Source organism: Maylandia zebra, linkage group LG17 (assembly GCF_041146795.1).
Source record: "Maylandia zebra isolate NMK-2024a linkage group LG17, Mzebra_GT3a, whole genome shotgun sequence".
Classification (NCBI taxonomy): domain Eukaryota; kingdom Metazoa; phylum Chordata; class Actinopteri; order Cichliformes; family Cichlidae; genus Maylandia; species Maylandia zebra.
In genome coordinates, this window is record NC_135183.1 from 10,575,009 (window position 1) to 10,647,097 (window position 72,089).

The 72,089-nt window shown below is 40.0% G+C and overlaps 1 non-coding gene across 5 annotated transcripts; it reads right to left on the minus strand.

The window, feature by feature from the left end:
• Positions 1 to 328: 328 nt before the first annotated feature.
• Positions 329 to 35,098, minus strand: LOC101465330 (uncharacterized). Of its 5 annotated transcripts, none has more exons than XR_013093766.1 (7): positions 34,720 to 35,098; positions 34,333 to 34,501; positions 10,244 to 10,309; positions 6,297 to 6,463; positions 4,040 to 6,064; positions 2,780 to 2,914; positions 329 to 1,496 (listed from the first exon to the last, which is right to left on the minus strand). It is a non-coding gene; the product is annotated as an uncharacterized LOC101465330 (transcript). The 5 variants fall into 5 exon arrangements; XR_013093763.1 differs by having other exon boundaries at positions 34,333 to 34,504; XR_013093765.1 differs by lacking the exons at positions 34,333 to 34,501; positions 34,720 to 35,098 and adding exons at positions 9,675 to 10,092; positions 17,686 to 17,984.
• Between the last annotated feature and the right edge of the window lie 36,991 nt (positions 35,099 to 72,089).

Genomic DNA, 72,089 nt, shown 5'->3' on the forward strand with positions numbered 1-72,089 from the left:
TGATATTTTCCGTTAATAGAAAAATTGAAATTTCTGTTTATATTACTATTTCCAAGCACTTCTTTTCACTGTAACTCATTAAATATAGTTCTTTATATCCTTAAACGTACATTTCTATGCAATTACAACCTAGTACACCATGTACTCAAAAATTCATAAATTAAAACTTAAATTAATTTGTGCTTCGTACACAACAACATTGGTACAATTAATGTTAAATATTCTTTTATTCTCCTTAACTCAAACACTATACTTAAATATAATGACAGCATCCATCTTGTCATAAAACTACTAAACAGCTGATACATGAACAAAATAACTCACAAGCTTTCAAATTTGAGCATTTTTATTTCCTTGAAATCAGGTTGCCCTCATGTAAATGTGTTTATTTACATTCATTCAAGTGGCTACCAAGTGTTTTCTTCAAACAGGACACCTGACAAACAAAAAATGTCATATTTAACGACATGTTCACATTTAATAATATCCAGAGTACCTTTTAGTTAGAATCACTGCCTTGTGGTAGTTTTGCCTCAGCCAAATGGTTAAGGTGTGGTTTACATCCATCTCTGTCCACTTATGATACAGTATACACATGTAGTCAGTTATAGCCAAACACCTTTGATTACTGAATTGCATTCACTTCATTAATGAAGTGAATGTCATTCACATTTGTGTGAACATTTGTCTGAGATTAACTCTTTGGGCTCTTTACCTTACAATATAACATACTTGAGTCAAAATTTGTTGACTGTTTAAGTGGTGCCACATGAATACAACTGAACAGATCTAAAGAAGATGTTCCTGAACTTTGGGTTTATTCGAACAGGACTGATGGATAACCACAGGACTTTTCCCCATATGATAACTACAACACATAATAAATTAAGACAGATTACTGTCCCAAACTTAAAGATAAAAGTGTATTTACGGGACTTGTTTTGTCAGTGAGGAGCAAAGTATAATTAGAAGTGCTTGTTCTGATGAAAAGTTAAACTGTAAACAGCAGCATAGTGAATAAGGATCTGTGTCCACGAATCCTCAGCAGTGACAACACTTAAACATCATAGTTCAAAATCCTTAATGCACACCTTTTTCTCCACGGTGTTCAAATTCTCTAAGCTGGTTAAGTAGAGGAAAAAGTCTGACATATTTCATGACCATTAAATGTTAGACAAGGCTCTGAAAACGAGGTTACAGTTACAAACAAAAACCTCTGCTTGTGCGCACAGACCCTAAATCACAACAAATAAGACAATAGTAAGACAAATTACTACAAAGTCTTGTTACCGCTCTTCATATAACAGTGTGACAAAGTCCTGAATGCAGCCTGCATGTTAGTACATCAAGGTCCATCTGAGCTTTAAGTAAAATACACTCAGCTTTTCCTTGGATTTTAAGAGTTGCTCAGTTCATACAGGAACTGCAGCAGTCGGAGTTAACGTGTCGCTGTGTTGCTCCTCCGTGTCAGCCATTGAGACTAGTCGCAATTTATTCTGAGGAAAAAAAGAGAAACAACAAGACATTTTTAAAAAGTTTGTATTTTTATAATTTTTTTTTACCTAGAGCATAAACAACATAAACAAAAAAAGGATTAGGGCTGTGCGATATGACGATATATATCAGATTACGATATAAAAATGTCTATCGTTTCATATTATACACTATTCTTTGTTTTGTGGTGTTGCAAAATAAACTGTTTACGGCAATATTTTTTTCATGGTTTTGATGGTCACTGTAGTTGCTATATTATTTCTTAAAGTTCTCTCTTTCTCTTATACTTGTAATAACCACACTATGGACGGACAAGTGACTGTTTTTACGCGTACTTTCGTTACCAACAATGAGGATAAAACCATCGTGTGGCTCCGCCGTCCGCTTGTTTATTTTCCACATAAACCTTTCACAATAAAGCTCAAGTTTCTGTTGAGACTTTTCAAACTAAACTGAAATGATATACATTATTCTCAAACATAAAATTTCAGAATATGCATCAAACAAATGACCTCAAATAAAAACATCAAGTAACTATAAATGGCGCTTACAGTCACCACGCAGATGAAGGCACAGAGAATACCAGCATGGCCAGCAAGGATGAGGCAGAACCAGAAGGACCAGTCAAAAGAAATCGAGGACCTTATTGTTAAATGAGGGGCTACCTCTATAGCATGGACATGGTTTGGTTATGAAAAGTCTGACACGCCCCAGAAAACTGTACTATGCAAATTATGCCACAAACTGGTCCCCACCACTACTCGAACACGACAAACCTCTTTAACCACCTACACAAGAATCACATGAAAGAGTTTCGAGAGAGTTTACGAATGAAAAGCAAAAAAGAGTCGTCAGGTGCTCAAAATAATCCTTAGACTCAAACGTTAGAACAGGCTTTTCCTTGCAGCACGCCGTCTAATAAATACTCAGAAAGAAAATGGCGGCCATTTAAACTCATGTCTAAAAATGTATAGTTTCATGCATCGGTCAAAACACTCGACTCCAGGTACACGACGCCCAACTGAAAACATTTCACATAAGTCGAGTTGCCCGAGAATCACAGAATTTACAGAAAATGCACTATTTTGTGATATATATCGTTATCAGGAGAGATACGTCTTATATTGGGATATGAGACTTTGGTCATATCACGCAGCCCTACAAAGGATTATAATTCACGTAGAGTTGCATACACATAACACCATTCTGTTGCAACAAAAGCAGTTTATAATTAAAGTAACATACATACCTTGAAAAACTAAATCAACCACAACATTAAACTCACCTTGTGTTTGTAGAGAAGGTGATCAGGGTTTTTCTTCATTTCCTGAGACCAGCTGCTCTGGATCATCACCAGCTTGTATCTTCATCTTTTTTTTCACTCGGGGAAGTCTTTCCTTTTCTTGGCCATTGCTCTGCACTGGAAAACCAAAGTGTGTGATCAAAGGTGAAATAAGGGATATTTTTCCACTGCAGGACTTAAAGTGCTTCAAGTAGTGATAGCTGTTGATCCATTTCTCAAATAATCTGTAAGGATCTGGATTTTTAAGAAAGATACAAATATCTCTGCTTATATTTGGCTAAAAGCTTGATATAGACAAGGCATATAGAGCCCCTGCACACCAGCACTGCACTTACATTATAGTTCAATCAAGAAATAGTTATTATTGATTTATTATTGAATTTTTTTAGTAATAATTTTTAGTATTTAATCACATTAGCACAGTGGGGTGACAAAAATATTCCACATACAAGAAATGCTGCTCAGCATTTCATAAATTACATTTTCAACAAATGTTGGAGTAAAAACACAGTTACAGGGAAAATGTGTCTGTCTGTAAATATTAACTAAACATTTCTATGTGCTACAAAATAGACATACTGTAATTGTAAATGTGCTGAGGTGAAACTATACTTTCAATAATTTTACCACTACAGTCTGTTAACCACCGAAATAATCTATGCTGGTCAGCTAGCTAAAAGTCTTTACTTTAGCAGCCCAAATCAGAGGCTAACATTAGCATTTGCTAGCGTCAGCCAGTAAGGTCTGAGGCTTAAACTAGGGTTAGTGTAACTTTGCCTGAAACCCTTTAAAGTGTACAGTAGAGCCAACTGTAAAACACAGGTATTGATACAGTACTTATTAGAGTCCTAGAATAATTTCTAGAACCATGAAGTTCTCACTTTCCCAGTTATCCACATCGCTGACTTTCGCTAATTAGCTAGTTAGCAGTCACAGCTGTGTAATACCCAGAGAGACACAGACAGCTAACTATAATATTTATGAAAACTGGTTCAGCCACTGAAGGGCAAAACTGGTGGTATCACAGTAAAAATAATTTTAACATTAACTAAAATAAAGCTTAAGTCATGTTAAACCTAAATAACAATTATTTTAAAAAATGAGTCAGCAAAATATTCCTGACTTGTCTGGAGACAGCCGAAACCAGTTAACAAATAAATTAACAATTCTTTCTAAATAAAAACACGGAGTCTTTTGAAAAACATTATTTTAATAAAACGAAACATGAGTTTTAATACTTACCACAGAAATTTGAAGGCAGTTTCTCCAACTTCAGAATCCAAAATCCAGATGAAGCCTGAAAGAAGCCTAATGGCTGCTCTTGCGCTTACTTTTCCCTCCTTTTCAGGTTCTTTTTCCCACAATGCATTGCAGTAGTTGAGAAATACAGAAAAATACCTGTAAATGACTAATACGGAAAATTCCTTCACGTTTATACAGTAGATTGTACTGTATTTTTACGGATTTTTTTTACAGTGTGTATTTCCTACAATTTCCTACAAAAAAGGCCAAAGAGTCGTGCTGACTGATTTCTTTCATTTACTGCAGCAGCATTTCTTTTTGAAATGGTCCACGTAAGTCCTCAGGTTGAGTGTTTTTACCTTCACCATCTTGAAACGGAACATGACAAGCAGGAGGCATGCCTGACTGTGAAACCTCATGCTCATAGGCCAATTATTAATCCTCAGCTCTGGCTTTTAGAATAACTCTAATTTAGAAAATTGACTATGTTTTTTTTGTTTGTTTCTTTTTGTTAAATATGATCTGAAATTAGTGACTGGAGCCATAAACTCATCTGTAAAGTATTTATTGAGGTCAAATCATTTTCTTACAGACTTCTAGAGTTTGCCCCCTACTGGCAGTTAAACAGAACGCAAGTTTAAGGCATTTTCCTTCTGTCTAACCTTTTTAGGCCTGGAATCTAAGTCCATCTTTGATAATGTCCACATGCTACACACAATTCTTATTCTTATAAGTGAATGTATTTATTTCACCACTCTATTTTAGCAAACCAGCTGAACTGTGCTGGTCCTAAACGCCAAACTTGATATTACAAAGCAAGTTTTATGTTAGCTGGTTTGTCAAATGCAAAAACTCCAGTCAGACATAACGGGTATCACAATGGTGCTCATCAACTTTTTGCTGTTAACCCAGGCTTTGTGCTTCAGGCTCTGTGCATGCTCATATAGAAGAGGTGCTTGACACATCATTTGACAAAATGGCCACAGTGAAGGCCACACACACTCATTTGCGAACACACAAACTCGTGCGTAGAACTATTTTTTAACCACTAATCAGCCACAGCAGCTGCAGGATTTATCCAACAAAAACAACAATACAGTGCTCTTTTAATACGATATTTACTGTCAATATTTTGACAGGGAGCGTACAATGGTCCGGTGGTATCACATTGTACAGTAATCAGATGATTGGCAGCCTGTTTCCAAGCTGTGCAGCAAACAAACTCTTTCCAGAGGCAGCAGGTTATGTACAGCCAGACTAAACTAAATCTAAGCCCGTGTGATTCACCGCTGCAACAATAGAACATTTTTGTACATTTCCTACTGCCATAAAAAAACACTTTTCAAATATACACAAAGAGAATTTCATCAGGCCAAAGAGATGACATCACCTGTTACATCCTATCATATTGCTTAGGTACTGTTCACATCTTATTAGTTTGTGTGATTGGATACCAAAAGACAGTGTAATGAAAAATTAACTTTCCCAAAACATATTCTAAATCATTTAAGGAGGAGTGTTTACAAATGACAGAATTTACCCTTGATGTTCATCCAAACAAATGTCAACTTTTCAAGGCGTGATATCTTTTTTTTTTTTTTTTTTTTGAATTACAGGCGTTTTGTGCACCATCAAATCCAAAACAAAAATTGACTTCAAAAGCAGCTTAATACATTATTTAGATCATGTTTGGCTTTTAGATCCTGTCAGTCTCCATACCAACAGCTCTGTATGTCCTTTCACTCCTCCTTCGTCTGACAGGCAGCCCTGTCTTCTGAGGTGCAAAATCAATCATTCAAAGAGGTGTCAGCCATGTTTTTTTTTGTCTTCTTCTTCTTCATCTTACTTTCATTGCTGTTCAGCCGGCTCCAGGAGATCTTGGTAGATTTCTGATTTCAGAAATCGTGGGTAACAGTCGTTTTCCATCAGGCCATATATCAGTTTCTGCGCCCTGTCGAAGCAATTTGGCCCCGGCTGAGAGATATTTTTACTGATTTCTTCTCTGGTCACACAGTCAATGTTTATCTAGGTTCAGAAAACAGCAGCTTTTATTTCACCCTTTCTTTCTGAATATATTTTTACATCATGTGTTTAACTGTAAAAGATAAACTGTTTAGTACTGAATAACAGAGAGTGAAAGATTTCCTTTTATTTGAATGTTTTTTTAGTAAAAGTGAGTCAAATCACCTCCAACCGGGGGTGATTTGTAGAGACACAGGTCTGACTTTGTTTACTCCTCAATTCACAAAAGCCATACCTGTCTAGGTGCACCAACTTGGACAAACTCAGTGTATATCCGTTTGGCAGCAATGGTCATTTCTGTCACTCTGGTTATTTTCTTGTACTTTTTGCAGGCCAGCCAGAAAAGAAGGTTCTCGTCACTGTACTCTGTCCTCAAGAAGTCCTCAAACACCAGCTGGCCAGCTGTGCAAAAACAACAAAAGCACTTTGAAATACAGACAGTTTCATTTCAAACCCTGAAGAAGTAAAGACTTGAATTTTTAAGGACCTGTGTGTTCAACTGCTACAGTTTTATAACTTCACAGGTTGGATTTTTTTTCCTCATCTGTATTACACCACAAAACTCAATCAGTCGCTTCCAGAGCTCAGGTAGCTGACATTTGTGATGCTAACAACTGCATATATAAAACAGTATATCTGGTAACACCCTAAACATACAGTAAAGGCACTTTAGCCTATTATTTGTGAATCATAACATGTCATAGGCCGTTACATGATTATATTTTCTTTTAAAAGTGTCTTATAGTGTTATATAAATTATTCCAAATTGTCTAAATTTGCTAGTGGTTTTGTGTCCATCAAAAAGTCTAGATTTTCAATTCCATAAATTATTAAAAAAAAACAAACCCTTATATTCCTCAAAAGCATGTTTGCTGGAATTATTATTAACTATGTAAGCTGTGGAAAAATTATGCTTAAATCATTGGTTTCACTTGTGCTTACTGATAGTTGTTACTTTGATGTCTTGGAAAAAAAGATTATTGATTAGACAGCTGTTTAAAAAGAAATATATTTGAACCATGGTTTGATTATTGCTGTGTGCTTTCACATTTATGCTATCAAGTGAAGTGTTTTTTCTAAAGGTTCAAAATTGTTCCAAAACAGCGGTGGGGTAGTGGAGGAGGGAGCCACGTAAACTTTCTTGCCTGAGAGTTTTACAAATATCATTTGATTGATAAATACATTGTTCACTACAAATACAGTATGTCACTGTTATCATGGTTTGGGTTCAAATACAGCTGCTGCCAGATGCTGTTTTCTTAGTTACCATGGTGACACAAATTTGAAATGCATCACTACAAATACATGTTGTTCAGAGACAGGAAAAGCGTAATAATTTATGCCCACAAAGACCACAAAATATTTATTTTTTAAAGTTTTTATATGACTGTTTCACAAAATGGCATGAGACCTGACAGAGCCAAAATAGGATCATTTTTAAACCATAACCACATATGGCAAGGTACAAGATAGAAAAAAAATCAGCTTGTTGAATAGTTAAATTAAAAATGATCTTGTTGAACATTACATTACTTTTGGCAGCCTTCCTAATCATGCTGCATCTGTAAGCTACTTTGCAACCCACCTAAACCTCAGCTCATCTATTTCACGCTATTAACTTTATTTTTGACTTCATCAGTGTCATGTCATTGATGACAATTGCTCTCTGTACTGAGTAGGGATGGGTACCGGTTCTGACATAAACGGTAGTAACCAGACCGAAAAGCAGCGCACATTTCGGTGCTTTATTTCGGTGCTTTTTTTTTTCCTGAGCTGTGATACACTTTAGATTCTAGCCAATCATTTTACGTTTCCGAGGATAGTAGGTGGGTCCAGGTATGTACGTTCTTTTATGCAGAGCTACAGATTAAAAATGCCCAAGGCGAAGCGGTCAAAAGTCTGGTTGTACTTCACAGCAAAAGATGCAAACTCAGCAGCCTGCAACAAGTGCTTTAAGCTGATACTGTGATACTGTCAAAGGAGGTAACACCTCAAATCCGATGAAACACCTGGCGATGCATAGCGTTTTTTTTAAAAGCCGAGAAATGTGCCGTATTTGATAGCTTGCTGCGAGACCTCACACCGAGCACATCTACTGCGGGTGTGGTGCCTATTGTCGGAACCAGAATTTGCAACATCCCCAAAAACCCGAAGAGTAGAGTCCTGGCCCCTAGCCCTGTCAGGGTAGCAGAAATGATGACGGATGATGATGGCAGCAGCAGCAGCTTCTCTGCATGAGTAGCTTAATGTTGTTCGTGTGTAATTTACGTTGAGTACGCTAACCACGTTATTAAATTAACGCATGTAAGGTGAACTAGCAAACACAGCTGAACATGAGAGGTTTTTGGACCAATTTTGTGTTCTCCATTCTTTAAGCACCGGTTTGAGCACCGTTTAAGCACCGGCACCGTTTCAAAAGTAGCGGTTTGGCACCGGTATCGGATAAAACCTAAACGATACCCATCCCTAGTATTGAGGGAAGCTACTACTGCTCTCCCGACTGGGGAGGACTCAGAGCAGAACCAAATCGCCAATTATACAAGTCAATGAGTTCTTTTAGACTGAAGGTCTGAAACTTATGCTCTACCATTCCTGGGACTCTATCCACCTCTTTAGATGATCATTTCAGAGTGAATTAGCTTATTAGATGGCTATTTTACATCCATGCGCATCGTCATGATTCATCGCAGTCATTGCGGCTGATTTCAGTGCAAATAAATGAAAGATCCAAGATGGTAGCATGGACGTAAACTTGAAAATAACTTTTTACACTGATTTGAAGGATTCACATATCTAATCTACAGGAAACAGCAGCTCATTTGGACTTTTCTGCTATTTCAATTTCACTGTCTGTCACCAGAAACTTCTACCCTGTGCTCTTCAAAAGAGGCCTCTTTTGTTCACTGTAAACTGCTGTAAGCTCTTGAATCAGGAACAAGTTTTTCTGACGACAGGGACAAAATATTGGGTGAAAGCAAATTTAAACGAATCATTCACTTTCAAATTTATAAAGTATTTTAGGTAAATTTCATGAGAGCAACAAGCCTCCTCTGAAGGTTAAGCAATTCTGTATCTTTCTCTCACATTCTCCTTTCCTCCTAACAGTGCTCGTAAGCTCAAAGAAGGCAGTGAACAAAGAGACGATGCAGAAAACTGCCAGGCATTGTGGTGCATGTCTGGAGGCCCTTTTAACTTCAAAACCTTCAAAAACCGAACCCCGCGTGCTCTGCTTCTGCATCATATAATTGCACACACCAATATTTCTTGTTATCTGCTCCCCACACTCCTTACCTTTGTTATGGGCGTATTCATGGAGCTCTGATGCCAACGCAGGTGTTAAATACTCAGCTCGTCTTAGGGGAGCACAAACAAGCAGCTAACTGCGAGCACCAGTGTTATTTACAGAAATCGCTTTACATAAATCACAGCTGGCGCTCTGACAGTAATTGACAGGAAACAAAACACATCCAGAGGCCGCTTGTTCCCGTCTACAAATCACTCCATATCTGAACTTTCAATCACAACAGAGCTGAGTTAAATTCGCATGAGACGTAAAGGTATATGAATGGCATTAGATTTTTTTTCTTTTCCTTTTTTTTCTGCCCCTGTTTACCTGTTTATCAAACGTGTCATTGCAGTCCTTCAAAGGGAAATGGAGCAAATGGAATGCGAGATGAAATTTATACTCTGGAGGGCAGTCAATCTTGATGCCGAAGACAACAGGCTAAAATATTACAGATGGGCTGAGTTCATTTCAGTGGAGTGATGAGAGACGAAAGGCAGCGTAAAGAGTGAGAAAAAGAAAGAACTTATCTGCCACCTCTGTCATTTTCAAAAAAAGGGCAGGAGTGTGGTCAGGTGATAGCCGCGAGCGGGTGCCGGCTTTATAAATGAATAAGAGTTGGTTGAAATCATCCTATCTACACCGGCAGCTCAGATTACGCTTCTTATCTCGGCCAGTGTCGTCCTCCTTAAATATATCTTCCAAATGGGTTTGATGAACTTGAGAGGAGAATATATCCTCGATCCTCCTAAAGAAGTCCCGAGGGCAATTCACCAAGATTTGCAGGGCCGAGCGGTGCAGAATTGAGAAGGTAGAAAAGAAAAAAGACAGAGAGAGAGGATGAGGAATTGAGAGAGAGCAGCCTTTGACAGGACAATGAGAGGAGTAAGTGGCCTTACTTTTACACTCCAGAAGACGGTCAAATGACTCCCCCCACGCCATCAATGACATCATTAACAGGAGCTCTGCAGAGCAAAATTGAAAAAACTTCATGAAACGTACATCTTGTCAAACAGACAGTGTACATTCTGTACAAAGGACCAGGGCACATTCACGTCAGAGATAAGCTGATAAAAAGTTAAATCCCAAATTGTACCTACTTATTACATTAGATTAACTAATTAACGTTTTATCTCTTAAACGTCACTTTTTAAATTAACTGATATAAATCATTCATATTGTCAGTTTAATAAAACTCCAAATGGGTACCTCATCTTGTCATATTTCCAAGTCTAGAGGATGAAATTAATAACAATGAGTAACATCTTAGCTGATATTGGCTCCTAATTGAATACCAGGTATCAGTACAGTGAATGACTTGATATCTGATGCCAAATATTAGATCAGTCAATGCTTCTCCTGGATGTGAGTTCATTCCTGCCCACAGCAGTGAAAGAAGTATTCAGATATTTTCCTTGCAATTTTTTGCTTTTACGTATCATCACAAAGTATGTCATAAATGCTGACTTCATAATGTAAAAATCATTGGTTTGATTGGTTGTCTATAAAAAAAGGAGTGCATGATTTCATCCCAGAAGGATGGGACCATCAGCTTAATCAAATGATACAGCCATGCGACAAATGAAGTGCATATTTACTGTTTCCAAAAGGAATTTTGAGGATAAGTGCTGCACCTGATTAAATGATCATCATCAAGTGTGAGCATTTGTATAAAAGCATAAGAACCTGAATGCAGTCTGGAGCAGTCAGATGTGTGTTAACACAATGCCAAAATCTTCCCTGGAGTGGATGGATGCCCCAGAAATTCCCCCAGAGAAATTCATGTTTAGAGGAACTGCAAAAAACCCAAGAGCTGCATCTCAGAGTCAACTGGCCTCAGTTAGCGTGTTAAATATTAAAGTTTATGACAGAGCAATTTGGAAAAAGCTGAACAAGAACAACAACAAGTATAGAAAGTCTATTCTCTCTAACAATAACTTGGCAGCAAAGGTTTGCAAAGCTCCATCTGAATAATCCGCAACCAAATTCTTTGGACAGAGGGACCAAATTGGAAAGGTTTGGTCATAAAGTACAACACCAAATCAAACACAGCATATCAGCACAAATACTTCATTGCAACTGCCGAGTACAGTGGTAGAAGGGTGATGATTTGGGGTTTTTTTATACTACAGGAGCTTGACACCTTACAGTCTTTGAGTTCATCCTGAACTCCTCTTTATACCAAAGTGTTCTAGAGTCAAATAGAAGCCATTGTGCTGACAGCTAAAGTTTGGCAAACGAAAAGAACAATGATCCCATTCAACAGCAGCAAAGCTTTCACAAAATGACTGAAAAACAAAACTACCATGGTACTGCAACGGCCCACTCAAAGTCCAGACGTCAACATGACTGAAACGCTGTGGCAGGATCTTAGAAGAACTGTGCATAAATGAATGCCAACAAACATCAATGAACTGAACCAACGCTGTAAATAAGAGTATGCCAAAATTCCTTTGCAACAACATGAGAGTCTAATAAATTAACTAAAAAAACAAACAAACAATTACTTCAAGTTATTGCTGCCAAATGTTTTTCTACAATGTACAAAAACATAGGGTGTATGTAGTTTTTCACAGAACTGCATAGAGTACTGTGGAAACATTTGAGAGATAGCCACCTATCATAATAACCACTTTTACGTTAATTGTCCCTGTGGTGTTAACACATTTCACCACAAAGGTAGCAAAGAACCCAGGATGAGCGTATGCTGACTCGTGCACTGCATCCAGAGCCTGAGCTTGCTTGTAGCCTCCATTGACCATGTTTCTATAATGGAAGTCTCTATGGGCTTGTTTTCACCTTCGATTGTGTTTCTGGTTTTGTTTCAAACTTAAACATTAAAAGACTGATCTTGTGTGTTCTGATTAGCACAGAGATTTTTGTCAATGTGTGGGATTATAGCCCAAGGTTTATATTTCTAACTGACAATGCATTTCAACTCATGTTACACAGTGAGGCAAATGTAATGTAACCAGTTGGGTAACAAATAACTCCATTGAGAAATAATACAACATGATGTATTAATTAAAAAAATAATATTGAGTAATGCTTCTCCTTCAGAAGATTCCTGGATAAGATGTAAAATGTCTTCAAAAAAATATCTATAGAAGTTCAGTTGCCTTTTTCTGACTAGCAACCCCAGCACTTCTTAAAGGAGGGTGAACAGAACAGTTCACTCAGAGGCAGGATAAAAGTCTGTACCTCAGTTTTAATTGAGTGTTTAGGTCAGTTGACAGAAAGAGCAGGAAAGAGTCAAAAGTCCAAAAATGCAAAAACTCCAAAGGAACCCCCCACTTTGCTGTAACTAAAATTGCAAAATTTAAGAGTCGTAAGCACACTGCCCACTAGAGGACAATGGGCTATCAGGCCACCCTCATAAAGTCTGTTGCTGATTGGTTGGTCAGGGACAACACACCAGTGATTTGCTGGAGGTTATGTTGTAGCTGTGGCAGTGCTCACCCTGTTCGTCCTTGCACAAAGGAGCAGATATTGGTCCTGCTGATGGATTAAGGACTTTCTATGGCCCTGTCCAGCTCTCCTAGATGAACTGCTTGTCTCTTGGAATCTCCTCCATGCTCTTGAGACTGTGCTGAGAGACACAGCAAACCTTCTAGCAATGGAACATATTGGTGTGCTATGCTGGAGATGTTGGATTACTCCAGATATTGCTTGATGCTGCCAGTATTGACCAGCCAAATACAAAACGACCCCAAAACAGTCAAAAAAGATGAGGAGGGGGACAGTGTCAGTGACCATTCTTTTTTGGGAGGTTGTCTCATTGCTGTGCCCTTAGTGCACCCGTTATTAATTTCATGAACACCAAAGCAGCTGAAACTGATTAACAATAACCTCGATCAATCAACCAGATTAATATCCCAGAAGTTTAACTGACTTGATACAATACTCATTAAAAAGTGCTGCTTTAAATTTTCAGAGCAGGGTATATTGACACATTGGATAGTTCACTGGTGAGGAAAAAGTGTGATAGTACACAAAGGGAGGAAGCAGAACTAGGAACAAAAGGACCGGGTTCATGCAGAAGCATTACTTTTATGAGAATACTTGTTTAGCCATTAGGTTACTCCCTACAAAACAGTTTTTAGGCTCTCCTAGATCCAAATTTGATGATGAAAAGCAGATAATATCATAATAGTCTTTTAAAATCTCAATATAAAATGATACAAATGCAGGAAAATTATCAATACTGCAGTTTGGAAACAACAGTAACTAAATATCTTACACATGAGCTGCTAACATTATGCAGATGGCAGTTAGACAGCTGTGGGGACTGGGGGTACTAGCATGGACTGAAAAGCCTGTAAGTTTAATTGTAACTCATCTACAGTGAGTTAGATTTATGTCAGAAATCTGTTTTTTATGGCAAACCAGCAGCATCCTCTTGCCATTAATACACTTGTTCAGAGATTCTAAATTAGATGAAACTTTAATGATTCTTGTGGGCAAACTGGGTCGTTGCAGCAGCAGGGAACCAGATGAGAATAAGTCAGAGCGGTAAATGTTATTCAAGGAATTAAAGCAAGTGAACACGCTCAAAAGTAGAGCAAATAAATAAAAAAAATCAGCGACAGACTCACAGGATCAAATACTTGGCAAGACCTAGTCACGCTATCTGACATTCGGATGACATAAGAGCTGCTTTACAGATAATGTCAATGACAGATATAAATATTGATTGCAAGCAGGCAGGTACAGTAGCTTCTGCTCGTAGGGAAACGTGTGCTATTTATATCTGTGACAGCTCCTCAGGATTCTGTTAGGTACTATTTTTTTAATGCAACCTCCTGTATATTCCCACAGGCTCTTCTAACTACAACATACATATTCATAACCCAGGGTGGGCTTTCAATTACTTGCTGAATTATATAAGGCTTAGAACTATTTAAAGTAAGTGATCTAAGGGAGCACTAATAGGAACAAACAGGAAAAATGGCCAAGATCTGACGGGAGGAATATGACGCACTGATGATAGCAAAGGTTTCACTTTTTATGCTCTTAAACTAGTCTGACAGTACAAAGTGGTAGAGCAAGGACTAAAGCGTCCAAGCTTTTAAGCGTAAAAGAAGACTTTATTCTACCTGTGTTAAAGAAATGTTCCAATAAATACTTGAAGATGAGCCTGCTTGAATGTTTTTGATACTGTTGTTACTGAGTTTCTCAGAAGTAAAGATGATATTAGAGCCACATATGCTCCCATCCAGATTTGATATCCTTTTAATGGAAGCTGTTGCATACAGTATTTTGGCAAGACAGTGCTAAACCCCATACTGGAGTTATTAAGAGGGCATGGCTTTGTTGTAAAAGTGTCCAGGTACTGAGCTGGCTGCAGTCCAGACCTGTTTAGTCAGACCTGACTGGGCACATCATGGAACGGAAAATATGACAATGAAGATCCAGGACTGTTGAGGAGCTGGAATCCTACATCAGACCAGAGCAGGACAACATTCCTCTCTCAGAAATCAGCATGCAACACAGTGAAATCGCCACCAAATTTAAAGTGAGCTGTTGTTTGTTATCAACAAGTAACATGTCCAACCTAAAACATCTGATATGTTTTATATATTCTCCTGTTCTCTAAGTAAAATCAAGATTTATGAGATTTAAAAATCATTTCATTCTGTTATTTACATTTTACACAGTACCCTACCTTTTTGGAATTGTGGCTTTTTGCTTTAGCTTGTGCTAAATTGGCTGATGCTTAACAGTTCAGGTTGGAACTTTTGTATGTATAAAGCTAAATAGATCTCATTTAACAATTTCAAGTCACCAGGTGGCCAATTACAGTTAGGCCTTCTATTTCTGTAGGACTAATATTTGAGACTGGAGTATAAAAATAAAAACTGAAAATGAACTGAGAAAATAACAAAGGAAAGTGCTGAGAGGAGCAGGTGCAGCAGAGAAGAAGCTGCTGGTGTGTCTGAAGCCACTGGAAGACAGCGCTCCAGAGAGGGTACGCTTTAAACACTGCTCTGCCCTGCTTCTTTATAAGATACACACTCAGAAATGTGCACATCATAGATGAATGTCCTGTGTCCGAGATTCAGAGGGTGCCTGGCAACCAGAGCTGTGAGCTTTTTTGGGGACAGTTTTTAGAGCCTCAGTTATGGGCATCATAATTTCTTTAACAGTGCTTGAGAATAATTTTCCCATATGCTAGGCTATAGAGAGCTGTCAGTGTGGAGAAATATAGAAATCAAGAACACTTCCTCATGTCAGTGGATTTTTTTCTGTCTCTAGGATGTCATTAAGTCAGCAGCATCAGCCTGACACTGTAAGCCAAGCATTAGTACCTGGTGCAAGACTGCTCCAGGCAGCAGAGTCCAGCCTGCTGCGGCAAGCCAACATTGCAGAGTTAGTGTCACACACTTTTCTGCTGTGACAGCTGCCCAAATGACTGAGCATAACAGACAGATGCTGGAGACTTGTGTTGCTTGCAAACTAGCAGATTTCCCCCATATTTTTCTATCAGATTCTAGTTAACAGATTAACATCTGCTTTTGCTCAATTCTATGAAACATTTAGCTGCAAATTAATGCCCTGATGAAGGTAAGCATATGAACTAGAGAACCTTTTCTTCTTTTAAATTAAATTAGGTTAATTCCGTTCCATTCAAATAAGTGAAAAATGTAAGGGAAGACCACGCCGCCTTGTCCTTTAATGTGCATTAAGGTTGACTCGATAAGGGGAAAATCCTGGAAACCATTTTTTGATATGATGGGAAAGATTTTGACCCCATCGTTCAACAACAGAAGAAATAACGACAAAGTCAAATGCTGACAAAGTTTACTTGTTAATTAACAACTAATTTCCCCTATGAAAAGTAACTTTTTTACAAAGTAAGTATTTAGGACTCAATATAAAAGGTGCATTTGTTTTAGAAATTATTTTGATCATCACGAATCGTGAAGATAACACATTTTAAAACCTACTAATAAACAAAGGATACAAGAAACAACACAATACCTGGAATCTCAATGATTTAATTATTGTGGAAGAGCAGTATGGAAAATGCAAAAGAGACACACACACACAAAAAACCCCACAGATCACTCACTCACAGTCTGCATTTCTTTGCATCCTTAGCTCTGCTTTTCAGGCCTGAGGTCTGTCTGATTGCACTGCTGTGCTCTAGATGTTACTATTTATTTACTCAGATTAGTTCTCCAAACTCTGAACCCTCTGCTCAGTTCAGCTACAGTTCCCCGGCTGCCGTGCACAGACAGCAACCTGACGGATTCTCTACATGTCCATAATCTGCTCTGTCATGGCTTAATATCCCATCTCTGACCTGTAGTTATTCTTCTTTTATCTAACTATCATTGCTAGTCTTTATTACGATGTAGTATAGTGTTATGAATGTTAACTACTTCAGCTGTTAGTGAGGGGAGGCACTGTGTCCCTGTGTCTGGAGCCGTGCAGTGTAAAGCTGTGTGTTAGCTGGAGGAGGCAAAGACAGACCTGCTTGTGTTGATATTGATGCTAAACATCCAGAAGAAGAAGAGACGAGAGATGAGGGTGGAGGTGGGTCTCAAAGTAGCTTGCAGATGCATATAGCACATCCAATATGAGAAGCTGTCTTTACTTTTTCAAACCCTTTTGCTTTTTTATGGTGTTGACAAGATGCTGAAGGAAGAAAATGCCATATAAGAGATTAATAGGAAGGTGCAAACTGACAGCTTTGGCACATATTTCTGTTAGATAATTGTGTAAAAAGCTCACTTGTCCAAGCACTGTTGCTCTAAATCATTCAATTCCTAAAATTATTCATAACAAAACAAAACTCAGTCTAAGGCTGTGACATCTTTAAGTTCTGTTTGCAGTTTCATGACCATTATCAAGCAGGTCTTCAGAAGTACAGGACAAGGCATCAGAAGAAAGGCTATCCTAATGCAGGCACTCAGTTTTTGGAGTGCATCATATAGAACAGAGAGCACATTCAGCTCAAAGTATTCTCGCTCGTCTTTGGCCCTTTTTCATGTTTTCTTTGGGAGGGAAAGAGTGAAGGGAAAGAGAGCTGCAGGCATACTGAGAAACACAAAGGAAGAAAGTTCCAATAAAAACGGCACAGATCACAGGAGCCCCATCAGAAATACTTGTTCTCCAACTCGCAGACAAGAGAAAACCATCCGCAAAACACATTCCAGTTTTATTTTAGCAACATGTTTTCTGTATGGGCGAGATCAGAGAAACTCAGTCATTACCGAAGAACAAAGCAGACCGGAGGGGAAGTAAAACAGTGAGAATATTCAACAGTAACAAAAAGCTCACTGACAGACAACCTCTTTGTCTTGAAGCGTGAAGCCAATTTGAAGCTCATACTTACAACATGTGTTTTCTGTTGCCGAAAAGTATTTTTCTGCCGTTGTGCAGATAAGTGTCCTCCTTGTCGGGCTTCTCTTTCTTCCTCTGACTTACTTTACAGGTACAAGTCTGTGCATGTTGAGCTGCGCTACAGGCGTTCCCAGGGTTGACAGAAATGTCACTTTTCACTCGTCAGTTTTTAACTTAAACAGAAGCGAAGCCACAGGACTTTGGCACCAAAAGCCCACATTTTGTTGCTTTCCACAGATGTGTTTCTCAAGCTAGCGTTTATAGACATTTAGAAATGTGAATCATTTAAACTGAGAAAGAAAGATAGACCTCAAGCAAATCATTAGTTCCTAACTCCTCCCTGCTGCTGCATACCTGTTTGGCTAAGATTTTGGCCCTTCGAGACTGCCATGCAACCGATGTGAGAAATCTGTTGATTTAACAATAAAGCGCAAACATTTTCTTTGCTCATACTAAAAAATGGCTAAGATAATCATTAATGCTATTTAGTGAGATGAACATGTCCTCACTATTTGTAGCAGTAGGTGTTACGCTTTTCAGTGACCCAGTAAAATTTGCTTTATGTATTTTCTCATGGAAGCAATTGTGAAACTGTCAGAAGAACACTGGCCAAATTCAGAAATAGGAAACAGGAGGTCTGAGAGTTTGTGAGCCACAATTGGATATAGAAAATTGTACAAATGAGCCAGTATAATAGAAAGGGATCAGCATTAAGGCCTTAGGCAAAGGAGGGACACTAATGACAGCAGTAAATATCATTCCTAGTTGTTTAGGAATGGTTAAAATAAAAAGAAACCCAGAAGGTAATGCTTTAAGTGCATTTGCTGTCTGACAAAATGGCAAATTTCACAATGTGTGAGTATAATTACTGTAGATCTGTGTGACTAGTTGTTGCTATAGCAACATAATATTCAACCAAAAAAAGCAACAAAAACAGCAATCACTGCTAGTGACAGAATATCATACACTTTTCCTTTTTTTGCAGTATTTTGTAATACTTTGAATCCACTTTGTTATTTTATTGGTATCAACTGTGAGTTGTTCTTATAGGAGAGCTGATTTTGCTGATTTGTTGATTAAGGATTTAATTCAGGAGACACTCTCTTGATTGGACCTAAATGTTATAAAAGAAGTAAAATGGTTTTGAAGCCCATCAATGTCAGATGCCGTCTGATTGTAAAGGGGCTGCAGTTGGCACCAGTAACGGCCTTAATTTGGGTCAAGGATCGCCCAGTGTCTTGACGGACAGCCAATTGGACCCTAGAGCTCAGTGCTGGTGAAATATTTTGGGGTCTTCTACTTGACTTTTTTGTTCCATAACCATCAGGATCATTTAAGAAATTCCAAATGACTGTCTTACTGCCTCCCACCTGAGCAGCGATGGTGTGCTGCGAGAGACCCTGCTTATGCAGTTCAACAACCCGACCATGTTCAAAAGGGGAAAGTTTTTTGCCTTTACCATCAGAACGTCATGACAGTGTGACTACCTGACAGAAAATGACAATGAATCCACATTTTTGCACAGATGTGACCTTTTAAAGACACGTCTTAAAGTTTTGATCAGCTGTAAATCAGCCTGTTTCAGTTTAAGAGTTTTCAATAAATTGCATGCTCAAAACAAATGTTTTGTCTCACTCCCATTTCTTCTTGTTGCATGTTGAAGCTCTACTTGGACCCTTTTTAAGATCCAACCATGCAAAATCTGATTTTTTGCCATTTTTCAAGTGGTCTTAAGCTTTTGATCTGGACTGTATAATTGGTGTGTCACTCAAACTACAGGCAACCTGCTAACAAACAAAACAATCACAAAGAGGTTTTCACTGCAGAGCTCCGGACCTCGTGCACTGTGGTGCTACATGCCAACTGCTCAAGTAATACACATTCTTATGACTGGTGGTTACTGGGAGGGTGACTGACCAGTCTTTAGGCCTGCATGACTGGGACTTTACCAGTTGATTTCACCGGCTAACAAGTAGATTTGCTGCCTAATATTCACTCAACAGGAATGAAAGCCAGTCCTAGATGAAACTTAAACCAGTGTTCTGGTTGAAAGTTGGGCAGTTTTTTACTTTCACCATGGAAACACTCCTAAGTAAGAATGTGTACATGAGTTGTTTGAGTTATCCTCCTTTATGTTTCATCCTGAACAACTAATTGGGCAGCCCAGTGTTTGTATATTTGTTATTTAAATGGCAAATCCTCCGCAACGTTCCTGTGTTGCGACTGTCTAATCAGCATGCCTTTGTTTGTGAGTGGCCTCCTACACTTTTAATTATTCACTATATTATCCCCATCATCCATTCTCCTGACCTTCAAACCTAACTTACTTTCTGGCTGACAAAACTTTACTGAATGTTTGCACTGAGCGGGAAAGTACAAATTTATTTCTTAGATGGCTGTGAGTTAGTTAAATGTCACTCTGCCTTTACTGACTCAACCTCGTTTTATGATTTAGGCAGCTAACTATGCTGTAGGTGTGTTCTTACAGGCTTGTCACCTCATAACTATCGCGGTCTCTTTCCCTTGCATGAAGCAGGCATCTGTATAGGGAATAGGAAGCTCGTTGACCCAGTTCACTCTGAAACATCAAACTCCTTGGAGAAAACCATTGGCAGAAAGAGGCAGATGCTGAAGTATCAGGCAGAGGTTGGGGTGTAATGTCCTCATCTAACACGGAGAGAGAAAGACATGGAGAGGGATGGGGCAATGAAAATGACTGATGGCAGCACAAATGGCAGAGCTGTGATCAGTAGGAAAGAAGTGGAGAGGAAAAGAAGGGAAACGGGGGACAGCGCTGACAGCTGAGCGGGCCTACCTGTCCGCCCATCTCTCGTTTTCTGTCTTGATTTGCAAGTCCTCGATGGGACGCTTGCCGGGGCCAACCCGGAGAACAAGAACAGATGTCATAAAACACCGCTGCGACTGGGATTTGCATCTGTAATGACCTCACTGGAGATGCTGCGAGTATGACGTTCCCACCGCAAACCTGTCACATACGCACTCTGAGCAGTTTTCATCCCTGTATCTGCCAACCTATCACTATCACCGTGATGGAAAACTGCTTTTTCTTTTTGCCTTTCCCACCATTATACATATCGCTTGCCTTTTCCTCATGGCCCACAGTCTTTGTCTTAAGTTTACTTGTAAAATCTTATGCAACATCATTTTTGAAATATAATTTTATACATATAAACTTGGTCAACACACTCTGCAGGTATAAGTGAAAAAGATTGCCAAGCAGGTTTACAAATCCGGTCTATACCGGACTGATAATGTTTACGCTTTAAGGTTGCTGAGCAAGTTCAGTGTGTGGAGATCAAAGGTTCAGATAAAGAGCAACAGAGTGATTTTCCAAGCCTGGCTGACAATGAGATGAGATGGAGTGGTTATATTTAAGAGTGACCCAGATGCAGCTGTATCTCCAGCTCCACTTTGTAAATCTACAATAAGCATATTACCTCAGACACTTCTGAGGAGGCAGAGTGGATTTCAGACATTAACACAGGTCACTGTGGCTGTTTTTCTATATTATTTTCATAGTATGGCATGATGACACCAGGTGTTATGTGTTATTGCCTGGTTTATGATTGGCTTATAAACTACGCCTGTTTCACATGGACGGTTCTTGTAAAGTTGATGTTTATACTTATATGCCATACTCTAGACTTATATTTGAGCTATAAATATTTTTACTATAAAGTTAAAATGGACAGTTATATAGTACTGGTTTTAAAGAACATATAGAGAGCCCAATTGGCAATGGTATAATTCATTAACCGTAAACACTGAGACTAGCTTGTGTTCAGATTTACTCCTCTTTTAGTTTCACTCTTATTTATATGTTATACATTGCTTGGTAAGACTCGGGTTCTAAAAGTAATAATTTATATTAAAAATGAGTTAGTCTCACAACCGCCACATCAAGTGCAAGTTACATGTATTCATTCTGTCCGATTATAATTGCGAATGCCTTTTACATTTCAAAAAATCATTTATTTATCACTTAAATTGTAGAAAAAGTGATTCGTAAATATAAACATTTAATCATATGTTGACAATAGGATGATTTTATAATAAATTAAATTAGCTAAAAATTTGATCGTTGTTATAAAGTGTTATGTTCATGTTGGTACATTCTAGATTTTCATGCAGTACTACCACTACTGCAACTGTAGCTTGCCTCCACCAGTGCGTGAATGTGAGAGTGAATGAATAGTAGAATTATAAAGCGCTTTGAGGGCTCCGAAAAGCGCTGTATAAATGCAATCCATTATTATTATTACTATGAATAATAATAATGGTAATAATGGTGATTTTGTCCCAAGGTGACATTGGTACATCTCCATGTTTCACATTAACAAAATTGAAAGCTAGCAGGTGAATACAGAACTACATGTAGCTGCTTGAGAGCAAGATATAGTCCCCCAGACTGAAACATAGAAAAAAGAGACAGAGGGTTGAGTGAATGCTACTGTTAGTCTCTGCCTGCTGCATGTGTAAATATGCAACTTCTTGCTATCATGTGCCTCTTTTAAAGATAGTAATACAGCAGTCTTGTATGTACAAATTCTTTTGTTACACCAAAGCAATCAGATAATCATTGATTCCACTCAAAGTCCAGGCCAGTGTAATGCAAATTATGTCTACTGACTACAATTAAGAACAACTAACATGCCGTACTCTGGGATTCAGTGAAATAAAAGCCCTCGCCCTAAGTAGATAACCTTGGCTTAATTAAATGAAACAAGACGCTTCTGTGAAATGTATTTCAATTACGTTAAACTCCAGTACATTATTTTATATTTTACAAAACACAAATAAATGTCTATATTTAAAGCTTTCACTTACTGGTGACGTCTTTCTTGCCCAGACAACACAAACAACTGTTTTGACTATGTATGAGCTGCTGAAGGACAGGTCTCTCATGCTTGCTCACAGGGCACATATTGAACAATGGGAATATAACAGTTTTGCATGGAGAGAACATCTGCTTAGAATTTATTCATCAAGGTCCGTCCTAAATAACCCACCTTTGCTTATAAGAGCCAGGTAATTGAACTGTACATACCCATATTCATTTGCATAAACCATTAACGTAAGATGCCAGTAATTTGGTAGATGAAGGCCACGGGAGGCCCACATCCAGCCTAATAACACCCTTGGATCACAACAAGCTATTTAAAACTACATACACAGGTAATTTAACTTTGGTATCCAGCGTGCAAAAGTCTTGAGCCACACCTCATGCCTTTTTATTTTGTTGGAAAATGGGTGGAAAGATTTATTGAAGCATGTACAAGAAAATGTAGTTTATACAATAAAAAACAGAGTTTCTGGATCAAAATCTGACGGCACTTTTATGTTTTAATAATTCTATGAATTTTCAAAGAGTCCCAACCCCACTGCCTCAAATGTAGCCCCAAATCAAGACAGAGCCTCAACTGTGTTTACAGGATGGACACACTTACAGAGGTATTACTGTTATACCTCTCCCCTGACCCTCTCTGTACATATTGACTGTGAGTTTAACCAAAAATTTCAAATTAGCATTCATCACCGACTTGTTGCTGCTGATTTTCTATTCAGTTCTTGTGTAATTTTGTATGGCCCAGCCTTTCCTCCCTGTTTCACTTCCTGAAGATGGTTTCTTGACAGCCACATATCCATTGAGACTATTTCCAAGGAGGCTTCAGTGAACAGTAGATGGATTAACTGAAAGGCCAGATGTATCCCTCAAATGTCCTGTGTCAGGTGTTTCTGGATTTCTGTTTTGTAAAGACAAGGCTTTCAGATACCGTTCACCTGCTGTAGATACTTTTGTAAGCCTGCCACTTTTTCTTTTGTCATCCACTTGTCCAGTTTCCTGAAATTTTTAGAGATACAATTTAAAATTGGTTCTTTTGTCTGCTGCTATGTGTAGACATAACCCTGTCAGGTGCCTTTTTTACGCTTGAATGATTTATAGGTCAAGAACTATTGCTCAAGATCATAGAAACAACAGGAAAGTCTGGCTCCATGGAAGCAACCTTTAAAGAAATCTTTTTGCACAGTCCTCTTATTGGCACATTTGCTTTAAAGCAAAAGCAAACATTTGAAATGATTTGGACTTCTTCTTCTTCTTCTTCTTCTTCTTCTTTTTTTTTACATTATTTACACCCAAATCCACGAGACAATCAGGGAGACCAGAAAAACTCCTTTTCAGATATATTTAGAAATAAATACAAATACAAAACACTGTGTTTATTTTAAGAATGCCATTAAGAACAACAGAAATAGACATGAAGATGTAGGAAATGCTGCTGTATTATAATTAACAGAAATGCCTTCAGAATGAGGAGGCTATAACTCTAATATTTTAAACAGAACTGTCGCATGAAGCTGTTGCAGCTTATGCTGCAGTATAAATAACACAGACAAATGATGTTTCTGGGAACAGCTAATGGCATCATGCTCATCAGTAGTGCACAGTATAACCACATGTAATAATGTTTAATTGCTTGATGTGACTGTAAATAACTGCGAAAGGCCAAAATACATCACTGGCTGGAGGTTGTATTTCCTGGAGTGTTAGAGGATTTTTTTATGTCAGGGCATGAAGTTCTGTTTTACTAAGTTAACAGTGGGTTTCCAAGTTTGTGGCAGCAGTTTGGAAAAGTGCATTTTGTGTTTTAACAAGACATCATCCCGAGCTCCAGTCTGTCTTCATGAAGAAGCTGCCAATCCGGGATAGTGTCGAAGAACTTGACTCCACTGCTTACAGTCTCGACCTCACTCTATTCAACACCTTTGGGATGAACAGGGATGCTGGCTGCGAGCCGAGTCTGGCCTCGCTAATGCTCTTTTGACTGAATAGCAGAAAATCCTTGGAGTCGACGAAGACGTTTTCGTCAACGCTGGGCGAAAAGTCCTCTCAGGAATGCTGTTATGGCAGAATCATGTTGCAAATGCGAGCTGTTTAACAATGAAACGTAGGACGAATGCTCAGGTGTGTGCATAGCTTTGCACAGTATCTGCCTTTTGACAAAGTTTGAGCTCAGATGAAGTCAGGGAGATGGAAAAATGGAGGCAGAGGCTGGGGAAATGAATTCAAAATCTGCATAAGTGAACAATTTAATTGTAATTAACTTCTCTTAGAACATAAATGGTCTGGGATTTTAATTTCTAATCAATTTAATCTCCCTCTGCATCTGTCTCGCACTTGTTGTCCCTCTGATTACAGATGGAGAGCAACACAGAGAGTTGATTAGCCTTCCTCACCCCTGTTTGGCTGTGTCACCCCTATTCTCTAATTACATTACGTTTGACAGAATGCTCACGGGGCACGGCCTATCCAGAGCGCTGTTGGAAATACACGCGGCTTTGGGTGTGATGTAAAAAAGTCAAGACAGTGACAAAAACAGGAAGCAACACACAGATAGGAAAAAATATAATTTCTCTGTTTGTGCGTCTGGAGGGGAGAATCTCGTTGCCGCAGGCCATGAAAGTACATCTCAGAAGCCCTCACAGCCTACAAAGGTTTATTTATTTTTTTGCCTATTTTAATGCAATTCTGCTGTGAAGCGATAAATAACACCCATGCGGAGCATTAAAAGATGGCATAACAGAACTATTGCAGCTGCTGTGAGGATCAGGAGTGAAAACCTGAGTTGCAGGTAGGGTAAATAAAGCTCTCTGCTGGTGTTGACGCTTTTATATCTTTTTTTTTTTATGTTTCCTATGGTGTTTTGTAGATGGTACAATACAGCTCCACTGTGGGGAGCTGTGTCTCTGCGTCTGCTCTGTCTCGCTCTGGCTTCCTTTCTGTCTTCCCCTCTGCCTGTCTGTCTCTCTGGCACATGGCATCATATGCAGTGGCTGTGGGCCGTTGTTCCTCATGTTAAAAGCTCAGCTGGGAAGTCTGAATCCCTCGGACTAATGCTCTGTGGCCTCGGCGTTTCACAGCTCTGTAGCTTGGAGTGACCATTTGGGCGAGGGAAGCGTGCACGTGTGTGTGGCACATGTGTCTGTTTGGGTGTTTTGCTCTTTGCGTGTGCTAATTCTTTAATTTACATTCATCATGCAGAGAGATGAGACAGCTGTCAAAGTGAATCTGAAATGCACATGTGTGTGTGCATGGCGGTAGTTAGGCTATGTGTGGTGGGAGTAATCTCTCTGTTGGTCTTCATGCATATGTAATTATCCTCTTCTCTGTAGGCAGAGTTTGCATTAGTATGAAAAAGGTGCTTAACTCCAAATTAGTGACTGCATGGCAGGTAGCTTTTATGGGCAAGAGGTGTTTTTGTCTTGTTTACGAAGATGAATGGTCAAATACAAATACAAGACCAACTATTAATGGAATCTCATTTGCAAGCACACCTCTCTGCGGGACAGCTGAAATGAGTTATTCTTTTTCTTAACATTTTTGCAGTTGCCTGTGATTTATTATCCTTCTCACATTGACAAACAAACTCACCTGAGTTCTTTAACATCATGTTTCCTTATAACAGCTATGTTTATAACACTTCAGCATCATTATTCAATCTGATAATAAGAAGACATGCCAAGGAGGTGAACGAATTAAACGATCACGGCACAGGATCTAACGAGGTTTCAGTATTCTAGCGATTTAGCAGACAGGGAGAGTCGAAGATAACCTGAGTGAGTCTGAAGGTTGTTAGTCCTTAGGGGTGAGACAAACCTTTGGGGTCCCACACCTAGCTCTAGTTGTACTGCCACATGGGGGGCAGTGTCAAAAATATGTGCAACAAACTTCTTCTAATATGGGCTCCATTTGTTTGTGATTGTGTTGATGTGTTCCCTGAGCTAATCACCTGCCTTGGAGAACACCAAGGGGAAATATGATGGGGAAATAATGCCTTTGTAGACGAGTAAAACCAAGTGTTAAAAAAATCATCTCAGCTTTTTTGTCTTTGATGTTTTGTATGTTTTTGTTTTTTAACCAATCAGCACTTCACCTACACTGAACATAAACGCCATTGAGTGAAACGCTATTGTCTTCTCGGAGAACTGCATGCAGGTTTCCCCAGCTGCTGCACTGGTTTCTTCCTTTAGTCCTTCTCTTTGTCTCCAATGAGCTTTGTAACTTGGGGCAGGTGGGGATGCAGGTGAATCAATCTTGTTAATATTCGGGCAAAGCTCCACAAAAACATGCCGCTAAAGTCCCCATAGTGCAACAGATCTGACTGCCTCTGATGCAATGGCATAGATCAAGGGTGCTGAGCATGCAGCCAGCTAGCTAAAGGGTCAAATCTCTCCCACTGGATGGATTTGTAAAGTGTGACAATCAAAACAAAGTTATTATTAATTACCATAAACTCCAATATATATTTCATTTTCCAATGAATGGAAAATGGAAGACATGCTGAAAACAGTATCACAACACAGACTGAAAATCTATTTAAAAAAATGAAAATGTATTTTTAGACATCACTAAGATGTATAAATAAAAAAATTAAATAATATTTTTGCTTAGTTCAGCTGGATTCAAACAGCAATGAATATCACTTCAGGAAGTAAGAGACACATTCTACAGCTAGCAGTTCAATATTCAGGCCAAAGAAATTTTTTCACAGTAACGTATCCAGGATGTCACCACTTGTCAATCATTTCTTTGCAGTTGCTCCAAGTTTCTTACCACTTAGTTTAACATGCCAGTCGCCCCCCAAAAAAGTCCCGAAGCCAGGTATGTTCATGCTGTGGTCAGAAGTGTCACTATGGCAACACTCAGTGATGCGCATCAGGCAACATTGACTTTGACGGTCTTAATCAACACACCAAGTTTGTCCATATTATTTTCCAAACACCTCATTGTTTGAGCACCTCTAGCACTGAAATCCAATTCCTCTGTAGTTTCTCTGGGATTACACGACTCACTCGGGGTAGTAGATCTGGAGTCCGGCAGAGCAGTCCGGCCCATTCCACATCAAATTCGGCTCAGTTTATGGTCTCGATTGCCTGATTCGACTCTTATTTATTACAACATCCCGCCAATTTTTTAATGATGGTCCTGTTTAGAATAAAACAAAAGTTGTACTTCAGAGTTTACCTACTTTTGCATTGAAGAGCTGCTACTGTATGAATGTGCATTGTCCTCATTTTCCAACATAACCCATGCTCTGATTTCATTCACACAATTTTAGGTGTGCAGAGAATTTGAAACAGGGTTCCTGTTACATAAAAATGTACCGTCTCGAACCTGTGTCTGAAAACTGTAGTAGCAAAGTAACACTACAATAATTTGAAACTTTGAAGCAGCTCCATCAGATGCAGATGCATATTTTGGGGGGGCGTTTCAGCAGATAGCTCACTTCCTGGTCCATCGATCCATTCTTCAAAAAAGCTGATTAATGTATGTAGCCAAGTGAACTAATACTACGCACTTTGGGATCAATTCATTGAAGGTGTGCATGCCCCAAATCTTCGGCATGAACTACGTAGGCTCACTAGGGACAAGCCTGAGTGTAGTCTCTTTGATGTTTGAGAGGAGGCAATCATGTGGACTATGGAAGATCGTCCACGCAGCACTAATGTAGCCAGACATAGAAATATAGTGAGTGACAGGCCAGATAAAAGCTGTGAAAAGACAACCTCCACCAGTGATGTACAGACAGAGTTTACCATGGCTCTGCAAGAGATGGTTAAAATAATCACACAACAGGGTAAAGCCATAGGGGAGTTAACTAATGCAGTGAGGGAGCTCACAAGACAGACTGCCAGTTCTGAAGACAGTAGAGGTGTTAAAGCTAAGCCCAAGCCTAAGTACACTAGAGAGGGTCAGCCTATTTGTCTCCGATGTGAAGGGGTGGGACATATGGCCAGACACTGTAATGCACCCCGACAACCTACGAGCCAGTCTGCAACCATGCCCAGTTCACCGCTAACGAGCACCCACCATTGCTATGAGCCGGGCAATGCGAGGCAAGTCAGAAGGCTCAAAGGAAGCTCTAACCAAGGAACATTTTCTAGAACATGCTGTTGGTCAGTGCCCTGAAGTAGATATCCAGATAGGTGGTGTATCCCTTAGATGTCTGCTTGACACAGGAAGTAATGTAAGCACTTTGACAGAAAGCTTTTTCAGAAATCATCTCCAGGGTGAAGATGAAGATACGCACTGTACTGCCAAGTGGCTTAAAATCACAGCAGCCAACCAGTTGCCGCTGCCCTATTTAGGCTATGTAGAGTTAGATGTACAGGTCATGGGGCTCACTATACCTGAATGTGGTTTTCTTATAATCAAAGATGATAAAGCAGAAAGAGACAATCCCAAATGGTTGGATTCGTCATCCCATGGCATTATAGGGATGAACATTGCAAAACGATGTAGGCAGTTAGTACTCTCAGAGTTTGACACCACTCTAGGGGGAGAGCTGGAGTCCAGCTGGAGGAAGGCCTGCCACTGCGTACAAGCTGCTGAGCTTGTGGAAAAGGTGTCTACTGCCCGTGTTGCAAGCAAACACAAAGTGCGGGTGCCTGCCTCATCCCTGACCACTGTCTATGCAAGGGGCCATGGCAAGCAGTTTGGTAGCGCATTGGTTGAACCAGGGAATGTTCAGCTCCCAGGTGGCTTATTGGTGATCCCAACTCTAGTGTCAACTAACAGCCTGGTATTCCCAGTACAGGTGATGAACATCTCACAGGAGGATATCTGGCTTCCACCTAAGGCTAGACTAGGCATTATTAGTCCTGGCCGCTGCATTGAGGGTGACCCATGCGAGGTGAAATTTGAGCGCATATCTGCCAACCACGAGGAGGTGACTCTTAACCAAAAGGACTGTCAGGGGGCCAACAGCTGCGTACAGGACTTATTGGGAAGATTACACATACTGTAGGTGGCACACCAGGACAACAGGTCGAGGTCAGAACTCTTTTGAAAAGGTATGCGGATGTTTTTGCACTTCATGATGAGGATTTGGGGTACACTGATCGTGTGAAGCATGAAATTCCTGTTGTAGATGAAGCCCCTGTCTCTCAGCCATACAGGCGCATTCCACCAAATCAGTACAAAGAGGTCAGGGAGCACATTTCTGAACTGTTGAGAAAGGGGGTGATTCAGGAGAGTTTGAGTTCCTATGCTTCACCAGTTGTTCTGGTAAGCAAGTCAGATGGGAGTCTTAGACTGTGTGTAGACTACTGCAGACTAAATGCGAAGACCAGGCGTGATGCATTTCCACTCCCTCGCATTGCGGAGAGCCTGGATGCCTTGAGTGGTGCAGAGTTCTTCTCAATCATAGATCTTGCCAGTGGCTACCATCAGGTAGTGATACATGAGAAAGACAGAGACAAAACAGCATTTACCACACCATTTGGCCTGTATGAATACTCAAGGATGCCTTTAGGGTTATGTAATGCCCCCGCGACGTTTCAACATCTTATGCAGGCCACAATGAGTGATTTGGTCTTTCAGATTGTGTTGATCTACTTGGATGATCTGCTTGTGTTTTTATCAACATTCCAGGATCACATTGTGAGACTGGAGACCGTTTTGAAAAGGCTGACGGATACGGGGCTGAAGGTTAAGGTTGAAAAGTGCCATTTTCTCCAGCCCAAGGTCAAGTTTCTCGGTCATGAAGTGTCGGCTCAGGGAAAAAGCACAGATCCTGGCAAGATAAGCACTGTGGAAAAATGGCCCATCCCTAGTACTGTGAAAGAGCTAAGGTCCTTTTTAGGATTTTGCAGCTACTATAGGAGATTCATTGAGGGCTTTTCCCAAACTGCGGGGCCACTCCATGATGTAGTGAATGTCTGTGTTAAGGAGATACAGTAAGTCATGTCAGGGCTAAACAGCTTTTTGCTTCAGCCTGGACACCGCAATGCTTAAAAGCTTTTGAGTTGCTTAAGGAAAAGTTGACTAGTGCCCCTGTTCTAGGCTATGCTGACTTCAGTCTCCCTTTCACGCTGGAAACGGATGCTAGCAGTCTTGGATTAGGCGCTGTCCTGTCCCAGAAGCAGGGGGGAAACTTTAGCAGCATGAAGCTCAAACTCCTAGCGTTAAATTCAATTCAATTCAATTTTATTTATATAGCGCCAAATCACAACATAAGTCGCCTCAAGGCGCTTCATAGATACAGAGAAAAACCCAACAATTAAAGTGGGCAGTGACAGAAAAATTTAGGAGTTATCTGCTGGGGTCCAAGTTCACAATCATAACGGAAACAATCCCCTGTGCCACCTGCCCACTGCTAATTTAGGAGCCATTCAACAGAGGTGGGTAGCTCAGCTGTCTGTGTTTGACTTCGATGTTAAGTATCGCCCTGGCCGCTGCAACACTGCCGCTGATGCCCTCTCTCGGCAACCAACAGTTGACACGGCAGAACCTGACAGTGAGGATGCAGAATATGATGGCTCTATAGCCATATGTAATGTGCTAAGGGCAGGTACAAGTCTAGACTCAGATCTTGTCATGGTTGGAGTTGAGGCTTGTAGGATCAGACTGCTGCAGGCCTCTGAACCAGATGAGGAAGCAGTCAGTGAGGCTGTGCTGGGCAACACCCCAATGATGCCTGGTTATTCCAATGCGGAACTCTATCGCTTCCAAGTGTCAGACCCAACAATTGGTGTCTTGAGAGAGTTTTGGAGCAGACAAAAGAGACCTACCTACAGAGAGAGAGGGGGTCTGTCTAAACCAGTACGTTCTCTACTGAAGCAGTGGCCTCGGATCAGAGAAAAGGATGGACTGCTATACCGTGTGATTGAGGATGCTCACCTTGGACAGTGCCATCAGCTGCTACTACCTGCCTGCCTTAAAGAAAAAGTGCTCAGGAGTGTGCATGATCACATGGGACACCAGGGAATTGAACGCACACTGGGATTGTTGAAACAAAGATGTTTCTGTGGGGGGGGCATGTTTGAAGATGTTGAGCACTGGGTGAAGAAATGTCAGAGGTGTGTGTATACAAAGATGCCTCAACCCAAAGTTCAGGCACCCCACGCTCCATTTTTGGCTACCCGCCCACTTGAAGTTGTTGCTGTTGATTATACCACCTTGAGCGGACTACAGATGTTTGTGAAAACGTTCTTGTAATGACTGATGTGTTCACCAAGTTCAGTCAGGCATTTGCCACACAAGATCAAAAAGCAGATACCACAGCTAAGATTATCCTGAAAGAGTGGTTCATGAAATATGGGGTACCAGATCGCCTGCACTCAGACCAGGGCAGGAATTTTGAAAGCGCAGTGATTGCTGAGCTATGCAAACTGTATGGAGTCAAGAAAACTCGTACAACACCCCACCACCCTCAGGGTAACCCTCATTGTGAGAGGTTCAACAGGACTTTGCACAACATCCTCTGTACGCTTCCCCCTGAGAAGAAGCGGCGCTGGCCCGCGCATCTGTCAGAGCTGGTGTATGCTTACAATGTCACGCCGCACTCGACCACAGGGTATTCTCCCCATTACCTGCTGTTTGGGGTCCACCCACATCTACCCATTGATGCATTGTTGGGCCAGGAAGAAGTAAAGGATGACAAACTGGACTGGTTATTAGTGCATCAGGAGCGTCTCCAGGATGCACATGCCAGAGCCAGAGAATTTGCCGAACGGAAGGCTACAGAGAGAGTGGTTCAGCAGCAAGGAAAGGTGTTCTGTCCACCTGTTGACATCGGACAGTTTGTGTATCTCCGTTACCGACCACCTGGAAGGAATAAAATTCAAGATGCCTGGGCAGCCCCTGTGTATAAAGTGGTTGATATCCAAGGGACAACATACACAGTAGTGCCACTGGAAGGAGGGCCGGTGAAAAGAGTCCACAGATCTAACTTGAGGCCATGCGTGGGGTCTATACCTGCACCCAAGCCAAGGCTACGTGACCAGGAAGTCAGTTCTGCAGATGAGCACCAAGTGTCTGATATGGAGGTTGAGCATCCAGAGTTTGCCTTGATGGAGGAGGTCCAGTACCCAATGGAGCTGCCAGTGGCTCAGGGACCTGGGAACTTGGTTCCGATGGTCGACGAACCTGGAAACCAATTGGAGAATGGAACTGAAAATATGGGTGAGGATCTGCTAGGGCAGGAGAGCAGCGACTACCCTGATGACCTCGAGGTGGAGCCAGCAGCTTACCTTCCACCTGGACCAGGAAGCATTGGATTCTCCAGTGAAGAACCGGTGGCAAAACCTGTTCCAGCTCCTAGGAAAGGAAAGAAAGGGAAAGCGGAGGCAGGTCCACCCACACCTGCTACACGCAGGAGTAGGAGAGAAACTGCAGGGGTCCACACAAACCCATTTAATCTACCTAGGTCAGCATGCAATGCAGTATCCTTCAGTCCAGATGTACTCTCCCAGGTGTTAGCCGGTATGGTTCTCTACACCACCAAACTCAGGGGAATGGTGGATGAGCAGAGGGTCACCGAGGACGTTGACTCGTAGCAGGGGAGAATGTAGCCAAGTGAACTAATACTATGCATGGAAAGGGTTTAAAAAGAGGGGATTGTGTTTTTGACTGGTTGCCTGTCTACCGGAGGTCTGTTGTAGGGTTGTCATGGTGATGACTAGACCTCGCGTTTTGGGGGTATACTGTCCCTTTAAGAGCCGTCGTAAGCCAGAGCACGCATGCACTCAAGTTTGCGTCACACACTGAGCGCTGTGAGCGGGAGCACTGGAGAGTTAGAGACTGCAAAAGATTCTGTGGCTAGCTACACAAGAGGTAAATGTGCTAAAAAGTGTAGCATACTGCAAAATATTGTCACCAGTGTTGTAGTAGACTGTAATTAGCTAAGTTTCTTTAGCAATGACTCCATGTTTGTGACCATTTGTGTAGAGTTCTTAACGCGCGACGGGTGCATGTTTAATGGTCACGTGCTGTGAAAGGGACTGAAGAGCGGGCTGGCGTGAGTAGTGACAGTGTCCTAACAGATTTCAAAGTTGTTAGGTTTACACTGTTATTCACTTTGCATAACTCTGTATGTTTCTGTTTGATTCAGAGGGGAGATCACTTGCTGTGTGATTCCTGCGTGTGTACTTGTCCTAGCACAGTAGCTGTGTGGAGAAACCGAAGTGAGTTCATGATGTTCTCCCATAGAAATGTATGTTTAAAAGAGAGTTTACAGTGCACTTTATTGCCAGTTGACCTGCGAAGTTGTGAGATGTAAACAATGTGTTTATTTGTTTTGTTTTCTCTTTTTTTGTTGTATTTGTTTCTTTACAGGTCACTACTGTTGTCTATACTGTTTGAATTTAACATGTACATGTAACACCCGTCCCACGTTCTATTGAGAGGGGCCCTGGGTTCCTGTTGTTACTTTCCTATTGATACTCCCTTTTTAATGCTTATGGTATTAAATATGTAATAAAACTACACTACATGGAAATAAATCACACACAAGCAGGTCAATTATAAAGTTAACTCCACTTTAGTGAATGCTGAATTAACAACACAAAGAAAATAAGTAAAATCAATAAAGTTTGTTAAACAATGATAAGGTATCTACCTCAACAGAAACAAAATAATCAAATAATATTGTGGGCCCACACGCACTCTCACCAAACACACACACACACACCTCAAGTGCTACAGTCTTTCTGCTAGCAAACCCCTCGTTGCAGGCCTGAGTCGTGGCTAGGGTGCGTTGGGACCTAAAACAATATGGTCGCTTCACTTGTTGCCAAGCAGTACAAATAAAAAGCACGTGCAAACAACAGTACTCACACCTCCAGGCAGTTCAAGGGGATAGCGGGGAAACTGGGTCACGGCTACCAGCAGGCCGCGGCAGCAGCACTCACAGTCGTCCTTTCCACGTGCTCCCACGTGAACACATAACTTCAGCACACCAGCAGAAGGGACCTCTCTGACACACCAGCAAGACGTCCGTCTCCTCCTACTGAATCACACAACTCCACTAAATGCCAGTTCACATGTGATAACATTCAATCTTAGCATTAGCTTAATAAATAAAAACAGAGCAGAACAAGAGCTTAGCGAATATGCTAGGCTACGCTAGCAGCTATGTTAGCAGTTGTGCTAGCGGCTGTGTTAGCGCTAATCCGTTTTACACAATAACATTGGATACAAGTGTCAGACAAAATCCACATTTACCTCACAGAAGGGTACAACAGTTCTCGACTCCAGTTAATTATCCGTCAACCCGAAAATGCGTCTGTCGCCCTTAAGAACTCTGCGTTCACTCGACACTGTTCAGCTCTCGTCTCTCTCGCTTCCTGCAGAGTGCACACGGCTCCCCACTTACTCCCACCCCTCTACCTGAGACTACTTCAGGGTTCACTGGAGCTGTAGTACATATCAATACCATATCAAAAATAATGACATAAACCTCAAAATACAAATAAAAAGGTTGTGCATTTAACTGACACACATCACATACTTTGCAGGTATACATTCTTGAACACATTAAACATTTGCAATTAACTATCAATATTAATGAACAAATTGAAATAATGAGCTACTTATATAGCCAGGGCTACATACATATGATAGTTATTGTTGTCTCAGACCCTGAAAGGCAGTTTTAGGCTGAGCCAGTGGAATAGTTAAATTTTGCCGTTTCACTCAAAACTACAGAATTAAAACTGTGCTCCTCCGAGTACAGTCGGAGATTAAAAAAGCCCACAAAAGAGTATTTCCTGTGTCCTGTTTCATTCCATGACCGGGCCACATGTATATCCATTAATGTATATAAAAAAAGCTATATAACTGTCAGAATTTCAGACTGTTTTGAGATGGCTTTTTTGACAATGCAGTTCTCATTTTACTCTACAATCCTGCTAAATTTGGTTGACTAATAAAATCCTGAATATAACAGACAGACAAGTGCAACCTAGAAAGCTTCCAGCACCAAACACTGCATTACTTTGCCTACATACTCTGCATGTTCAAGCAGATATCTGTCTACAGAATCAGAAGCAAATGATTACTTACTTCTCAAATATAATCAAGTGTCTAAGTACTGAATTAATCCCACTGAAAATATTACTTTGAAATTAATTTTTTTTTTAATTCACAAGGTTCAATTTAAGATTTGACATGTGAAATTGAGGGCACTCTGGACAATGTTTCAGAACATGTTGGGAAGAAAATCCAAATAGAAAGAAAATTCGATCTCGTCTGTTTTCTTGATGTGTTTCTGAGGTTACTCGTCTTGAATGTCGACTGAACCTAGCACAACAAAGATATAATTTGGTCCATTTAAGTTCCTTGTATGCTGGATACACTTTGAAGAAAGGGAAAAGAAATTTCTGGAATTACAAACTTGTATTAGTGGGCAATTTCAAAGAGAATTCAAAACACACATATTCAGGTAAATGATTTTCAGAAATGCAATACGTTCAGTCATAACTTTAAACATGAAGTATTTATGATTACATTTTAAAAATTCAGTTTCCAATAAAATCTTTACAGCCTTTCTTTTCTTTTGAAAACCTAAAAATCATCTGAGTAATACTCATACCCTGGCATTTAAAAAGAGTCATTAGTGTGGGGCTGTTTGCAGGCACAACAGCACAGAGTTTAACTGAAACGTGATGGAAACAAATTGCCACTCTACTGCACACTGGTTTTGTCCAAAATACAGCAGCAGCAGGTACGCATATAGTTACACTTTAAGCTTTCACTCACCAAATGTTCACACACATCACACATTCACACAGTACAATATTTCTCTCCAGCGTACCCCTCATTACGTCTTCTCGGTAACTAATGATCCTCACTTTCTATACCCAACAAAGAGAGATGCCATTCTCCAGTCTTACAGGCTACAAGACAAGACAAAAGCAGCAACTTTGTTGTACACTTTCCTCCACCAAGAAGAAAAAAAAGAACAGAAAGAAAAACTGGGCCAACAGCAATTAAATAGCCAAATTTCAGGGTTTGTTAAAGCTGAAAAAGTATGTTCATGGGGGAACGAAAAGAGGCAGGCCCCTTGTTCTTCAGTCAGAGAACAAAGACTCCCCACCCTCCTTTGCAGTTTTTTTTGCATCTCTCCAGCCTGAAGATGCAGATCAAGACTAAGTAATTATCCTCTGATTGAGTATTCATAAACGATTATGCTATTGTTTTGTCTTTAATGATGCAAATTACGACTAATTACCTCACGTTAATGGATACCGAGAGTCTTAACGAGCTGTGGAATAGTGCAATTAAGCAACTGTTTATCTAACAGTACCATGTGTAAATATTCGTTGTAGGTGTGTATGTATAAATAAAGTGAATGAGGCCATCTTTTTTCTTGCTCATCATCTTCATGAGTTTGATGGATGAGGAGGGGAGGGGGGGGGGGGGGGGGTTGCTCAATCTGCATTAAGAAAACTAATTCCATTAGTAGGCACATGAATAATAGCACAGCCTAAAGAGAAACCCCCACAAATCCTTTAAGAGGTTTTATATAGTTGATAAGTAAAGATGTATTTTTTTATTCTTTTAGCCATACTGAAAGTATTTAAAGTTTGTTGTCAAAAGTATTATTTTCAAATTTTTTCTTAGTAGAGGTCAGTTGCCTGAATTAGTCTGTTCCCTTCTTTTTCTTGCTTTTTTTCCCCTGTCAAAAAGCCTCTCATGGACTCCAGGGAATCATGTCGCAATTTGCTGCTGGCACTTTCATCATTAAAACTTTTGTACCAGCCTACAAGCCTACAACTCTCCTCTGATAAGATTTTCTTGAGCGTGTGACTAGAAAATGAGTTCAGTTACAGATGAGCAAGGAGAAAAGGCAAGGCAGGGCTATTATTCTGAAGGCTGCAGCCTTACACCAAGTTTAAAAAAAAAACATGTTAAAAAATATCGCTGAATGGTAAGAAATGAGATGAAGATCTACTTTAGCCTTTAGTGCTGCTAAATGAATTAATTGCAACTGCAATTAACGATTAATGCTACGATCGGATTGTGGAGTCTCTGTCACAAGTTGATTTAAAGTAGTCGTAGTTGCATCTCTCATTTCCTGCTATATTTCAAAATGGAGTCGAAAGCAGCCAGTCACAAGGCTAGAGTTGTGTAGCAAAATAGCAGAGCAGCAGAAATCAATGGCAATAAACTTCCCACCTACTCTTTTTTAATGAAATAAAGAGAAATTAATTTTCTTAAATGTTTCCTTTTTATTTCTTATTATCTTTAGACGAACAGTGTCAGCGCATGTTTAAAGAATGTGCGGGCATTAATACAATCATCATTGTTTTCTGATGCTAGTTGTAGGCTTTATCTGTTTATTCTCCCCACACAGCTGTTCAAATACTCTAGCCTGAAATAGCTAAGTAGGTGTAAGTAATTGTTTTAAGCAATTGGCCCATTTACAAATAAATACACAGAAAGTAAAATCACTAAATCCTTTTTCCGTGGGTGAACTGATTTTTTGTCCCCATCTTATATTAGAGATTGTACAACCAATATAGAAATGAAAAAAAAAAGTCCTCAAAACAATGTGGTAAAATCCTCTTGTGTAATTGAGGTCATTTGGGATGCTAAATAAAGCCCTCAGATTGAAATTCTGTGCAATTAAAAACAGATAAATGTGTGGCCACATATTATGAACAGTTTTGCACATGCTAGGGTTAAATCCATTGACCTGTTTCTGTTAACAAAGTCAGGCTTGTGTGACATCAATTGCTATTCAAGTCACTGCCTTTTTTATTCATTATGTTGCAAGCTCAGGATGTTTCAGGTAGAATGCAACAAACTGATGTTCTTGTTGCAACCGTTAACCGCTTACATGCATTTATATTGTCTCACTTTTTTCTTTGCTTTCTATCTTCAGAAGCATGCGGTGAACAGGATGTTACAGATATGGCCCTTTAAGGGTGAAGCCTATTGGTAAATGTATTGCAGACTGTGGAAAAAGGATGCATGGGACTGCCCCTGGGTGTTTGTGTATGTGAGTGAGGGAGCGAGTTGGAAAAGGGGAATTATGAACGGCTACCAAAAAAGGAAAAGAAAGGCATAAAAAAAGAAATATAATAACTCCCACGGCAGCCAGAGATGTGTCGGCGATGCCCGTTGTGAGTAAAGTGTTAGAAGCCCACTGTGCACGGTGTTTGTGCCTCTGAAGAAAATAAAGTTCCGGTGAAGAAGTTTCCACTGGCTCCTTCTGTCTCTTCAATCGCAAAGTTGGCCCGCGCAGTAAGCTAGTTATCGGCTACGAGCCAGTCACGGGATCCGAAATAATTGCCAGAGGTCTCCTTACTACGGTTCAGGGGCGTGGACATGGCGAGGTAACAAGGAGGACCTAGTTTGCTGTGTCTTTTCGCAGCTGGATACTGTTGGGTGCATATTGGGCACATAAAAATGTAGGTGAAATCTATTTTTTAACTGAATTTAGATAATCTTGGGGTTTTTTTTGTATAATACGAAACAAATTGACCTAAAAATATAAACATTTTCTATATTTGGTTCTGGCTCTAAACTGTGACTTCATGTGTAATGGGGGAAATTAATTTGATAAATAAAATAAAATAGTACTTAAAGTGACTGAATATTATTGTTTTGAAGGGAAGCGAAATATTCAGAACTCGCAAATACAATGAAAAAATCTGCATATTACATGATAATCTACAAACTTTACTATTATCCAATTTCACATCGCCATGCCATCGCAGCCAAGAACACAAACTGCGGTTCATATCTTTAAAAGATATTTGTCTGCCATCAGAGATTTGCTGTTCCACTTTTACCACAGTAGCTAACACTTTAATATCCCTATAAGGTCACTGAGGGAACTTTTGCATTATTTTGCAGCATCACCAAATTTATAGGACTTTTGCATTAGCGTGATGAGGTGCCTTCACTTATCAGGCATTTCATTCACTGTATTAGCCAAAAACAGACACTTTACACTTTCGTGCAGTCATTTTATCTTTAATAGTAACTCATTTTACAGAAAAAAAATGTACATCAACTGTGACAGCATGAAATGAAAAATAACATGATAGTGAAGTTTAATGTCCACACACACACATACACACACACACACACACACAATTCGTAATCATAAGGCACATCTACTTGCCTCTTCATTTTCATTAGACCCAATAAATATGATATTTAAAAAAATTCACCATTTTTCTAAGTGGTAAAGGGTTATTATCAGGAAGACAAACAGGAGGACACTTTTCTCTGGATGAAGAAGTGGATCAATGAACTCACCGCACACTAGGACAGCCGACTGTGAGTGCAGAATATCCTCACATTTCCATTTGTTTTGCAATTTCCGAGTAGAACTTGCAGCACAAGCTGATGTATGACCTCTTTTTAGTTCCAAAGAGAGATGAAGGGGTACTTCCCAAAGTCTGATCTGCATAGGCCCATTCTCTTAGTGTCCTCCTCAATCATGCTGGTTACCACGATTGCTGCAGAAGCATTAAACTACTGTGAACCGAATAATTAAATTAAGCTTGCACTGCAATAACTTATCGGTGATATGGGTGTTATATAGTATACGTTTTCATTACTAAATTGAATGAATTAGTCTAACTTATAGTTCAACTATATCAGTAGATTTCTGAGGGGGCACAGTGACTTTATTGGGTGGGCTTGGACCCCTGAGGCCCATCCATAATGCCGAGGCTCTGAAGATGCATTCTCCAAAGTGCCTCTCTTCTGTTCCCAGCATCACCACTGAACAATACATATCAACAAATGACCAGCAAGGAAGCAATCTAACTAAAGTAGCTGTTATGTTGGTAGCAAGCTAGCTGAAAATATCTAACACCAGCCATAACACATACATGTTTTTCTAAAACAAAAAAGGCCATCTGGCTAAAGGGATATTTACCTAATCAATTGAAAAGATGGTTAACTACTGCAGGGTGTTTAATTAATGAAGGGATTGTTTGGTTTGTGGAATCTAATCCGGCCTTGAGCAGTCTTTCTACTGGCTAATGCTAGCATGGCTGCTATTATAAATGAATTGCTAATTCAGGTTGTAAATTCACCCTAAACTATCAGGGATGATATAAATCAGCTGGTCATTTCCATGCTACTTTATCAGTTAGCATTACAAATTACCTCTAATTGTGCCGAGTAGCTTGTTAACAGCTAACTGGCTGATGTTCGCTTGATTGCACATACATATAAAATACATTGGACGTAGCTACCATGATGTTACCCATTAATTTATTATCAAAAACTACTGATATTTTTTGCAGACCTGCGACCGTGTACTTACTGACATTAACTTGTCAGCCATTTTAAATTTGTAACTATCCTGAAAGATTGTTAAAAACTTATTTATCAGTATTTTGTGTCAAGATGGGTAACAAACCCCAGCCACTGGACTCTGCCCGGAACTATAGTCACTGGATCAAGTTGGCTTGCTTAGGTATTTGCCTGATATTTATTACATTTTGATATTGACATGTCTCTGTGCATTATCCCTAACACCGTCAACCAGTCAGCATAGCTCATTCTGAATAATGACAGCGAAACTGAGGTGAATTGTTGAGGATAATTTTCCATCTGTAAGCACTGGTTTTAACGTGGGCGGACTCACACTTAGAAAATAAACTTGTGATGTGAGAATGTAATCAAATTGTTGATCGGAGGGAAAGTAGTTTAAAAGTTTTAGGACGCTACAGTCTAATGTTAGCTGGCATGACATTAGCTTGTAACTTTATGTTGCTGTTTAGCCATCTCTTGTCAGCTGTGCAGAGACAGGAGGGTCGCATATCTGATCTGCCGACAATAATTAACTGTGACAATGTCGAGATTAAGTATGTTCATGTAGGATTTCTTATGTTTGAATCCTCACTTCAGTTCACGAGTGAGGCTTAAGGTTAGGAGGACGAGGATGAGATTGAGATGAGAATAGAAACAAACCGTTCAGCTTTTCATGTATTTTGAAACTGGGTTTTTTTGGAGGCCTGGAATTTAAATGTGTCTGTCTCTAAAGCACTTAAGGTCAACTTCTGTTGTTAAAATGTGTTATAGGCTATAAATAAAACAGACATGACAGTTAACAAAAAAAGATTCAGACGTGTGTCATAGTGCATGTTTGAGGTATATTTTTTCATGTCCAAAAAGCATTTTTTGAACACAATACAGTGAGCTACATGCTGAAGTTAGAGGATAGAAACAAGGTATAGATCCTGTCAGGCTAGTAGCTATCCAACATCAATACCAGAATTAGTATCGATATTTGAATCGATCTGCCCGCCTCTACTAGACTGCATGAGTGTAGCATTGACTGCTTCACAAGTGAATGTTCTTGTCATTATACATACATTGGTCTCCCAGTTGTACAGCACACAATACAGAGATACAATAGGTATAATCATTTCAAATATGCTAGTGTCCAACAGAATAAAGCACCTTCAGGTGACTGTTGTTGTAAACTGGCACCATATAAATAAAATTGGATGGACTTATTAATGCAACATAATACCATGCAAAACAGTTTGTACCTCTCATCACTCTTTTCTTATGGAAATCCCAAGCAACTCTGCAGCTCACCAATAACAGTGGTTTTTACTTTAAATTTAATTAAAATGGCCAAAAAATGTAGTACAAACATCTGTTTTCCCTGTAACCGTTTTTCCCTTCTCTAACTGTTATTTCAATAATAAATGCTCATGGATTCTCCGTCTTATACTGCTGCATGTCCTTTCAAAGTATCATGTTTCTGGAACAATATGAATATTCATTACGCGGTTGCGCCGTGGCTTTGTGGGCATGTTTATTAGCTGTCTTTTAAACTTTTTGCATTCCCTTTGGAAGCCGGCGCTTGTGACTGCACAGCAATATGCTCACAACTGCTTGCACCCTGAATCCTGACAATTTGTTTTCCTTGAGGGACTGTAATAACTTCAAAAAGAGAACATTTGGCCCTTGCTTGTGTAAGCAGATGCGAAATGGCATGTACAACTTAAAAAAAAAAGAAACACACGTAAGTTTTTGTGAAATGCCACACAGAAAAGCAAAATGATGACTCTGTTTTTAATGCATCTACAATGGGAAGTCCTGTATTTTTGTATCTGCTGTTTGGTTCATGGAGCAACAGAGGGATGCCTGCCTGTGCAGCTATTCCTTTTCTTTTTACCCATAGAGAAAGCTCTTTAGTGGCAGCAGTGGCTCAGAGGATAAAAACGTGATGGTGAGCAGTCCCTTCCATGTCTCTTGGTGCTCCACTCAGGCTAAATTACATGTCATTGCAGCCCAGTTTCATCACAGCCACTTGTTTTGTCTTCTTTTTTTGATTTGTTTATTTGGGTCTCAAAGTCTTACATAAAACAACGTGAATTCTTGCACAGGGCTGTATTGCTTCTAATGCTTGCTCAATATTTCAAGGCTGCAGCTTTTTTTATTTTATTCTTTTTTCTTTTTGCCCTTTGTGCTTCTGAAGACCCTCCTTTTCAAGGGTATAGTATCCTTCTGGTACTATTTATAGCCAATCCGCACTCATACACACACACAGTCAGAAGGAGAAGTAAGCATGTGTGTATGTTGTGCACGAGTGTGTGGTTCGGGGGCCAATTTGATATTGGTAGGTCATTTAATAGAAAAAAAAAGTAGTGAGAAATGAATACTTTAGTTCTCCATGAATCTTTACCCTCTGCAAATTGTAGATACAGCTCTCTCATGTTGAGCGCCTGGCTGTCCTTATTATCTCCCCAGAATGCCATCCTGCAGGTTGTCCCTTATTTGCACTGCATTGTTTGGTGCCTTTTCTAAAAAAGCCGCCTGCTCTAGCTGAAGAATGTGACACATGGCGCCTAATGGCATGCATCAATGACACGCCAGCAGGAGAGCGAGAGGCTTCCTTCCTTCCTGCCAAGCTCTGCGATCAACTTGGAGTCTCACCCCAAACGACAGAGCAGAATAAGTCCTCAGATAGGGATTAGTATGAGCGCAAACCGCAACGGGACAAATCACAAATAAACAAATGCTGGATGTTGGATTTGGTTTGGACTGCATTGGACACACAAGCTAATAACACATGCAAATACCAATGCGAGCATGCATGATCCTTTTTTTCACACTAAAGTGAGCACACGCCCACCCACACCCACAGAGACACAGTCACACACCCTCCTCTCCACATGTATCTTAGTAGTGAAGTCACTGAAGCGGAAACTCATGTTTATGAATGTGTAGGGTTTTTGGATTGCAGTTGTTTTGTTTGTGAAATTGCTAAATTGGCCAACCTTTAGTTTCAGGTTTTAGTAGACCTGCGGGCTGTATAATAACACATGAACGGCTGAACATTTTTCTCTACATAATCATTACAAAAAACAGTGCAAGCTTGATTGACAGAGCTTGTTAGAGGGCTCTTATTTTTCCAATCAGCAAAGTAATTATAAAGAGAGCCTCTTGGGTTCCCCCCATGTAATCTGGTCACAGTGGCTAGATCACCCCCTGATAGGAGAATGATTGCTGAATCCCCCTCAGATGTGTTGCCTATGAGCCTGCTGACTCTCGTCCCGCTGTCTCTATTAATGAAAATATCCCTAATATTACCAAAAGGTGTTCCTCCAGTCATTTAAATGTACGCCACAAAATATTAGCTGTGCAGCAAACCAACTAACAAGCTACAGCAGGCGGGAATGATGTAAACACCTTATGGAAAATGTTAAACCCTCTGGTAATTTCTTATAATCATATTTATAAGCAGCATTTACATGGGAAGGTCACATTAGGGCAAAAAACAATTATTCTAAGAGCATTTGCCAGGTAGAAAAGACATGCGTGGCTGATAGCAGTTGGAAATGTGTTTTCAGAGAAGCAAAATAATTGGCGTGTTACATAAAGTTGACCCCGCGTTTTAGCAGCATCTGCAGAGGGGAGTCAGAAAAAAGATCTTTATTATTCCAGACTTTTAATGCAGCTCGGTGTTAGGCTAGTCCTCACCCAAAATGGCATCTTTGGTGTTAAAGAGTTTTTTGTTTAATCTCCATCTAATCACATGGTACCTGAAAGCCTTCAACACCTTCTGAAATCTGCAACTAAATCTATTTCTCAACATAAAAAGAAGTGTTAAAATAATTGTATGTATTTAATATCTATATATACCCAATTGATGAGCTCTATTATGTTAGCCAATATGGTTACTACTATGATTTGTTAAGTCCTGTTTTGCCCATTGCCATCTTGGTTTTTTGAAACCATACCTGATGAGTTACAGGTGGATCTTAATGAGACACCGACAGTACTGCTGGGTAAAACCGTAGTGACTTGTCAATCACAAGAGGCCCTACCTGCTTCACTCTGAACGGGGACCTTAATTTCAAAATAAACATTGTGTCTGGTTTCTATGTACTTGAATGATTTTTCAAGATATTGAAGTTTCTCAAATGATGTGAGAAATGTTCACAGTCCTCGAGATTTGTCTGCCATATTGGTGTAACAACTGGTTGCTAGGTAAAAATGTGTATTCCTTGACCAGCTAGCAGTAGTTCCTGGAAGTTGCTGGCTGTTATTGGGCAAAATCAGCTGTGAAATAGGTGCTGGACCAAAAATCTCCTAATAATTAATTTTTTCCTCGCTGGTCTTTTAAGAGGTTTTTAAAAGGGGCTTTAGAAATCACTTTCTTAGTGACTGCCTTCGGCCTCCAGCAACTCCTCCCAACTGGTTGGTGATACTCATTTTTCTTTTGTTGCCAGATGGTTGTGAACTATCCTCTTAGCCTGTTTGACTGGGTCTTTATTGACTTGATCTGGTCAAGTCGCATGTCCAAAATGGCAGGCAAGTCAACATCATGTGGTTAGTGCTCACGTGTCAGCAAAACCTCAATACTTATTGGCTAATGATTTGTGATTGACAAGTTGTTAGTCAATGAGCAGTCAGTTTCAAAGACATATCAACTCCTCACTCAAAACATTTGGTTTCAAACATCAAGATGGTGATAACAAAACTGCTCTTCTGGGAGCTTGACAAACTGAGCAGGTGACATCACAGTGACTACTTCCATCTTTTATATCTGTGGAAGTAGGGTCATTTTCTCATAGATTATTACAACCAGAAGAATCCTCTGCTGGCCATTATACAGAATACAGACTTAGACCATTTCCACATTGGATTTCTCTATCAGATACTACGTACCTACTTAAGATAAAATAAGAAGGTTATGTGAACATCATGACATTATGAATGCATGAAGAAAAGCAGAAACAGGAGCAGAAACAGGTCCAGGTTTCTGCAAATTGCACACCATTTGCTGAATGGTCCTGATGGCTATCAGATGGAAGTAGTAAGTGTCCTCATAACATTACCAAATGTTGTAAAATGATCCTGGGCAGTAGACGGTAGTACATATAATGAAAGGAGTCTTTCATTTACAGAACCTGCTTTAGAAATTGCACCTAATTTAGACATTTTAGGCACACAAAGACTTGAACAAAACTAGTCCAAGGGCTACCAAATTTGTCACAAGCACACTTAAAGTTCACCAATGAACATATTATATAAGTTTTAATACATAACCAAATGCAAAAATTTCAGGGTGGTTTAATGAGAACATTTAATGGGAAGCCATGTGCCATCTATTTCTTTTATTTCATGTCAGAAGCGTGAAAATGATCCCAGCATTTTCTGTTGCCCAATAGAGAATACAGTACTCAAAACTGTTTCCACAAGCATGCACGGACGATGCATATCAACATATGGGTGGCAATATAGTGTGAAACATGGAAGATAGCTTACTAAGTGGCAGTGAGATTGGTGTGGTGGAGAAAAAGCTGAGCTGTGAGAAGGCAAATTTTCACATTTTTAATGGCAATGCTGACCAAAGCAAACTGATGGCATGGCCAGTTATTGGGTTTGAGCTTTGCAACCTTTTAAGATGCTAAAAACGTTCCGGGTGCTGCAAATTCTTCAGCTTGAGCATAATGCATCGAGGAAACCTGCCTTATTTCTTTTAAAACCAGCTGTCAAAAGGTGCTAGAGTTGGATCTCACTGTGTTTTTGAAGACGCAGGTGTCTGACAGCGCAGAACTTAGATGTATTTTTAATTGGATGTAACAGGCGTATGGCAGTTCAGCTTCTCACACTGGATGCGACCAAATGGATGAATATTGCTTTTTGTTCTGAAGCTGCTCAGTACTCTGAGAAAGACTTGCTCTTAAAGCATATTAAAAGGCTATAGTGTCACCTCCATGCTTGCCTTCTCATCACTGATGGGGTACTGATGATGCGTTGCGAGTGTAAGCCCCCTCTAAGCCGCAGTGATTGGACCCATCAAGAGCGGCAGAATACACGGGGTGATAGCTGTAATACTAATCTCTGTCACCACCTTTTTAATGACACCACTCACTTAGCCACAGGTGTATTGAGAAAGCCACGTCTCTGCTCTGATAATGGGGGGGGGGGGGGGGAGAGAAATAAATTCGGTTACCCCAGTCTTTCAAATTGGACATAATTCCACAAAGCACACTGACACAATTCACTCGATGTTTCGCTGTTGACCCGGAAAGGAGCCGAGGCAGACAAATGAGGCCACAGTAATCCATTCTGCCCACCGAGTTCAGAGGGAAAAAAAAGAAAAAGAAGAACAACGGCGAGGCCTTGTGATATTAATGCAGGCGGCGACAAAGAGACCACAGTGATAAACATTGAAATTCTGTGAGATACATCAAAGCCGCTGCATAATGAACCCGTGTATCTTTAGGGCATGGAGACATACAGTAAACTCTATGCCTGTAATGTGATATTTGCCCATTTCAGAGTGAGCCTTGAAATCATATTTCATCCACGACACCTCCTGCATTCTGTCCGAGCACAGCTGATTCCCACGGGCCCGGCTTGGCGCAGCGGCAGTTCTCGTCAAGAGCCGGGGACAGCGCAGGTCGGACTGCTCGACAACACAAACATGCCCACCCCCAGCGCATGACACCCTGCCGCTGACGCTGTACTTCATCCACTTAGGGCAATCACCTGATCCCTTCAGGTTGTATGAAAATTAAAGAGGTTCAGAGGTTGTTGTGGCAATTACTGGGGACTTACAGTTGCTTTTTCATTGCAGCTTCCAAGCCACGAAATGGATTATAAACATGCTGGCCTTTCTCCACACTCGCCAGCCTGTGCTAAATTATGTCCCGAGGAAGTGTTTTAATAACAGATTTTTGCAGAGTTTACACCACACTGCATAAGAAGCAGTGAAATGAATAAGTACCCCGCCACCTGGGTTCTGGGTCATTCTGGTTAATAGGGTGTGATATAGTCACTGTATGACTGCAATAGCGGCTTCTGGTGGGAGGAGAGCCAGGTTACTGATTACCCCTCCAAAGATTTCAAGTTGCCTGTCACCGAACAAACGATGCAACTCTATACTGCACTAATTCCGCTAAACTGAAAAATCACCCCACCCCCCAACTGGTGTTGTGTTTATATTAATTTTACTTTCTATCTGTATAGTGTTTAACACATTTGCCTTACACTTAAAAAAAAATCCCTGGTCGAGACTGGGAAGAGATACAAAAATGCCGGCCTGAGGGAGGTCACAAGCTAATCTATTCTGTTTTCTGCCACTCCCAAGCCTAGATAAATGGGAACATTCCATCACGAAGGGAATTTGGCATCAAAACTGTAACCCCTGGGAAATAAGGGAGCAGCGAAAGTACCTCACTCTCTAAATAAATTTAAAATAAATTGAATTTTGTGTTACACAAGTGATAAAAAAAGAAACCAACTGGGAAGAAAACTGCAGTTCCCCTTGTGGCCACTAGAGGCTGGTTCCAAAGATAAGTCAATTCCGCAGAATACTATCCGGTTGTTCAGTCTGACGTCACTAGCCGTGTCTGGACCTAAACTCCGCTGCAGGTCCATCAAACGATTACTATGGCATTACTGAGAGTTGGAAAAACTGTCTAAAGTCTTTCATCTTTAATAAAATGATCAGCGTTCTGCTCTACCAGGTGTAACAATTGAGTTTAACATCCAGGCATCCATGAAAATGGAATTTATGACGTTTAACGGAGTTAGAAGTTAGCAGGAAGTTAGCTCGCTAGCTCCTATCTAAATACAATATAGCATGTCCTGACTGCTGACTTTTGGAAACAAATGAAAACGTACAGCTCTGTTATCACTTTCAATAAATGAAGATAGAAAACTAAAAAGCAGTGACGTTTGTAGGGTTACTGAAGTTGGGCTAGCTTGTATATAATGGTGTGCTACGTGACCGCTAGCGACACAGCTATGTTAGCATAATATAAACAAGCTAACTTTTTTTCCACTCGATAAAAGTTAACGTGAGTGTTCTCGGTCGTCAGGAACAAATGTAATCACATGGCAGGATGCTGTAAAAGGACCAAACTTCAGCCAGGAGAACAACTGAGATAATCCATCCACAATACGAGGTTAGTCATTCATATACTGCTGCATGGGCTGGGCTGTAGTTACATCCTAAGGTTTTAAAAACTGAGCTTAAATAAATGATTAGCAGTAATAAAAGCCGAGGGAGGTCAACAGTGATCACTGACTGTTTTAGGAGCTTTTTGAGATCAAATAGAAGAAAATACATAACATTAAACATGTTAACAACACAAAAGCCATATTAAACACAGACTACTTTAGGCCCGGAAGTAGGATTCGTCGTGTCATCACTAAACAACCGGATACTAAAATATAACATTTTGTAACCTTATACTTGTGCTGGTATAAAAACTGTTTTGGTTTCTGGTGGTCGATTTTGTCTTCTGTAAAGCATTTGTTTGGCATTGGTAAGGCTTAAAGTTAGGGGCTTTGATAGACCTATGCAGGGTAGCTGCAGACAAGAATTGCTTTAAAACTTCACCTCCAGGATTCTGAGTCACTGAAATGGACTTCTTGACTCTTATTTATTCCTTTTGAAGTGTTCTGATTGAAATGAACAAACACATGTTATGACATGCTGTGTAACAGACTGTCCAAACGCTTGTGGATTAGTTTTTATGAGGGAAATTTTTAATTTTGAAAAGTAACATTTAATTATTCTATTACATAGAATTAGCAGGTATTTGTGTCTCTGCCATATAAACAAACTCAGTAATGTTACCTGATAAATTAGCACTGCACACAAGGAGCTAAAGCCATCAGCAGAATGTGAAGATTTGACAGCATGTGTAAAACTTTTTATAGGTTGTTGAAGTCATCAAAGATATTAACTGAAGTCTACCTAAGGCTGAATTGTAGCTTAAAACCAATTTTTACCATACGATAGAAAGTCAGGCTTTATTTAACCAGCCAACTCACCAAAGTCACTGTCAAAAACCATTGATAGTATAAAACACAAGTCAAAAAATGATCTCAGTTCAGTTTTCCATCCAAAGGCCACCAGGGGTCGATAACTGTGTTACCAAAAGGACTTCTGTAAGAAAACAGCTTTCTGTGTTGACATCTGTTTATGGGCTCAGTCACTCATTTTAGGTTAAAAAATGAAGCCTGTTTATTAAATCTTGTTTTAAAGTGGAGCAGTATCTTTGGTATGATCCCACACACTACCACGTACACTCTAAGCTAGTTAGCTAAAAGTGTATATGGTTTCACAGAGCCACAAATCTTCTATTTCTTCTGTTTTAGTTAAATTCTACACAAGGTAATGGAAAAAAATATATATATTTAAATATGATCACTTCTAACTACACAAAAAAACAAGCAAATGTTGCAGCAGCCATAAAGCTGATGGCTTAAAATCTGGAGCAGTCTGTAGTGCTACCAACCTAAAACATGTTCATGCGGAGCTCTTTGACACCTCTGAAGCTTTACGCCTCTTCCGTTTACTTTCATTTGGTAGTTAAATGACTTTTGGAATATACTTAAAAATGTAACACCTTCAGCTTCAACACTACTGAAATACAGTTTACATTCAGCAGTGCTGTTAATGTGACAAATCCCTGCAAATATAACAGAATTATTGTCACCTTGGAGCAAGTGAGCAAGTTGAAAGGTAACACCTATTTCATGAATGTGTATGTGTTAATGGGACTGAATTAATTTTATGTTTCTGTCACATTACCCATTGTTATTTTATTTATTTCTTTGAGTATATAAAACTTTTCTATTTCTATTTTAAGAAACAGTCAACTGAACGCTACTGTCTTTTGTCTCGATTAGGTTATTGTACACAAAAAGCAGCACCGGCATGGTGGGAGGGCTAGCATGGCCCTAACAGTAATTCATTGCATGTTTTCTTCTCAAAATGATAACCATCAAGTATCTTCCTGTGATGCACAAACTCCCCGCTGCTCCTATGGCGTTATTTTGGTTTTGAATATTATATTATAGTGACTGCCAACAGCCAGGAATAATAAAATCAATTTGTCTCGCTCACCGGGGAGGACACAGGAGCTATTGTGCGTTTCTCTCTCTCTCTCTCTTTGTTTTTGTTCTTTTTCAAACTTAAAGTGTTGAAACTTTAGGATTTCTAATCAATTTTCAGCCATGTCAACACTCTACTGCAAATCGTCATAACATCTCCGCTGGATCCTTTGCTTTCAGGGTGGAATGTTTGGCAAGCTATCATAACGATTTCCACATCTGAAAACTGAGAATAATGAGAGAATAATTACTTTCCTCTGATAAGTCCTCCTTATGTCGGACTTGCTTGACTGTGCTTGTTTAACAATCTCAAATAGACACGTCTCCACTTTACATCCATTAATTTTTCCACACTATTGGTTTTAAACCAGCAGTGAAAACTCTTTAATATGTGTTATCAGGATGACAGTTACAGTTTGCAAGTTTTCAAGTGACTCTATGGGAGGTACACTAGATTTCCTGACTGCCTCTATTATGAGGAGCAGAAATGTAGAAGCTTCAATAATTAGTTTTGTACATGTTAGAGCATGAATAGGGATGTTTGTTTTGATCTCTTATTAATCGGCCCTGGGGAACTTTTGCTGATTGAATTTATGAATGCATTTTTGTCATTTCATATTATATCTATCAATGTAAACAGTGTGAAAAATCATATTGGGACCATTACTTGCACCTGTATGGGCAGGCCTTAATAATGTATAAGATTATTCTTGCAAGGCTTTGCAATATTATTGTTCGCACATAGAGAGAGCTAAAAACTGATTAGCCCATTTAAAACTGATACAACATGAATATCCCTTTAAAACTAGTGGAGTGGACTCCTACAGATTAGGAATTTGTCTTTTCTCCTGCCTCCCTCCCCTCACCCTTAACACTTAACAGATGGCTGGTCCTCCCTGAGCCTGGTGCTGCAGCGGTTTCTTCGTGTTAAAATTTAGTTTTTTTTTCCCACTGTTGCCAAGTGCTTATATACTGCCTTGAGGTGACTGCTAATAGATGCTGATGCTATATAAACAAAGATAAATTCAACGGAAGTGAATTAAACACCTGCTTTTTGGCTATTGCCATGTTGACTCTTTTTTTTAGCATAGCCGTTACCATTGTATACATAGGTGGAGTGCTAAATTCTCAGCTAATACTAGCTGACTTGTTTACGAAACAGCTTGCATAAAGTGTAAGGGTGCAATGCAAAGACACACATGTCGGTTAATATATGATTCACCATATGAATCATATAACCCTTATATGATTCACTATATAATCATATAATATAGTGAATCATTTTATTATTATTTTTTTTTCTTTGGCTCTCGGAGGAGGCGGACGCACTTTTTCTCCTCTCCCTTATCTTCCCTGCTAGTTCTTATGTTCTTGTCTAGTCTTGTGTCTTTTTTGTATTACTTTCCCTGGAACACTCTCTCACAGTCTGTGTCTAAAACCTAAAAGAGAATTATGGATTTGATCAACTGGTCTCTGAATGCTATTGACACCCTTTAACGAGAAGTCTGGGCTCGGGAGAACCCGAGTGCCCTGGAGGGACTTTCCCTGCCGGATACACGATGGACGGGTGGCAGAGGATCGTGTGCCTGGCGGGACTGTCGATCGAGGACGCTGAAGATATCTACCTATTCGGAACCATGATAACAGGGTTCTTGCTGATCGGAGCTGGCTTGGCCCGGGCTTATCGGAGAATTAAGAGAGCGGAACCGGCTGTTCAAACCTCCACAAGGCTGCCCGCTGGGATTGGAACGACAGGTGCGACTTCTCAGAAAGGGCTCACTGAAGGCAGCATGGTTAAGAGCTTGGAGGCGCTTACGACTGCAGTGAATTCTCAGAATAATACTTTTGAGCGTATGTATGTTGGATTACATCAGAAAAGAATCAACTCAGAACAACACCTCTGGGCGGAAGCTACCTCTCGGATCAGTTGGCTGCGGCCGTGAGTTCTCAGAATCTGCTATGTGAGCAAAAAAGAGTGACAAGACCACAAAATCGACGGCTAATAACATCACGGAGAAACTCGCAACTATTAACGGGAGATTGAGAGGCCAGTGTCGGAGTGTTAAAAACAGCTTGAAATTCTCATGAGTTGTTTGCAAAAGAAAAATTACCATCATAATGCGGCTACCCCTTCGGCGCCAGCTGTGGGCTCAAGGCTGGAGTCAAACAAAAACTCCCTGATAATGACTGTGTTGAGTCTGTTCCTTCCCATTCCATGCAAGGCCACCAGGGTTGGCTGGAAGACTGTTTACTTAGCCTGGCGGGGCGAAGGACACTGTCTCAGCTGAACTATGGACACGCAAACACATACATATACTGATACTGATAAGCACTCACCCTCCCTATCCAACGCCACCTCCAACACTTACCTCCCCCATGATGTAGACATCGGGTCAGCTGGAGGCGCAGTCGAAAGATTGTAGCAGTCCCAGATCAGATGTACACACTGGAACACTTTCCCATGTCCTCGCTACCTAGCCTGACCTGTCTCCCCAATGTGATGTTTGTATTGTACGTATGGTTGTCAAGGTCTGTCATCTCAGTTGTGGGCAAAAGACCTGCAACTGACAAATAAAGGCTATCTCATCTCTCATCTATATGAAGCAAGCTAAAGCTGATGCAAGTTTTTCCTATTTCTTTTCCATATGGGCATTTTCAAGCATGTACTGTAAAGTTTCTATTTAATGTTGTAAAGTTTAACATTTTTACATGGGAGCCATTTAAAACCAGCCTCAACAGACACCTAGAAGAACTGCAGTTTTTGGAATTTGCCTACATTTCAGGTCTTAAGGTTGCACAACTCCAAATAGCACTCATGGGAGACAAAAAGTTGATGAACATGAGTAATTATAGAAACGTTTACAAATGTAGAAATATAATAGAATGATAGCTCCATGCTTCATGTTTTGTTTTGTGTAGGCTTCAGTGGGGTGTTTGGTTTCGGGCCACTGGTTCAGTAAGGTGAACTGATGGCCCAAACTTGGAATTTTGGATTTCCAAATCAACTACAGCTGTGTTTAGAGTAATTAGTGATGGGTCATGGTCCTTGTCAAAAAGCTGTCTTTGGAGAATATAGGGAAAAGCTAGATGTTAGCACACTGCAGACTGAAAGAAAACTAAAGAGATTCTCAAAGAATTTATCCAGAGAATTTTGAATAAAACACAACAGGAGTGGTCTTGGGGTGAGGTTAATGTGAATGACCACCTGCAGAAGTGACAGAAACCAAAAGATGAAGGATTGTGCTGAGACATGCTTAAAAGAAGCATCTGATTCATCAGTGTTGTGAGGGAGAAAAAGATGCAGGCGTTTTCTTAAGTTACAGTCTGTTTGACCTCTCCAGGCCTCCATACATTGATCCCAAAGTGCTGTAGTTTTTACCTCTGCTTGTGGCAAGAGTCTTTTCTTCTTTATCTTACTTCTTTCTGTTCAAGCTTTTCTTTTCTTCTGACCTTCCATTTGACTGGCCAGCTTGTCTAAATATCATCATGTGGTGCACTGGGACTATTTGTATTATTGAGAGATGCACATAGGTGTGCACACACTTGCACCTGTGTATGTCTGACTGTGCAGAGCCTCACCCTGGGAATACTGCCGTGAGAGTGAGAATCTGCGTGATGCATGGACTCATCTTGCTTTGTTAGCTTTTGTCAAACAGACTGTTCAGGGCCGGCCAAAATAACTCTCAGTTTACCAGAAAACAGCCGTGAGAGCTACCAAAAGGCACACCAAGTGTGAAGATTTAATGTGATTTTTGTTCATTTTTTCTCACTTTAAAGGCAAATGCAAATGTTTTTCCAGTCACTTGTCAGCAGTGACATTAACTGAAAAGACACTTATGTCTCATCAGGCTTTAAAGTCTCTTAACTGCTTTTAATGTGTCAAAGTAAATACAAAGTTTGACATTTATGGAGTCCCAAAAGTGTTTTGAACAAATAAAGCAAATGATGCTGAGAAAGAAATGAGTAAACTGGATTTTGACCATGTTCATTAGTTGTTTGGTGAACTGATATCCACGGAAGCTGCCGCTTTACTGTCTCACCGGATCAGAAATTAGAGTGACTGAGTAGTCGTTAAGGGGTCAGGTACAAACCAGTTTTTATGATGCTATAACTGTAAATATTCCTCATCTTCTCTGAGACATATTTAGAGGATTGGAACAGCCTCATTTATGGTTGACCTTGACCAGTTTGCAGGTTTTGATTGGAGGACAGAGGAGTGAGGTAGCGATGAAGCATAATTAACACAATGCATTGTACCCCATACTGTTATAAGCCGACCACTCTTGCTGTGCTTTTTCTTTTCTTTCTTTTTTTCTTTTTAATCATCGTCTTTCCATAAGACCAACAGAGCACATTTGACAGCAGTCTAATGGCATTTATTTCAAACAGTGGGGGAATTCTGTAGAATCCTTTTTGACCCTGTATGTTGAAAAGTGCTAATGAGATAGCCAGTGCTTTAAAATGTGGCATCTACGTGTCTTGACTACTGTCAGTTTGTAATGAGTTTGGAGTAAGGATCTGTTGACCACCTGGCTATGTACATTTGCTAATCTAGACAACTGGTGCAGATTATTTTGAGCGTGTTTGGCTGTGGTGACGTGAGGAAAATCAAAAAGCATATTTCTTAGCTGCATCATCAACCAAATGAATAACCAACAGGACGTCTTGTGAATCAAATCAGCATAAGCCCCTCCCTCCTCTGGTACCAACATTAAATTATATCGAAAGGGTTTTTAACCTTAACCCTGGAAAAACTCACCTGACAAGGTGCCAAAAAATGGCAGTAAAAAAATGTAGTGAAATACAAAAAATATAAACGGACCAATTAATCACAGAAAAAAATCAGAATCAGAATCAGAATGGGTTTATTGCCAGATGTTGAGGTTTACAACATTAGGAAATTGCTGCGGTGCTTCAGTGCAAACAATAAGAATTAAAGTGCTATGTAGAAAGAAAGATATGTGCATGAGATATACATGAGATATATACATGAGAATAAGAATTATGAGTGCTACGTAGAAAGATATATACATGAGTGCAGGTGGTGATCAGTGCCAGACATGGCAGTGACACAGCGTAGGGTCATGAGTTAGTGGCGGGGACAATCATGTGGTTATTGTTCATGTGTCCAACAGCAGAGGGGAAGAAACTGTTCTTGTGGCGAGAGGTTCTGGTGCGAATGGACCGGAGCCTCCTGCCTGAGGGGAGCAGGTCAAACAGACTGTGTCCAGGGTGAGAAGGGTCAGCTGAGATCCGGGCTGCACGCCGCAATGTCCTGGAGGTGTACAGGTCCTGCAGAGATGGGAGTCTGCAGCCAATCACCTTCTCAGCAGAGCGCACAACACGCTGCAGTCTCTGTTTGTCCCTGATAGTGGCTCCAGCGTACCACACGGTGATGGAGGAGGTGAGGATGGACTCGATGATTGCAGTGTAGAATTGCATCATCGTCCGTGTTGGCAGGTTGAATTTCTTCAGCTGCCTCAGGAAGTACATCCTCTGCTGGGCTTTCTTGATGACGGAGGTGATGGTGGGCTCCCACTTCAGGTCCTGGGTGATGGTGGTACCCAGGAAGCGGAATGAGTCCACAGAGGTGATGGGGGTGTCAGTCAGGATGATGGGGGGGAGTGGGGCTGTGTGCTTCCTGAAGTCCACAATAATCTCCACTGTCTTCTGGGCATTCAGCACCAGGTTGTTGTGGCTGCACCAGGACACCATAAATAAAGTCATAATGAAATTTGCAACAAAAGAAATAGCAGCAATTGATAAAGAGATAAATAATTGGCAATATTAATGAAATAGACAGAAAAAAAAGTGCAGCAGGGAAAATTAATGAACAAAAGCAAAACAAGTTTTTAATTTAGGTTTGGAAACGCTTATTTATTAGCTGAAACCATGACAAGAATAATAAATAAACCATTTAACGGGATACTTTTTAAATTTTATTTTGTATCTTTTTGAAGCCAAGCAAACTCTTGCACTTAAGTGACCTCTAAAATGTTGATCTCACTTAGAGCTGATGCGTTTTAATGAGGGCCAGTGCCACCATTTCCTACTTGTGCACTCCAAAAGCCACAACTCACTGATTATTAGCACATAAGCCACATTTTATTAGCGCATTTGATGAAGTTGTAGCCAGTGCAACAAATGTACCCTGCAGCTTTCATATTCTTTCACAAATATTTGACTATTTTTCTGTTTGCCAAGAGCTTTTCAGCATGCCAGGGCCCAGAGCAAGCCTTTTGACATTTGCCAGGATTGCCAGATGGCCTGTGCATGTGTATGTGGCGTTCGGCTGTGCATGTGTGTACACTGCCTGCCACATATACTCCCATTAATAACATATTATTAAGGGAGATATTTTTTCAGATGGCATGAAATGCATTAGCGCTGATTTAACATGTGCTGATGTCATCTTTAAAGCAAAGATGATTCACTAATGCAAGAACATGCTGTTTTTATTCGTTGCAATAAAATATTAATATGCAAGCCTGCGAGGTGAGGTAGCATCGAATATGTTATCAAATGGATTTCTGAGTTGCAAAAAAAGAAAAGCCTACCTTTGCCTGAATATGTCTGTTTTCTCAATAAAAGAGCTGTCTTCACACCGTCAGAGGATCTTTTATGATACTCAAGGAGAGCAGACAGTGAAGTATGAAAGCCAGGAAACAAAACAGGAGCCTTTCACAATAATAAAGAAAAAAAAACCAGATGTGAAAAATCTTAAAACAGCATACAGTTCCTAACACAGTATTAAAGTCCACAGGTTACACTATTTTTTTCCCAATTCTCCAATAGTTTCTTTAGTTTCATTTCAAGAAAAAAAAAGTTTTCCTATATTGCTTCGTTTTGCACCTTGGAGGCCTGAAACTGCCAGTCAGAATGAAGATGCTGAAATTGAGGATCGATCCAGTGCAAGTGTGGTGGAGCTACGTGGCAGCTGTGAGATCAACATTGTGGGTTAAGTGGCATTCAGAAAGCTGAAGAAAACAGATTCAATAACAACTAAATCAAGGATAAATGTGTTTATTGATGTTAAACGGAAAAAAAGCAGGATCGTGGATTCCTTATTTAACATTTTACATTTGTTCTCATTAAGTAGTATCCGCTTACGTCCAGCGCTTATAATCACATCTTAAAAAGGTTGATAGGAATTGTAGGTCACTCTCACAGGGGCTCATTTAATTGTTGGGGCTCTATCTCGTATTACAAGGTCTTTATCTTACAATACTGAGGCGACTGTTTGGTGAAGTGGTGCCACATAACAAAAAATTGAACTGCATTTTTATTCAGTTGAATATTAATAATTATCAGGTCACAGTTTATAGAATCAGTCCAGTACTGCAAGGTGTACCTAAAGTCTCGCAGTACTTGGTACCCCTTTGACATCAGAACCTGCCTTAATTCTTCATGGCACAGATTCAACAGGGTGTTGGGAACATTCCTTGACATCTGTTGACTGTGGAGACAATTTGAGTACAGTGAGCTCATTTATATGTTCAAGAAACCAGTTTGAAATGATTTTAGATTTGTGACATGGTGCGTTATCTTGCTAGAAATAGCCACCAAAAGATGGGAACAGAAAACAAAACAACTGCTGTATAATGCCGTCCGCCATCTTAGTTGAATTGGTCACATGACTGGACCACATGACTAAAAGCCTCCGTTTTCACAGTCCACGCTGCGATGCAAAAATGGCGTTTTCAAATGTATCCACTTTGGAGAGCGTTTTCAAAGACCTTTGTTTTCCTTGACCAAAAACACTGTCTCAATGTGGCCAAAACGGAGAGAAAAAACATTTTCAAACGAAAACGTATTAGTGTGGACATCGCCTCAGTTTCCTGTAGCGACCTGACAGAAGAGGCACCCAGTGTGGTTTTCTGCTGCTGTATTTTGTGTTGTGTGTTCAGAGATGCTTTTATAATACCTTGGCTGTAATGAATGGCTGCATGAGTTACTCTTACACTCCTATCAGCTCAAAGAGGTCTGGTCGTTCTCCTCTGACATCTGACATCAACAAGACATTTTTCTACTCAATGAGCTCTAGAGATGGCTGAGTGGGAAAATCCCAGTAGCTCACGATGGATTAAATATTGAATATTCAGACCAGCCTGCCTGGCATCAACAATCATGCCACATTCAAAGTCACGAAAATCACCTTTCCCCTCCATTCTGATGCCCATTTTGACCACGTCTGCAATCCTAAATGCATCAAGTTGCTGCTGTTATTAGCTGATTAGATAACTTAGTTAATGAGCAGTTGAACCGATGCACCTAACAAAGTTGCCAATGAGTGTATATAGATTTTATTTATGAACCATGATGTTGTGGTTATTAGTCATCAATGTGAAACACTCAAGTGGAAACGTAACATAAAAACAGATGAAAGCCATCCCACATGTGAACACGTATTTTGTATTCTTTATACATTGCAGAGCAGATCCCACGGGAATGTTTCTTCTCTGTCGCCATTGTATTTTCCACATTATGAGATTGATGAGATTGTGCACTTCCAGTGACAGGATTTCATTCGATTATATTTGATTCATACCGTTTCCGTGTTTCGTTTTTTTCCCCCGTCACATCTCTCCAGGACACTCTGACAGATCTTGTCTCGATAAGTAATTGCTGTTAGAGATTTCCGTCTGACATGTTGCCCGTGTCTTATCAGCAAGCCTTTGATGTGCACTTTATTGAAAATCGCCACCAACTGCCGCTGCTGGTTGGATGATGTGTGTTAAAGTGCTCAGAGCTACACAATGGCCAAACAGAGGCGTACTATATTCCGCTGCTAAAATGCACCATTTCCTCCTCTCTCGTGATTCAGCTTCGACTGAAGTCCACAGAGCTTCTTTTTTTTCCAATATTAAACACCCACAACAACCATCGCAGCACAATGAAGGCTGCAATTATTCCAAATCAATTGTGTGCCGTTGCATGGCAATACAGACGGTCACCTTTTTGTCCGACAAAAATCCCATTTTATTATCTGTCACCCACATTCGACCCCAATTGTTTTTGCTAACTTAGGCGGTGGACACCCACAGATGTCAGCACAGGAGAGAAGAAACAAAGAGCCAACAAGTTTGTTTTTTTGGGGGGGGGGGGGGAGGTGGTAATGTTTGGCAACAGTATTGGCTGCCGAAACAAACCCCGCCTTCAGATGTGCACTGCCGCCAACAACGATGGAAATTGCAGGATGCCAATTGTTTTGTTTTGTTGTTGTTTTTCCTCTGTGCAACAAAAATAATTACACAATCATACAAAACTGATTTAGGATGGTTTTAAGGGGGGAGATGCAGAAAGAGAGGCAGAGTGAGAGAGGAGCTTGGCATGATTGCACATTATTTGGCGTAATTACGCTTTCACTTGAGGATCTGTGTGTTTACTGCACTGCAACATTGTGTTTTTCAGCAGAATTTTGAAAAATGGATTTGTCACCTCTTTGTGAATTTAAAAAACATACGCACACACACAGTATTACATTTATTCTTCAATGAAAGGCTCACATTATCACAAATGTAACTGCTATAAAGAGACAGAACCATTTCTCTGTGTTTTGCTCTTTGTTAACAAGCTGATTTAATGTATTATTTGTAATGTCAACAACACTGTTTGCTGATTGCTGATTTTGGATAGATTGGCTTTTTACAGCAGGCATGGAATTAGCACAATGTTGCAAAACCCTGGGTTAAAGACGGCCCCCTTTGCTTTTTCTTCTATCCTTTCATAGCACAAACTAATCTTGCCCGGCGCTCTTTAAAAGCAACAAAATCCCCCACGGAGCTGCAGGTTTTTTGTAAATCAAATCCTGCCCACTACTAGGGAAGTAGTTCTCTTTTATCATGAGCAAGATGTCAAATCCAATGACCCCTTTTTTTGGCTCTACCAAGAGCCTGTTAAGTCCGCACCTTTCAACTCAGAAAATCACAGTGGGAGAGTGGTCGAGCAGAAAAGGGTCAGAGGAAATGCACGGTGGAAGAGGGAGAGACGTCGCTGGGAGAGAATGGATTGTTTCCTTAGCATTAAAAGCTTAATGGACACCGAAAAAGTAGCTTTGATGCTACATCTGTGAGATGAAGATGAAAAATAGGTCCAGGCAGGGAGAGTGAATTGGAAATTCGCCGGACTGAGAGGCTGCAGAGGACAAGTTGGACATTAAGAGGACAGCAATTTATGTTTTTTACAAACTACCTGTGACAATTTGTTATATTTCTAAAAGCATGACCTTCGAGCAGTTTCCTTGAGGGACTTCTTCAGCCAGTTAAAAAAAAACCCACAACCTAATCAATTCGTATTAATGTGCTCATCCTGTATTTATTGTCCTAATGCACGAATCAGCCGCAGTAATCTTGAAGAATTCATGAGAAAGATAAAGACCACTCTGAGAACAAAAAGATCGGGTGTTCTTGTAATCTCACATAAAGAGCACTGACAGAAGTCCTCCATTATGCATAACGATGTTTAAATAGAGCACCGAGATTTATTTAAAAGAAGGATAGCTGCATGCGTAATTTTGTGTATGCTGCAATAGTGTTTGGTTCAGGCCAGCGGTTCAGTAAGGTGAACTATAGTGGCCCCAAGCTTGGAAGTTTGGATTTCCAAATCAAGCAGACCTGCATTTAGAGTAATTAGTGATGGGCTGTAGCCCTTTTCAAAAAGCTGTCTTTGGAGAATACTGGAAATGATAAATTTTAGCGCACTGCAGATTGAGAGAATCTCAAAGAATCTCTTCAAAGAAGTTTGAATAAAACACAACAGGAGTGTTTTTGTGGCGAGGTTAATGTGACGGACCAGCTGTAGAAGTGACTGAAACCAAAACCTGTGAAGGATCAAACTGAGGCACAATTAAAAGACGTGGAGGATTCATCGGTGCTGTGTGAGAGAAAAATATGCAGGTGATGTGCGTTTAAATCACATGATTCACATAATACTGTTTTCTGTTAGCTGTTTACTGTTAGCGTGTGACCTCCACAGCTGGTCCATCATGTCATTGTCTCCCTAAAAACTTTTTTTTTTGTGTGTGTGTGCGCTTGCAACACTTTTCCAATTTATTGTTGTGTTTTTAGGTTCCAGTGTGTTTGACCTTTCTGGGCCACCTCATAGGAAAAAAGGGATTTCTGGTAAATATCAATACAGCTTATCTTTTTTAGTGATATTTCACCATCATGAGCATCATCTTAAACTTTTAAACATACAATGTTGCAGATGTTACACTGACACTGGTTTGAAGTACATCTTCAGATGTCCTAGCTGGACTTTCTAGCAAAAGACAGTTTGTCTGCAAGAATTTTCTTCTATTTCTTTATTGATTAGAATGAAACAGAATAAAAATAATAGCTTCCTTATCTTACAACCTTATATGTTTTAGTTCTTCTTGTTAACCTGCTGAGCTGACTACTTTCATGTCATTATCCTGATGTACCATACAAACAAAGGATAACTGTAGTAGTCTAATGCGTTACATTGACGAATGCAGTGATTAGATGTAATTTTAGACAAAAACCATAAACAGCTTAATAAATAAAGTGTTGTTTAGTTAAAAAACGTTTTATATGTATTTGTACATGGAAGATATTTTGTGGACATCTGTTCATAACCATATACCAGCAACATTTACTTATACTCTTTCAAATATAATCTGTAAGTATACTTGAATGAACATCTGAAGTATAGTACATGTTCATGCACTTACTCTTAGCTGTATTGTAATTCAGACAAAACTGTGAAAGTTGCCTCTTTGTCTTGCCTTGTCCATCATACTTAACTCACACCAGAATTTTGTTTTTCCAGTCTCTAAACTCCTCAAGCAACAAACACAAAATCATCATTTTTAACTCAAACCAGCAATCAGACAGCATGGTGGTGCGGTGGTCAGGACTCCTAGAAGTATCCTGATTGCCTCGATCTTTCTGTGTTTGTCTGGTCTCCCTGTGGTTGTGTGGGTACTCCCATGTGGGGCTTCATCCCACAGTCCAAAGACATGCACGTTAGTTTTATTACACATTCTATATTTGCTGTGGATGTGAGCTATATGAAGTGCTGCATGAATGAGTGGTTAAAATGTGATTCCTTGTCTGTAGTTCAGTGGTCAGTAAGACTAGAAACAGTCAACACATATGCATGCATATTACAAATCTAATATTGACACAATTCCAGTTTGCTTTGTATAATTCCTTACTTGAAACAGCTACTAACAGAAATGGAAGACAAATTCTTATTGGCCCTTGTGGAGACACGGGGATCAGGGAATCTGTTACTCATGCCTCCTGCAGACTCACTGGCAAATAACAAGCCTCATGCAGGGCACACATCGGTCTTGTTAGTTGCCAGTTTCAGTGGATGCTGTTAAAGGTCTGATCAGTGACTGTTTAGCAACTTGACCTTGATGCTTGACCTTGAGTGCAGCAGTCCTGAACTTTGGATGCTTGTAGCTGCACACTCACTTCTACAGTCTGCCAGAGCCAGTCTGCCATCAGTCTGAAACTAACAGAATGATGCCTGAAAAGTTGATACAACCCAATCCAGATAAATGAACTGATGGACTGTTCCATATTGTTTGACAGTTTATCTGGATAGTTTACCAAAATTTAAACGAGACCAGTGCTAGAAGTTCGGCTATATCCCCAGCCAAATTACATTAAGTGTTGCTGGAAGTGGGTGCAATCTCTAGCCAGAGTTTATGGCTGAACCCTGTTAAAGGGGAATAACTTCAGTTAAAATCAAAGACAAATAAGTTTAGATTGTTAGTAAAACCCCCACTGGTGTCTCTCTCTGTTTCACTCTTAGTTTCCTCTGCCATCATTCTCTTTCGTCTCATTGCCTCTGCAATGATGTCTGCACTGAGAATCTGCTTCTGTTTGCTATTTAATGGAATACAACTCTAGTTTGGTTTAATACCCAGCTCGCCTGTTCTCATAGGTAACCGAAGACCCATCGTTGTTGATGCGTAACTTAGTGCCGAAGCACACAATCAACCCAAGCTAAGCAGTGTCAAAGCACTTCCTTTTGATGGTGCAAATGAAAGACTGTGCTTTTCTTTCTTATCTTTTAATCCCATTACAAGTCAGTTTATTAAAATGATTTTTGTTGGATGTAGAGTGGCACCATCTGTGCTCTTCTTCTTCTTGCTCCAGTGTCTCCTCCTGACATCCAAAGAAATCCATGTTAGGATAATTGATTACGTTAAATGGGCCTTAAGTGAAGAGTGAATGGTTGTCTATGTTTGGGTTACTCTTGTAATGGACTGGCAGCTGATTCCTATCCCACTGCCTCTCACCCAGTACCAGGTGGGATCGATTTCAAGCCCCTTGCAAACTCACTTAGATAAGTGCAAAAAAAGGATGGATGAAGTAATAACACTTATTTTGTTAAAAAATGAATAACAAATACTAAAATGTTTTGCTTTATAACAAAAGAGGGGGAGACAACCCAGTCTCTACACCACCCCGCATCATTAAACAAGCCTCTCTATGTGATAATGTTGGTTCACTGACAGCAGCCTTTCACTACAGGCATCATAAAAAGTTATTTGCTGGAGCTGTTTTTAAGATGAGCTTTTCTGTGTTTACGTGGCTTTTCAAACAAATAACATATCAAGTTGCCAATATATTTAATTTTTTTAGATATGCCTGACTGTGAGCGGTGCAAAAAATAAATAAATAAAATCTTAATTTGCTGTCCTGGGATTCAATTTCCTCATATACAGCAAACAGCAGGGATGTGAATAATAATGGCATGTATAAGGCCGTCTGCAAAAGTAGCATCCTGATCTGATCATTTCAGCCTGCATTATTCTCTTTGAACACCTCCAGTGAATCTGAGCCTCTGTGTTCAGCATAACATATTCAGTCAGGCAGATGTGCCGCTCATGACCACCTGCATTTGCTCAAAGTTTCACAAACTATAAACTCCTGATGCAGGTTGAAAAACTTACTGACCCCGGCTATAAGAATAAATCGCTTGTGCTGATTCTGAACATAGAAGCCCCAGAGGAGTAAATGCTAAATGACGCTTAGTCTCAACAATGCACATATTTGTGCTGACAAAGTAGTGCAGCAGTTTTCTCTGATGAGATGAAAAGATTTCATGCAAAACACGTTTTTCATTGAGCAACAACTTTTAGTTTCACAAATGCTTTACTTCTGCTCTGTCTCCCAAGATAGAGTGCAAATGTTTCAAGCCTCCCCTCATTTGGTTATGTTTTGCAAGGAAAGTGGTAAATAGAGGTAGAGATTTGTGCAAATATTCATGGAAATACAGTATAGAGATTGAAAATGTGACGTCACTCAGGGGTAAAACCGCAAAGAATTCTGGGAACTCGTGGCAACAGGTACTAGCGCACGCAGGCTTTCAATTGAAATCATTTATACAGCGATAAAAAGAAACACAGAAAATGGCAAGAAGCTGTTGTATTATTAACTGCAATAGCCGGTCGCATGACAGCCACGGGAAGCCGACGGGTAAAGAGATCGGTTGTTATCGGATTACGTCGTTGAAGAGAAATTGTTCGAGCCATGTTTCCGAAGTAACGAAGAGGCAACGGGTGGCCTGGATTGCAGCTATTCAAAGACAAAATATAACGTCCCAGAACACTCCAGCTCACAGGTTAATGCTCCAAGCATTTCCACAAAGGTCAATCTGCTGTTGTAGTTAATGCGTCATTTTTCTTAACATAATTGGTGATATAGGTTACAAGCAAGTCTGGCGCTGAACAGAAATTGTCGCGCTATGCTCCTTTGTTTATTGTGCATAAATAGTGAATTGTCCTGACACAATATTGTGTTTCGCTTCTGTTATTACCATGGTACATTGACAAAAACATATACTTTTATTCACAGGGTAAAACAGTTGTTTTGTATCACTAATTGCCCAGTACGATTACAGCATACAATATTATTGTCACTGCTACATTTCTGTGATGCTACCAGAAATTATTTCCACTACTAATTAATTACCATTGAGCTCAAAGGTTATATTAATAAACGGTTAACGAATGTGTATTTATGAAGACGATTTGTGAGACTGGTAAACTTATGATATGTACGATGGTCTTTACTTTCTACACGGTGCATTTCAAGGTCCTGTACCCATCCGTCGGTAAACTGTACCTGGGCTTGTTGCAGTGAGCTGAAGTTACTAAACTTCATGAGTGTATGCGCTAAATCTGAGCGTGGTGAAAGTTGGGCAGCACGCTAACGTATTTTGTCCCTCTGTGTGCTCGTAAGGGTCTAATCCTTTCACTGGTTTGATTTTTTTCCTCGTATCTTTTCTTTGACTTTTCATTAAGTCTGTCTTTGTACGGACCGGCATTGTTCTCCTTCGTTTTGTACAGAACCTTTTTGGGGGGCAAAGAAAAAGCAAGAATTTATTGGAACCGAAGAATGAACGTTTTGCGGTGCTGCAAATGCTTGCATTTGATGCGGTACTTGGATTGTTTTGCCACGAGTTACCGGCATGCAATGCGCGAAAGTCGCGTGGTCTGTCAATCTCTATATAAGACAAAACTGGATCTAAATAACTTAAAAGTCAACATTTGGTATCAAACAAAATAGGAACTCTTACAAAGATATGTATTAATTTTGCTGAAAAAGGTTGACTGGATGATTTATCTGAAAAAAATATTTGATAATGATCTCAGACTTGATGAAGAATGAAGACAGACTTACATCTTGATTTTTAATATTAAAATATATAATAACACACAAATCACAGTTGAGTTAAAAGGCTTGGGCAGTGTGTGATATGATCAACAGTCAATATCTACAGGGAAAATTAAATATTAATGAGAGTTAAACTTTGTTCAGTCAAACAAGTGAATCCTCTAAGAAGCTAATCTGGAGGCGCTAGCTAAGCCTGCACATGTTCCACTTGCATCTTTTATTAAACTGGACTTTGGACGTCTTCTCTCCACCATCAAGGCTTTCCTTGCTAAATTACCAAAGAAGGTATTAACATCTTTTTTGCAATCCGTCCTCTCTATATCACACATGTTCACCAAAGTGGTTAGCAAGAGGAAACTTAGTTACTACTATGATAAATTACAGAAGCTCATCTACTTGCTAATGCTAGCTCTGTTTCCAACAAAGTGCAGATTGCAAAGCAGTGAGAGCAGATCCAGTAACAGCTCATCTTGGATGCTACCATCAAGGCTTCATTCAAACAGGAGAGGTTTATCTACAATGTGCCTGTGCAAACAACCAGAGAAAGCTGCTGACTGCTCAGTGGCATGGAGACAGACTACTGTTTCCATTGGGATACAAGGCAAACAACACTTCCTGGACAATAGCTAACTGTGGCCACAAGATGGCAACAATGTAAATTATGTGATGAAATCTGTGAGAAGCTTTATGATGGAACACTGTTTGACATGGAATGAGATTTGAAATGAGAAATGACTTTCACAAGGTGAGCACTGCTTGCCTTGCTTGTCCTGACTGAATACAACTAGTACATTATGTTCAAACTGTTTTTTAAAATGTAAGGATGCCATAGGAGGTACAACAGGATGGGAACATTTTGCAGATTGTCACCAAAGAAGAAGAAACAGCTGGTGTTATCATAACCCCCCAATATAGCAAGTGAGGGACAATCTAAGGAAAATTTCAATCAAAGGACATAAAAATCACAAATGTTTTAGAATGCTATAATTTTCTTTCACCCCAAAGTGAAATTTGATGAGCAGTGTATGGAAGATAAAAAACATTTCCTCCTGTATCAAACTGTAAGAATTGGAGAATCCACACTGAGGCTATTGGAATGTCTTTTTTATTTAATGAATGCAAACCATATTGACAATGTGTGACACCGATTTTTATACTAATTTAAGGCAGTCCTAACATGAGCAATTCCTCAAAAGGCCACATTATCCAATAGGAACACATTCTGTGGTTTATGTCTATTAAAATCAAAGCATTTCAAGAAAAAACAGTAACTCTGGTTGTCTTAAGTTCTAACAAATTATCCAAATCTTTTATTATCTAACTTTGATCCCCTCCAGGCTGCTGGGGAACTCCTATGATGGACTGAGTGTTTTAGCCTGGTTCTGCTAGAGGTTTCTTCCTGTTAAAAGGGAGTTTTTCCTTCCCACTATTGCCAAAGAGCTTGCTCATAAGGGGTCATATTATTGTTGGGATATTCTTTTTATTGTTGTTGTATTGGGTCTGTACTTTAGAATATAAACCTTCTTGAGGCAACTGTGATTTGGCGCAATATAAATAATTGAATTGAATAGCTTAAGCACCGGTATTGCCTTCAGATCAGGTGGAGTTTGATGATGAAAGTTGGCAAGCACTTTGAAACATTTCCAATGTTATGCCTTCAATATTTAACCTATTTTAAAAGCATTCTTGTATACCGCATTGCCTTCTAACAAGCACACACATCAAATGCTGCTCATCTCTTTTGCATTTAAACTCTGCTCCTGACAAAAGAAGAACACGCTGCAGTTGAGATCAGAAAGAAAAACCTTAAACTTGGCATTGGCTTTAAAAGTATTTTTTGAAACCATTAGACAAACAGTTAATTTGGTCTATATAATCACATTTAGTTTATCACAAGAAACTTCTCTGAAAAGCAAGACTAGAAGGTTAATGTTACTCAAATATGTATGGGATTACACAATGTGAGATAACATAGGAAATGAGCAGCTGATCCATTTGCAAAGAAAACAACAAGTTGCACATGCATTTATTTTGCCTCCGCGGTTCCACCTAACTGAGATTCCTGCAGCCTGCATAAAATAAGCAGTGAAATGTGCAGTTAATTAACTGTTATTGCTGAGAGCATTAGACAAGTTAACATACATTTCACTTTTATTTTTTTTCCTGGATTTCTTTTTTTAGTTAAGACAGAGAATTATGCTTAAGGAGTCTACAGACTCTCAAAGGATGTTCTATTCATCCCTGCTCATCCTCCCCAGTTTATACACCAGCTGCCACTGAACACAGCTACTATCAAACAGACACACTAGGCATCCAAAATGACTGCAGATGAAGTCTAGCATCCTCACCGCACAGTCCCAGCAAGACAATTAGGTTAGGCATCTACAAATGCAAGAGGAGTCACACTGAAATGTACAGCTTCAAAAAAACGTGAGTGTGTACCTGAAAGACGCAGAATGGAACATTGCTAAGCAGTGTGTCACTGATGATTAATCTACTGTTGACTGCTTTTTCCTTTAGATCTGGTGCATTATTCATCACAAGCACACTGAATACTGTTTTGCTGTTTCTATTGTGCAGGAAATGCAGAATCAAGCCATTAGAGAGACTGAAAAACAGAAATTAACAGCAGCCCATGTGGGTTCTTACCGCAAAAGACACTCTAAATGTACCACTTTATTCCGGCATGCCAAAGCACACAGATGAAATGGTGCATATTTCTGTGTTTTATCTGGATATATATCAGGGCAAGAGGAGAGGCTAGAAACTGATGTAAACAATGCAGGATACAAAACACACACTTTGAAAAAGAAAGTTGCACCCAAGGACAAAGGATTTGCTGTGAAAAGTCAACAAAATCATATCTGTTTACAGCAAAAAAGTCATAGTGTCCCTGGAAATAACTCTGAGAAACGGTTCACATTTACTCAAAGGGTTGCCATGGTTACCAGGGGAAAAAAGAGTTACCTAATGTTCAATCAATGACATTACTGTTTATGTCTGACTGTACATGATTTTAAAAAAAGGAAGCTTAATAAGCAATCATAATAAAAACAATCAGCACTGGACTGCACTGAGTTTCAGGTTATACACAACCTGGCGGTGTTTGTTTCAAACAGTCCTTCTAAATCCTGTGACACTTGAAGACCAAACTTATTATGAAGGAATTGTTTGCTGCTGGAAATGTTCCCTGTCACATGTCGAGTGGGATTTGGCTGGATGGGTTATTTCAGTTCAGGTGCAAATAATCAGTGCAGGGACTGAAACATGGAGACGCCTGTGACAGGTGTCAATCTGAAGTATATATGTGACACTGAAGCGTGAACATCATGCTTTATTTGCAACTTAGTCAGAAAGAAAGCATCTGTTAAGATGCTGTTTTTCAACAAAAAAACCCCCCCGTAAGAATTTAAAAAGCTGTGATCGCTATTTTTAGTGCTCAATGTCTGTTACCCATCGCCCACATCATCCCCTAGGCGGAAAGACTCCTCAGTTCTATGTGTGGCGGTTCTAATCTACAGTAATCATGGTTCATTGGGGAGATTGGGTCATTCATTTAGCACTTATGCACTTAACAGCAGCCTGCAAATTATTCACATATCAACAGGATGCAGATTAGTAGGAACAACATTTAAGTTGTGGCTCTTTGCAGGTGCAATCTTTTCTTCTCTACCACCTTTCAAGTTTTTGGTTTTATATCTGTGGATTCTCAGAACATGAATGCACCATTATTGTGTGCTGAAATTTATCCACAACTTGGAAAATGTTAGCACATCAGAGCATCTAAAATGAATTGATTTGCAACATTTCTTAAACTGCAGGCATGGTTGAGGGTACCAGACAGGCTGACCTCAGTCTAGTGAAATTTTCCAACACAACCAGCTCAAAGCATTTGCAGAACATGGCGTGAAAACGAGAAAATATCTAGTGACTCGCTGTTGTCTGGGTGAACATGCCTTGTTGATGTCAGAGGTCAGAGGAGAATGGGCAGACTGCTTTAAGCTGATAGGAAGGCCAAAGTAAGTCATAGAACCACTTGTTGCAGCCAAGACATGCACACTGATACTTAAAGGAGATGGGCTAAAGCAGTAGAAGACCACAATAGGTGCTACTGCTGTCAGCTAAGAACAGGAATCTAAGGCTCCAATTCACTCAGGTTCTCCAAAAACTGGACAACTGGGCGGGAGGGCACTTTAACAGGTGACACATATGCCATAAGGCTATAGCAGAGGCCTGTGTTGGAAAGTGAAATGGGCCATTTACTTCTTTTCCTCCCTCCTGCTCTGTCTCCCTGTCAAATTGCAACTGTCCTGTCATGATAAAGACAAAAATAGCCCTCAAAAAACTTTAAAGATTGGAAAAAGTTGCCTTGTTTGACAAGTCTTGAGTCTGGTGTGACATTCAGAAGGTAGGGTCAGTATTTGTGACTAAACAGCATGAAATCATGGATCCTTCCTACCTTATGTCAGGTACCTTACCTTATGTCAAAGGTTCAGGCTGCTGCTGGTGGGGTATCAATGTGAGGGGTATTGTCTTGACAGATTTTTTTGGCCCTTAGTACCAACTGAGCATCATCTAAACTCCTACTTGAGTATTGCTGCTGACCATGTCTTTCCCTTTATGACCACAGTGTGATATTACATGTTATCCTGCTGGAAGCAGCCACCAAATGATGCGTACAACGTTCAAATCTCATCAAACTGGCTTTTTCAACATGACATTGAGTTCAAAGTAAAGTCAATGGAGCTCAATCCAATAGAGCACCTTTTGGTGGTTGAGGGGGAGGATTTCACACTATGGATGTGCTGCTGACAAATCTGGAGTGGCTGTGTGATGCTATCATGTCGATATGGACCACAATGTCTGAGGAATGTTTTCAGCACCTTGTTGAATCCAATAGTAGGGAGTTATGCCTAGTAAAGTGTCAGTGAGTGTGTCTAATGATCGCTTTCACAAGTTAAAAATGTATACTTGCTTTGTATCATCCTGATGGAGAAAACCAAAAGGTATTCAGATTTTTACCCTTTTATTGTAGAAAAATAACCACATAAGTTATTAAACCCAATTTTGTCACATAGCTTGCAATATAATTGTCTAACTGTTTTTTCTTTGGCCTGATGATGCTCTTGTTCCTCTGCGCTGCTCTAATCCTGACAGCTTTCAGCTCTACAGGTGCCACTTGTATCGGAGCTGATCTGGCTGTAACTGGCTTCTCATCTGATCTAATTTGACCTTGCACTGCTTTGTCTCGCTCAAGAAGACCACAGTGGTCACAGTGGCTTGGTTTTAATCTTTCCATGTCCTTCTAAAGGCTTTGATATCAACAGCAGACAGCCTTAGATTTTCACTCAGGCACGTCTATTTTTACAGCAGACAAGAATGGGAGTAAAGTTTTCCAGATGTGCAAAACTGATAGAAACTCTTCACACAGACTTGTGCTGTAATTGCTGTCGAAGGTGGATTTACTAAATATTAACTGAAAGGGTGGAAATATTTAAGCGCTGGGTTTTATACTTATTTGTGCAGAATTTCACCTGAAGTTTAATGTTTAGGTAATTATACTTGACATGGGAGAAGAAATAT